Below are 59,699 nucleotides of genomic sequence, written 5' to 3' on the forward strand. Positions count from 1 at the left end.
AACTTGATAAACAGATAATTTATTTGAAGATGAATTAGTCATTTTGAGCAGAAAATGAACTTCAGATTGCACAAAACAAGAAGATACGTAACAGCAAAATTAAGCCCCATGCATGCTGGATATTTACTCAAATTTGCAAATATATGAAAAAACATATGTTATAGTTTTCTACTTTATGATTGATACATGATGAGACACATTGTAAAGACAACTATCTTTTATAAATAATATTTACTAAACTAGAGATTCATTGTTTAAATTTATAATTTACTTAATAATTTCATAATCTTGCTTAAACTAACGTATTCAATGTTGAAAGTACTTAAACTTTTCTGCTATATTTACTTCACAACTCATCTATCTATCTATCTATCTATCTATCTATCTATCTATCTATCTATCTATCTATCTATCTATCTATCTATCTATCTATCTATCTATCTATCTATCTATCTATCTATCTATCTATCTATCTATCTATCTATCTATCTATCTATCTATCTATCTATCTATGACCACTCACATTAGAGGAAAACTCCAGTAATTTCAGTAACCTTATAAAAGCTGTTTTATTCAACATGGAGAGGGTCCGCACATGGGGGCTGTCATGTTAAAATCACATGACCAGCCGAATACTACTCAATTAATCTCAGTAACCGTCCTGTTAATTGACACTTTCAATCATTGATTAAATGAATCATGACTGACTGTGAATACTACATTTCTACAATGACATCTGAAACTGAAAACAATTGATTTAAAATTATTCTGAATCTAAGCCGGTGTCAGTGTAAGTCCAAGTTGACACAAAGAAAAATGTTACTGAGTGCACCTTTAATTACTTATCTAAGTTTTCAGAATACATAAAACATACCAAATGTGTAGAAGGAGCATTGGCAACTGTATTTCTTATGCAGCAGGTACAGTTGTAACACAGTGTAGCAAGTCCCCTGCTGACCATCTTGCATGTTTGCATGATGTTCTCAATGACCTTCCATCCTAGCATGTCCCAAAATATGTTAATTTAGTTGACAAATCAAGAATGACAAGTAAAGTTTCCATTCATGTTCATTAAGGAAAAATTATTTGTTCACAATGATTGACATATTTGACACAATTGATGTTTCTCATCAATGTGGACTACATTTCCCACACAGAGAGAGGATAATAATGTAAATTGTACATTTCCATTACACCTGTACTCTGTCTACCCTATTAGGTCATTATACATGTAGGCTCACTTAAAAATGTGAAAGTGTTTAGACTGTGAGAGTGCATCTGACTTAATAGTCTATTGTCTATAATAGGGATCTAAAGGCCTTTGATAGGGCAGCAAAAAAATAATATAACTTTGACTTCAAAAACATTCTTTGAGGAACCATACAAAGACAACATGCCAAACATTTACTTTCTCTTTCTCAATCTATTTCTCTCTCTCTCTCTCTCTCTCTCTCTCTCTCTCTCTCTCTCTCTCTCTCTCTCTCTCTCCCTAGATGAAATCCAACTTTCAAAACCTTCAAGTTTGATCATGCAGTATCATTGTGTGTATTAAAGAGTGAATCATAGGGTGGTTATAAAAAGCACACCTTTCCAACAATTATCAGCTTAACCTTTGAACCTTTGGGCGTAATTTTGCTATTATGGCACCAGTATAATTGTGACTAAAACACGACAGAGACTTTGTGAAGTCTGGCAACCTGTAGTGTGAGTACTGCAATTACGTTTTGTTGACTTGGCACTCTCCTAACACCCTGGGGTTTGTTGTGAAACCTGCAGCATTGCACCAGAGATTTGGATGGACATCTGATTCTTGCTCAAACCTGCAAGTGCTTCACTAAACTTTTAGTGATTTTTTAAGGTGACTTATGCAAGGGCGCCTTTTGATCAACAATGCACAATCTGTAAAAGGCACAGGCAATGTCAAGGGTGGAACTACTTCTTTTTCGTCAACAGACAAAATTATGAATATTTTTTTTTTCTGAAAATGTGAAGCAAGAAAAAGAGAGATAGACAAGAGAGCAAAGCCTGTGCCAACTAAAATACGAACATCCTTTCTCCACATTCTCTCTCTCTCTCTCTCTCTCTCTCTCACACACACACACACACACACACACACACACATGTTGTGTTTCCATGTTTTATGGGGACTTTCCATAGACATAATGGTTTTTATACTGTACAAACTTTATATTCTATCCCCTAAACCTAACCCTACCCCTAAACCTAACCCTCACAGAAAACTTTCTGCATTTTTACATTTTCAAAAAACATAATTTTGTATGATTTATAAGCTGTTTTCCTCATGGGGACCGACAAAATGTCCCCACAAGGTCAAAAATTTCGGGTTTTACTATCCTTATGGGGACATTTGGTCCCCACAAAGTGATAAATACACGCTCACACATACACACACACACACACACATTTATATACATCTTGCTCTCTTTCTTTGTTTTGCAGAGAACTCAGCAGTTGTGTTATGACAGAGATTATTTTGTTTGGATTATGAGGCAGAGGAAAGGGGAACAAAAAGTCTTACTGCTGTTTTTACAGCCAGATAAACAACATTTTCATAAGGTGTTTCTCATCTTCTCAGATCAGAGAGAAATGACTGATTTCCTACTAACACAAACACACTATGTGTATCCATCTCTCCTCCTGACAGTTGTGGAGGTGACAAACTGGCCCTTTTTGCTTAATGCAAAACATGCATTATGAAGCTGCAGCTATTAACCAGGCATAGCTTTTACATATTTTTACACATTCATATTTATAATAAGCAGTATGTAGGGCTTTTAAATAGGAATAAATAAAATGTGTAACAAATAGTGCATTAACAAAACACAGTATCAGTGTTACCAAGCAGGAAAGTCACCCAGCCACCTTTGCTAGTACTTCATTCATATCATGACAAAAAGTTTTAATAAAACCGGTCTTAGCTTCACATAGAAAGGTCACTTAAATTCCAAAGCAAAACACACACACACACACACACACACACACACACACACACACACACACACACACACACACACACACACACACACACACACACACACTTGTTGTGTTTCCATGTTTTATGGGGACTTTCCATAGACATAATGGTTTTTATACTGTACAAACTTTATATTCTATCCCCTAAACCTAACCCTACCCCTAAACCTAACCCTCACAGAAAACATTCTGCATTTTTACATTTTCAAAAAACATAATTTAGTATGATTTATAAGCTGTTTTCCTCATGGGGACCGACAAAATGTCCCCACAAGGTCAAAAATTTCGGGTTTTACTATCCTTATGGGGACATTTGGTCCCCACAAAGTGATAAATACACGCTCACACACACACACACACACACACACACACACACACACACACACACACACACACACATGTTTGGTTTCCATGTTTTATGGGGACTTTCCATAGACATAATGGTTTTTATACTGTACAAACTTTATATTCTATCCCCTAAACCTAACCCTCACAGAAAACTTTCTGCATTTTTACATTTTCAAAAAACATAATTTAGTATGATTTATAAGCTGTTTTCCTCATGGGGACCGACAAAATGTCCCCACAAGGTCAAACATTTCGGGTTTTACTATCCTTGTGGGGACATTTGGTCCCCACAAAGTGATAAATACACGCTCACACACACACACACACACACACACACACACACACACACACACACACACACAGCACACACACAGCTGTCTATCACCTAGCTATCAAAATGGCCAGCCAGTTACCATAGACTTCTGTTGTTATCAATCACCTTAACCCTGCCTAACCCTAAATAGTTTTTTTTTAATTAGATAGAATCAGGCTAACTTTATAAACTACAAATCTGTTAATTTATTTATGAACCACTTTTTACTTTCATGAAATCCCCAAAAGGAATTTTGTTTCAATATGGTATTTGAACTCTGTTTGACTTGCATAACATTACCATAATCAAATAAGCTGTCACAACTGAAGGGCACAGAAAAAAATACTTTCAAGTAGGGTTATTTACCCTCACCTAAACATGAATGAGAACACACAATAGTAATGAGAGGTAATGTTTTTCATTATCACTTTACATAAACAACACCCAGATGATTAGCATTTTTTAAATTTAGATGAAATTGTTTTGTCATAGTCAGACGTCGGTAATATAAATGAAACTGTTAGGTCAAGAGTGTCATGAACTGACTTAGGTGATTACTGTAAGTTCACTTCAGTAAATCAGTCTGAGCAGAATCCATTTATTGATATTTTTTGGTGGGCACTGAATTTTTTTCTTGGTGGTATATTCCCAAATCTGTTCCACTTGCACTTTTCAGGATTTTTACACTGTACTTGTAGTATATTTTTTTGAAGAATTCAGCTTGCAGAATCTCTGTTGGGTGTTTGTCCCAATTAGTGAACTCTTGGTTTGTGAGTGGACCCCCAGACCTCCAATTTGTAGATTGCTATATTTTCTATAGCTGATTATTTTTATCCAGATTCGGATTGGGATGTCAATTTTGATATATCTCTTACAGTTGTTCCCAATTGTTTACACACTAAAATTGGAACATGAAATGCAATCGCTGAAACCTGAAACTCATGCACCAAATTCCTAAAACAAGTCTGCAAAATTGCAAGCACAATTCCTGCTTTACACTCAGTTTTCAATTCTATATAACACTTTTTTGCAAAACAATACACACAGTTCTCTACATTAGGCAAAACATTCAAAATTAAAATCTCTTTAGTCCCTTTGGAAAGCAATGCAAATCACAATACCAAGCTTTATACACCAATTGGCAACACTCACTCCTCACAGGTGTAAACAATTTTTGCTGAATTGTTCACTTAGAAATCAGAGCTTTAGCACTATAAAAGGCCACAGATGAGCTCTCTTGTTTTGGAAGAAAATGGAAGTCAATGGAGAATCAAGAGCTAGAGATGCAGGAGTTAGAGGATGAGGAGGATGAGGAGGATGAGGAGGATGAGGAGGATGAGGAGGATGAGGAGGATGATGAGGAGGATGAGGAGGACGAGGACGAGGACGACAAGGACGAGGAAGGACAGTTGCTTCAGATGCGAACAGGGCCACATTGGTTGACCGTGTGCTCAACCATGGATTGAGTATTAGTGAGGCTGGGCAGATAGTTCAGCCCAACCTGAGCCGCTACTATTCAGAAATGAGAACCGGTAAGTTACCTACCATCTACACTTTGCTTTTTATGTATGTTTACTGGAGTATACTGCAGTCCGACATATCAGTAGGCCTATGTTACTCAGCGATTGTTGGCCAATGTTACAAGAATGTCATTTCATATTGAAAGAAAAGATTATTTTAGTTTACTGTAACCAATCTTGTCATATTTGTGGATCTTCTGCAGAACTGAGAGACAGCCAGGCCATGGAGAAATACGGAACCACATAATTGCAAACAACACAATATTCAATAACATTCACCAGTTGGGCTTGTTTACATTGGACCGTGTATTACAGTGCAACCAAATCCGGATTAAACCGGTCTGCTGGGTGCCATCTGAGCAAAACTCAGAGAGGGTTAAAAAAAAAAAAGCGCTATGAAAATGTGCAAGTATGCACTATACTGTAGACACATTACAGTACTGCAATCCAGTGTATTGCACCTCACCATATTACAGTTTTTGCCCATTGCTTGAACACGTTTTGCAAAACTTGGCTCATTGTGTCAAAACTCTACACACAAGCAAATAAGACACAACACTGGGAAATAAACCATTCACATCTAGGTCAAATTGAAACTCTGCTATCAAAACCTAACAATCCTTTGTCAAAATGTCACTCTGATGAAAAAATGATACCCACTTGCATCATATGAATACACTTTCAGATCAGCAGCAACACACTAGTCTACTTTATATAAAACACTGCAGTCTTATGTTTTCACTGTTTTTAATCAGTTCCACAGAGGGCATGTTTTCACAACAACCAAAAAGTGAAATACTGAATTCAAAATCATTACATTACAGTAGTATATTTTACAGTACAGTAAATTCAGTTAAATCATATATTAAACACAGAAAAACACATTTGTGCGCAAGTGGGCTTATGGATCCTGCCGTCTGTTGGGGTCTGGCCACAGTATCTCATCAACATCACAAGCAATGTCTTCTCTTGCTAAGCATCGGGGAAAATATCCCCTTGTGTGCTGAATCCATCCCTGGATTGACCTCACCTCAATGTCTCCGCAGTCCTGTTCCATTGCCTGCAGAAGAGGCATACAGCCATGTGGTTGACGGTCATATAAGCACCATCATCCAAACGGAAAAAATTTAGAAATGGCGAGTAAGGGGCAAGTACACAACGTCAAATTGATCATGGTTGGTGAACCAGTTCTGGACCAGAGCAGCCCGATGGAAACTAACATTATCCCAGACAACAACAAACCTGGGCTGCTCTGGTCCATCCTGTACAACTGCATCATGAAGTGCATCTAGAAATGTGATTATGTGTTGCAAATTATAGGGACCCAGTTTGGCATGATGGTGCAGTAGCCCTCGAAGACTTATGGCAGCACACAATGTGATATTTCCCCCGCGCTGCCCCGGGACATGCACAATTGCCCTTTGGCCAATTATATTACATCCCCGTCGTCTGTTTTTTGCTAAGGTTGAATCCAGCCTCGTCAATGTAAATACATTCATGCGGCTGGGCAGCTCCATCCATGTCCAAGATTCTCTGTAAAAAAAAAAATTGTGGATGGCTATACTCAAAGCACACACCTACACTTCTACACATACAGAACCGATCCACCACACCACACAGGTACCTGTGCAGCTTTCGGAATGAATCTATGTGGTAGTAATCCAGTGGTACATATTCATCTGTTACTGGACTGCACCCATTCTGTACATATTCATGTCGAAGTTCTTTGACCCTGACACTGTTCCTCTCAAATGGGACCCTGTACAATTGCTTCATGGTCATGTTGTGCTTTACCAAGATGCGTTTGATAGTGGTAATGCTTACTCGATTTATGTTGTTGAATACTTGCCTATCTGCAAGTATTTGTTGCTGTAGCTGGTGGAGACGGATTGCATTGTTTGCTCTGACTAGGTTCACTATGGCAAGTTCCTGCTGTTGGGTGAACAGGCGTTGGCGTCCACCCCCAGTAGATCTTCTAGCCATTCTGTAGAAATTTGCTACCACAAATTGTTCTCGTTTGCTTCTTTACAGTTCTGTGTATACTCTAGATACAGTCTGAGTAGAGTAGAGAGTTGAAGACATACCTGTTTTCCAGTCGGAATGTCCTTATTATGGATGAAACTGTGAAACGGCTTAGATTAGGGTGGACTCTCTGCCCAGCTTCCCTCATAGTCAGGCCATGGTTTATGACATGGTCCACCAAAGTTACTCTTATGTCATCCGAAATAATGGTCCTTGCGTGGCCTCTTCGACCACATCCTCCTCTCTCTCTCTCTCTCTCTCTCTCTCTCTGTCTGTCTTCCTCTTCCTCTGCCTCTAGCTCTCCCTGCCTCCATGCTTGCAAAGTTCTCAAAATGGCTTAACTGAGGCCTTTTTGTAGCTGGCTGATTGGTGTTCAGTTTTGTAAGTAAGTATTTTCAGGTGTGTGTCTTCGTATTTTCAATTAACCAATGTGTGTTGTATTTTGAATAGATGTGTTTTCCCAATGGTACCCTGAGATTTCATTTTTGAACTAAGTGTCTTATGTATGAAATAGTGTGTAGTGTCTAGGAGCAAGTGTGTTGCAGAAAGGAGCCAGTGTGTTACAGAATTGCAACTAAAGTGCAAAGAAGCACTTTTGTGTAAGGTATGGTTACACTTTGTTTAAGGTATAGTAATAACAACTTGAAGTTATGTTACTTTGGTTTAAGCATGTGTCTATAGTGTTCAAGCAACAGGCAAAAACTGTAACTGTTCTAGGTCTATTTCACATATTGTCTTGTTGTCTGTCCCAGACAGTCTTGGTGCGGGATGCTGCTGCAATTCAGCACATTTATATTTACATTGATGAGGCTGGTTTCAACCTATTGGCCACCATGCCATTGTGAATGTCCCTGGACAGCATGGAGCGAATATCACAATGTGCGCAGCCATTAGCCAGAAAGGTGTCCTCCATCACCATGCGATGCTTGGTCCCTACAACACCGCCCTTCTCATCACATTTGTGGACACACAACATGGCATCCTCATTCCAGGCGAGCAGAGGGGTGGACCAGAGCTCTGAGTGTTTTCGGCATGGCGATGGAAGGTGTATGACCACCATACCCTCACATGCATGCCTCTTCTCCAGGCAATGGAGGATGCAAGTGGCGAAGTTAATGTGTGGGTTTACCCACTGTATAGCAAGGGAGAACATCACACATCACATTTTACATGGCAACTGTGGCAACTGTTGAGCGGAGGGGGCAGCGGGGGGGGGTTCGTGGCCGAACCACCGGCCCGCTCAGTTCTTCCACACCTGATCGGCCCAAAAGTGCATTACCGGTCCAGCCCTGCTTGTGATATAGATGAGGTGCTGTGGCCAGACCAAAATAGGAGCAGGATGTAGCCTAATTTTGTACAGAAAACCCTTTATCTTACTGAATGTTTTTCCTGGTTTTCTCCTGTTGGGTATGGAAAGTGTTACATACAAAAGACAAGTGTTAAAAAATACAGAATTGTGGAAATTAATGACAATGTTTTTTTTTTTTACTGTATTGCATTAGTTTGTGTTTATTTATGTATATTTGAGTAGGTATACATTACTGTAACAATATTTTACAACCGGCTTCAGTGTAACACTGACAATGCAAAAGGCAGAAACCTATTGATGGGATATTCATAGTAGTGTTTTGCGTTAAGTACATCAGTGTGTTGTTGGTTGGTAGACATATGACGGGTGTCATTTTGATGCAAAAAAAAAAAAGAGATAAAACAGTTTTGTGTTTAGAGTTTTGGGACAGTGGGCCAAAGATTCAGCAAACATGTGTAAACAATTGGGAAAAACTGTAATATCATACAAAGCTCTTTGTGCCTTGTCTCTAAGGTTATTCCTGACCTTGATTGAAGTTTCCTGTGTTGTTAATGCCAAGGTATGTGTAGTTATAAGTGTAATTAATATGGAATTAAAGAATGTACATCAGAGAAAAGGCTAATGAAATACAATACAGCAATTTCTGATATCAGTATTAATTGGGGAGAGTGGCAGAATTTTCGCTCATTCAAATGATCAGCCTTATCTTGGCGGTAAATGACACTTATAATTGGTCCACAGCTCCATCTGGTGGCACCAACGTCAATTGCAGTTTTGATTACGCCAAAGTTCATATAAATTGTGACAAAAACATAATTTAACCGCACGTGTATTCGAATAGCAAACGTTCTGGTTATGAGTGTTACCGCGATTCCCTGAAAGAAGAGGAACGATAAGGCGAGAGAGTACCTTGCTACATTCTGTAGCGCGATGACGTAGTGGATTTTGTTGACGTAGTTGATGTTGTGGTTTTTGCGTTACACGGTGTAGGCCTATATTATTACTTAGCATTAAAGTATTCCACTGAGACACATGTTTAATATAGCTTAGCTTTTAAAAATGGTCATAACCATAGATTTCGTAAATTACTTGTCTATATACTTCACCTACAGAAAACAAATATATTAAGCAATATCATCACTATAATGTGTTCCTCATTTTAACATCTCCTCCGCTGTACATGAGGTGAATTATTTGTATATTAACATGAAGTGGTCTAACATACAACCCCAATTCTGAAAAAGTTGGGACAGGGACAGTATGACAAATGCTAATAAAAACAAAAAAAGAGTGATTTGTAAATTAGATTCAATCTTTGCAATATTGAAAGCACTTTGAAAGCAAAAGTTTTTTGAAAAAAAAGTGATTGCAACACACTCCAAAAAAGTTGGGACAGTCAAGTGTTTACCGCTGTGAAACATCACCATGCAATCTAATAACACTTACTAAGCATTTAGGCACTGAATGCACAAGTTTGTTCATCCATTATGCTGGTCTTCAGCTGCACAATTGTAGGGGGTCTTCATTCCCCTATTGTGCAATTCATAATGCACCACACATTGTCAGTTGGAAATGGCAGGACAATCTAGCACCAGCACTCTCTGCTTATTCGGCCAGTATGTGGTTTGAACTTGTCCTACTGAAAATTCCAGCGCATATATGGAAAAGACGGTGCTGGATGGGAGTATATGTTGCTCCAAAATGTGTACATATCTGTGTAGCGCCCGGTCCCCAATCGGCCTGATGAGGCGCGCGAGGGATAAAGGCGGCCGGTGACGATGGTTCGAGAGAGAGAGAATTACGGGCATGTCCGTCATGTGTGTGTTTTATGTTTATGCTTTTGGTTTAAGTTTTCATTAAATATTATTTATATTGACAAGCCGGTTCTCGCCTCCTCCTTGCCCATCCTTTAACTGTGTTACACTGTGTTTTTCAAAAGCTATTTTAAATGTGGACTCATCGGACAAAAGAAAAAAGGATAGAAATTCACAAGGTAAAACATCTTATAGTGTGTAGCAGCAAATGGTGAATATCATTTCTAGAGAAAGATACAAATCACTGCTTTTTGTTTTTATTAGCATTTTTCATCCTGTCCCAACTTTTTTGGAATAGGGGTTGTACTTGGAAGTCATATTGCTTATATACAACAGTTCAATGAACAAGTACATTAAATAAAATTAGTACAACCATAAAAGCGCATTTGTGCATGGAACTACTTTATTACGTGACGGATCAGAATCAGCCATTGCTGGTTCAAAACAAATGATGCGTCCAAGCCTCTGTTAGTAATTCAAAAATGTCACTTCAGAAATAGTATCACGGCTCACTTGTGCTGTTTCGTACAAGTTATTGGATAAACACGGATGGATGGATGTGAGTCTGTGTGAGAGAGAGAGAGAGAGAGAGAGAGCGCGCGTATGCAATCACCTGTTGCCAAACCCAAGCAGAGATGCTGTCAGCTTTCTGAAGGTCAGCTTTCTCAGTGGTAAAATAGCTGTCCAAGTGGGGGTATTCCTCTCTATTTCGCGGAAGCTGGTGTGCAAGAGTCATTCCCTATAGAAACCGTAATGTCCTCCGCCATTTGAAACTGTATGTATCCAATGTGGAAACTCCGGTAAGGGGTAAGCACCTTGAGTTCTTTAATCAATCAGAATTTGTTCGTTTAAAGCCGTTTAATGCTATTTCTTAGCTTTAGTAGTGTAGTAGTAATACGAGCGCTCACGGAACGCTGTTCTATGTAAACTATGACTAACGGTTCTATGTTAAATATGACTAATCACCAACTGGCTCATATTACACGCAAACATTTTATTTTGCCTCCACCTGCTGGCTAACATATGTAATGTCAAAAACAAAATAGATGTAAAAAGAGACACATAGCCTACATTAGCCCTTAACACATATTACTGCTCTTACACTTTAGTTTAGGACGATGAACACAAGCAAAGTGATACACACAATGAAGCGTCCGAGTGCTGATGGTGTCAGACTAGCAGTGCTCATGGAATGTCTCTTGTCCAATCAGATTCGAGGACTGGAACTAACTGTTTTATATATTAATATATACTGTATTAATGACCGTTAATTATGCTACAGTAATAAAACAAAACATTAAAATGTGAATATGCATGCACACTGAAACGTCACTAAAATCCAAAACGCATGGTATTAGATCCTCTTCGTCATCGCGCTACAGACTGCAGTGAGGAGTACTTGTCAGTAGCTGACCCTTTTCGGAAACTCCTTCTAGGAGTGGCAATCTCTGAAGCCCTATTGAATAACACCAATATTTTGGCAGATTGCACTTGACACTTCGCCCCTGATGCGTGCATCATCGCAAGCATATAAACCAGAGCACAGTGCTGTTTCATCAGAATTTTGTGACTGAAGGGAACCAGGGTTACAGTCATAACAAGTACATTCCCTTTTCAAGTTGGTCACTTCAACGCTGCATCAGTAGCTGACACTATGGGAAAATGTGTATCATCGGCTTGTGTGTTGATGTGTTGATCCTGATTCACATGTACAAGGCAACACCTAATAGCCATTAGGGTAGTTGAAAGACACTGACATAAGTTGCATTCACACATACATCCTTTTCCAGAAAATTACCTAAAATTTCCAGTTTAGAGGTCAGGCGTGAACAAGACTTTTGAAAATACTTGTAAATTTTGCTCTTGCAAGTTTCCTTAATGCTAAGTTGTATCAATACCTATACATTTCCTTATTAATGGTATGTGTGAAAAGCACATTTGATACATTTACCAGTAAAGGCAACCCAATGATTTTCCTGTAATTTACCTGGTTGCATGTGTGAGTAGGGCTATTGTCTCACCTTTATATTAAATAAGAGAAAGGAAAAGAGAGAAACTCAATAACCATGCATGGTTACAAAATAAAACAATAGCCCACTATCGGGCCAAATGGGGGTGTGCTAGTGCATGCCAGTTGCATTCCCACTGTCACTTCAGGGACAGTGGGAATGTCATCGTGCCTCGTCAGGGCTTCCTTGGGGCCAATGTCCAAGTGCCCTGGCCAGCTGATCATCCTTGGGGAAGAAAGAAGGCCAATTGGGGATTGAGGTGGTGTCAAAAGTGGAGATTCGTTGAGTCAGGTCAAGGGTTTCAGCACATACTCATTTCACAATTTTTCATATCTAGATACCAGCTTAGCTCAACAGATCAACAGAGAATGGAGAATCGTCAATACTGGCCAACAGACGAAATCAGGGATCTTCTGAATATTTGGGCTGATGAAAATGTGTAATGCCAGGTCAGCAGCATCCTCCAAAATGAACACTTCATTAACTATATTGCTTCTGAACTTGCCAAGTTGTGTATCCAGCACACAATGGTACAGGTTTGGGAAAATTAAAAAGAAATTGCGTGCACAATACAAAGACTCGCGGCTCAAAATCTGACACTATTGACCCCAACTGAGCAGTTGATATCTCAGGCCTGCACTGGCCCGATAATGACACTAGCCATACTAAATAGTGGAACACTATACAGAAATTCCCATCCACACTGCAATGGGGAAATGAATTAATAACGGTCAAAGACCAACAAAATGAACTCACTAGTCAAAAGGGTAGGAGAACATTAAACACTGCTCTTTACTCTGAGAAGAACTGGAGGAAATGCATACTTGATGAATCTGTCAACATACCAACATAACCAGCCCTCCAACAAACACAGCAAATCACAGTCTTTTTGTTTTTGAGTCTCAGTCAGATTACATTTCATTTAGATTACATTTATGCATTTGGCAGACACTTTTATCCAAAGCAACTTACAGTGCACTTATTACAGGGACAATCCCCCCGGAGCAACATGGATTAAGTGTCTTGCTCAAGGACACAATGGTGGTGGCTGTGGGATTCGAACCAGCAACCTTCTGATTACCAGTGATGTGCTTTAGTCCACTACGCCACCACCACTCCACAGTCAGAAGTGATCATCTCTATAATTTATTGCCTTTGAAGACAAATAGCAACTATTTTTATATGTGTTTTCAAATTGTGCATAACAAATCCTAAATGTAATGCTTGTTGTGCTAATCAAAACTCAAAATTCACTTAGAGGAGGTGGATTTTCTAGAGTTTCGCATTAGCTAAAATGTCCATTAAGGTGATGGAAACGATATCATGTTTTGATCATTTACGCATGTGTTATGAGTGTGTGACAGCTAGATGTACTGGTCCAATGAAAGGTCAGACGTTGGCTGACAATTCTTTGAACAAAGCCCTTGACATTCTGAAGTGTTTGACCAACAGCTGGTCTTTAAACTGGGTCCACACAATATGCAAGAACAGTTTTGAGTGTGGGCTATTCAAGGTATGCAGAGGTTGACAATGTTCTCGTTCTAGAAAGCATTTTATTGGACAATGTGACAGGGCAGAATGTGTGTGTCTTTTTATTTAATTAAATGTTGTTTATATTGTCACCTCCTCCTTTCCCTTAATCCCTTTACACTGGTGTCGATGACCCAGAAAGGAGGAGGGATACGCTGTAGTAGAGTTCTCGCCGCTACCATCCACCCCAACAGAGCAGCCGTGGCCATCTGCCGGGGGACAGTGGAGCCTGGCCGCCTTGAAGCGGAGGAGCGGCCGCCGACCACGAGGGGAGAAGGGGCACTTAGCCGACTGCTTGGAACAGTCAGGGCCACTGCCAGGGGCGGGGTTTAGACCCCTACCAGCCACTAAACATGGCGGGGACCGCCGACCGCTAGCAGGGCTCCCGACCGCCTTTAGATGGAGAACCGCTGCCAGGGGTGGGGGAGACCCCTTCTGTTCCCTGAGAACACAACAGGCTGTTCCGTCTGCCAGGGGTGGAGGAATTTCTCCGTTCCACCGGGAGTCATGGCTGTCTTCTGTTAGAGGGTGGAGGAGTGGCCGAGGACCAAGCTACGGCATATCGGAGAACTGGCAAGTAATTGTTTTTCTCTCTCTCTCCTCTCTCTTTCCCACTGCCGCTCCACGTTGGCCTTTTCCCTCTCTTTTAAATTTTACAGTGTTATTTTGTTGTTGGAGATACTACACTGTTAGGAAGTACCCCTTATTTTAATCATTATTGTTTCACTCCCTCCTGAGAGAGCATTTATGGGTAGCTGCCCTGAGTGTGTTTGTGTGTGTAACTTTTTATTTTATTATGTTGTTTATATTGTCAAGCCAATTCTCGCCTCCTCCTTTCCATGAATCCATTTACAGACACAATTCCTCAGCTGCTTTGTTACATCATGAATTTTCCTAGGGTCATTTTACCTGGAAAAGTGAGACTGTACATTTTAAATGCATTTATCTGCTGAAAGCTAATTTTGCCAATATTAAGAAGTACTCTAGTGTTTCTCAACTGGTGGGTTGCAGGTCTATTCAGACTGGGTCGCAGACAGTAGGGAAAGAACAATGCCATGGTTCTCCCATTGATGATATTTCGGTGGCCACCCAAGTGATAGCCTATTTAGGACTGCCGAGGCAGATTTTATGATAATCTCACAATAGGCTTCTCATCTGCACTTTCGCACGAGTGTAACAGAACCAGCTCGCGATTATGATCTGCTCTTCTCTCTGGCGCACGCATGCAGCTACCCGGCTTCCCTTGATATTGCGGAGTGCAGACCTCAAAACTGATGAGACTAATTTAAATTCTAGTGAGACTTTTCTAGTTTAAAGCATTTCGGAGGAAGTCAAATCAAACCTCTCAAACAGTTGGCAGCTCTGACATGCCAAACAGCACTGAGGAGGAAAAGAGCAACACTGTGTATGCGCTAATTTTTCTTTTCATTATACATCATCACATTTACAAAATTGTTTCACGATTTTACATGAGTAAAAGTAACTTATATTTTGACAAAATTTTATAGTTTCACATTAAATAATAAAGGTAGAATCTATTAGACCTCATTTTATATCAACAGTGGCAGTTGTAGTTAAAGTCTCAATATGTGTTTCAGCTAGTATTTATTTTTTCATAAATATTATAAATTGTTATTATAATTACTATTATTTAAGCCTTGCTACACTGACCTAACCATGGTAATGAGGTAAGTCGCTTTTGTTGTTGACGTCAACAACAAAAGATTTTCGAGCAGATCCACATTAGTTGTCATGGAAACGATGCAAACTTGCATAGGTTCACAATGCGTGACAGTTTAGCAATGGATGTTTTTTGAGGGCAGTATTCAAAAATGTTACATTTGTCACAGACAATGAAATGGGAGAGTTGGCAATGTTTATTGCTGCTAGGGTTTACAACTGTCCCGTTTTGGCTGATCTATCCCGTATTTCATCCCATCTGCGACGCCAGTTGTCCAGTATTTTAACGGTTAGTGAAGCATCCCATATTCGTGTGAGTCTTTCAATACCATATCATGTTGTGGTGGCTCCCAGCCTGTGTGCGTAACTACTCCATATCTCTTTGGTGTGTATAGCCAATATCGGTTTAGAGCTTTGCTCTGCTTTGGCTGCCCTGTAACATATACATGATACAGATGAGTTCCATTCAGATGTGATCATCCTAATGCCATTTACCTTCCAACCTTGTGGTGATCTTAAAGAAATACATCATCTTCAAAGTCACTGATAGAAACAGTGTTATTTGAACAATCTAACACCCTCTTCTGTAGTTTACTCTTTATTATGCCTTTGTGCCTTCTCATCTTTTTGGATTTCTGTTTAAAGACTTTTGTGCCAAATAATATTCTGTGTACGTAAATGCACCTTTTCATGGGACATAGGCCTATACATACAGTATATGTGAGCTACTCCATCATTCTGAGTCACTAAAAAAAGACTCAAATAATTATATCAGCCAACATTTAAATGAGTATTTCTCAACAATGGATTTCAAAGATTATTTATTTTTTCAAACTGTGTTTCTGGGTCAAAGTGACTCAAAATGATGAAGCAGGTCACTAATGCCCTTGATGCATGCTGTCCACCACAGTGACCAATGTTTAAAAGCCATCTTTAACCATTCAACATACAGATTTGGAATCTTACAACACACAACATGAATAAAAGATAGATAGCATTAGCAAAAAAACTAAAAACAAAAACGGAAAAGTCTGTGAGATTTTAAATGCTAAATAGTAAATATAGCTGTTCAAAATAAAGATACAATTTGGTTAATGTGATGACCTTTACATGTTGATACACTGCTATGACACCTGTGTGAACAACTGTAACTGACTTACAGTATCCTATCCACTAAGATTACCTTAAAGTCATTTCAAAGCTGGCTTAAATCTTAATTCCCAGAAAAGTTCTAGAATAATATTTTTGCAGATGCTGCTTGGTTGGAAATTGTTATTGAATTATGTAATGCAATGAAAATGCAGCAAACACATGTAAATGGAGAATAACATTGAAATTTTTTTATACCAATTGCTGACTTTTTCAGTGTTTCTATACAAATTATTATAATTTTTTCTTAAAAAATAAATACAAAATCTTGGCACCCATATTATGGTTGCTATGTTATCAGTGCTCATTACTCTGCATTCTTCAAGAAACTATGATTAAATTATATTCTCTATAAGTAGCTGATCACAAATTAAAATGCATTTTTGCTCTGATGGTGGCCAATAAATTCAAGCAAGTCTTTTCTGTACATACAAACTGGTGCTTTTATTCATGCTTTAAACTAACATATACTGTTTTTATGTATAAATTCACAGTTAAATTCATATAAAAATGAAATGTTTACCATAAATTATTTACAGATACATCATTGTAGAAGAGAAAATAAAGGAATGCCCATTTGACGATCATTTACACTCATGATTATTAGTCACTGGGTTCCTTGTAAAATACTATACATTTTGGCATCACATATTTATGGACAGAAGGGTGCAAATCTCGGAGTACAGAACAAATATATGACAATCAATACAAACAAACAAAACTGATATACCACAAGGTAAAGTCTATAAAATATACAGATATCTGCTACGCTAGTTTTGTGCACAAATGATGCAAGGAAAGTTTAAAAGGGTGTGAGAGTACTTCTCTACCTCTCTCATATGAGAGGACAAAACAATACATTATTGATATGGCCTCCTCCTCACATTCAGTTATGATGAAACTACTCCTTCAGGTTTCAGAATAAAGTGATAATTGAACTTGGAGCTCATACAGAGTTTGATGCTAAAATGTGAACTGTAATAAATACATGTTTGTGATAATGCCATGTGTTTTGTTTGTTTACCTTATTTGTCTCATTTTGTGCGAGTCTACTGTATATACTGAAGCAAAAATGTACTTTGTTCTACACTTTGAGGTTTAGCAGTTGGCAGATATGCAATTATTACCCTGAAAATTGTACATTACATTTTATTCTTTTCAAAGTGACGTTGATTTACGAAATGCTGCTTTCTGACTATGTTTCTAGAAATGAATTCCAAAAATGTTACAGACTGCTGTTAAATCAAAAACTGCGATTCCACAACGATCTCCATGAGATCTCTCAGTAGACCTGAACTGAAGGTAGACTGAAGGTTTTGAGGATCAAATATTCACATGGCACGTGGCTTTTGATACAAGATTCCAGCTCTGACACTTACGGCCAGGACCAATGTGAAATGTCAGATTGATTGAGGCTTGCTCCGTTATTATGATGGGAATAAACATCACATAAAAGTGCAGAAGATTAACTCGATGAGGGAATGATAAATGCAGATAAATAATCATAATACATACATATCATATCAATACCCAACTTTTCTCTCCCTCACCTCCCTTCTTTCCTCCCTGTTCAATTTCCTATAATCTTATTTTTTTTCCATCTTAATATTGTTGTGCAGGGAATATATCCAAACCTCCTTCTGCATGTAACACTGACAGATAGAGACCCGCTCTATCTCAGACAAAACGTCTGCTTATTTGTCCATCGATCTGACTGTTTTGAATGTCTTTCTCACACTATGCATGTCTGCGGTGCATGTCTACGGCGGTGGAGGGCGAGGTGGTCCGAGCGAGAGAAGCTTCGGTCGCAGTCGCTGCATTTAAACGGTTTGACGCCGGTGTGTTTGCGGTAATGACGTGTCAGCTCGTCAGAGCGAGCAAACTTCCATGTGCAGTTATCCCAAGTACATTTGTAGGGCTTTTCCCCTGAAAAACGAAAGACATATAAAAAAAGGTAAGTGAAATAACAAGACCTGAGATGTTTGTGAGACAGGAAAAAAATGACAGAACTCTTTTTAAACAAGCCAGTATTCAAAGTCTCCGACTGTGTGGTTTGGTTGCCGCTATAAGCTGACTCACCTGTGTGTGTGCGTCTGTGAGCTTTAAGATGGGAGCTCTTTGTGTATACCTTGTTGCAGCCATCAAACTCACACCTGTGGATGCGTCTCCTCTTTGAATCAGGTGACTCTGAGGGTCTGGGCCTGCGCAGACTCTCAATACTAAACGGCAAGAAGGAGCTGCAATGACAACATAAGATTTTAAAAGGTACAGGCGTTATTTAAATGTGGTTTTTTTTTTATTAGTATGACTATGATATTTCTAGTTATAAAAACTGTGCATTCACTATCGTAGTTTTGGACAGAACTGAAACACTTAAAATATAAAAAAAAATGTAAAAATTATTTGGTTATGTCTATCTTCAAATAATAATCTTCAAAGGCTACCACTATTGTAATAACCTGTATGAGCTGTCAATAAGGGGAGGAAAGGCTTGCGAACACAACTGTAAATGTAAAACAAATCAGCAATATCCATCCATCCATCCATCTTCAACCGCTTATCCGAAGTCGGGTCGCGGGGGCAGCTGCTCCAGCAGGGGGCCCCAAACTTCCCTATCCCGAGCCACATTAACCAGCTCTGACTGGGCGACCCCGAGGCGTTCCCAGGCCAGTGTGGAGATGTAATCTCTCCACCTAGTCCTGGGTCTTCCCCGAGGCCTCCTCCCAGCTGGACGTGCCTGAAACACCTCCCTAGGGAGGCGGCCAGGGGGGCACCCTTACCAGATGCCCAAACCACCTCAACTGACTCCTTTCAACGCAAAGGAGCAGCGGCTCTACTCCGAGCTCCTCACGGATGACTGAGCTCCTCACCCTATCTCTAAGGGAGAAGCCCGCCACCCTTCTGAGGAAGCCCATTTCGGCCGCTTGTACTCGCGACCTAGTTCTTTCGGTCATGACCCAACCTTCATGACCATAGGTGAGGGTAGGAACGAAAATTGACTGGTAGATCGAGAGCTTTGCCTTTGGCTCAGCTCTCTTTTCGTGACAACGGTGCGATAGAGCGAGTGCAATACCGCCCCTGCTGCCCCGATTCTCCGGCCAACCTCCCGCTCCATTGTCCCCTCACTCGTGAACAAGACCCCGAGGTACTTGAACTCCTTCACTTGGGGCAAAACCTCATTCCCTACCTGGAGTACGCACTCCATCGGTTTCCTGCTGAGAACCATGGCCTCAGATTTAGAGGTGCTAATCCTCATCCCAGCTGCTTCACACTCGACTGCCAAGCTGATCCAGTGAGAGCTGAAGGTCACGGACCGATGATGACATGAAGACAACATCATCTGCAAAAGCAGCGATGAGATCCCCAGCCCACCGAACCGCACACCTTCCCCACCCCGACTACGCCTCGATATCCTGTCCATGAATATCACAAACAGGATTGGTGACAAAGCGCAGCCTTGGCGGAGACCAACCCCACATGGAATGAACTCGACTTTGTGCCGAGGACCCGGACACAGCCCTCGCTTTGGACGTACAGGGATTGGATCAGCCCTAAGAAGGGACCCCCCACCCCGTACTCCAGCAGCACCTCCCACAGTCTCTCCCGGGGACCCGGTCATACGCCTTCTCCAGATCCACAAAACACATGTAGACCGGATGGGCATACTCCCAGGCCCCTCCAGGATCCTTGCAGAGTAAAGATCTGGTCCGTCGTTCCACCGACCAGGACGTAAAACCGCATTGTTCCTCTTCAATCTGAGGTTCGACAATCGGCCGAACCCTCCTCTCCAGCACCTTGGAGTAAACTTTACCAGGGAGGCTGAGAAGTGTGATACCCCTGTAGTTGGCACACACTCTCTGATCCCCCTTTTGAAGAGGGGAACCACCACCCGTTCTGCCACTCCTTAGGTACTGTCCCAGATTTCCACGCTAATGTTGAAGAGGCGTGTCATCCATGACACCCCTCCACATCCAGAGCTTTCAGCATTTCTGGTCGGATCTCATCAATTCCCGGGCTTTGCCACTGCGGAGTTGTTTGACTACCTCAGTGACCTCCCCAGGGAAATAGAATCTGATCCCCCATCATCCTCCGGCTCTGCCTCTACCATAGAGGGCGTGTTGGGATTTAGGAGTTCTTCAAAGTGTTCCTTCCACCGCCCAATAACCTCCTCGGTTGAGGTCAACAGCGTCCCATCTTTTCTGTATACAGCTTGAATGGTTCCCCGTTTCCCCCTCCTAAGGTGGCGGACGGTTTTCCAGAAGCACTTTGGTGTGGACCGAAAGTCCTTCTCCATGGCTTCTCCGAACTTTTCCCACACCCACTGCTTTGCCTCCCTCACGGCCGAGGCCGCAGCACTTCGGGCCCTTCGGTACCTTGCAACTGCCTCCGGAGACCTCCGGGACAACAAATCCCGGAAGGCCTCTTTCTTCAGTCGGACGGCTTCCCTGACCACCAGTGTCCACCACGGTGTTCGAGGGTTACCACCCCTTGCGGCACCTAAAACCTTGAGGCCGCAGCTCTCCACCGCGGCTTCGGCAATGGAAGCTTTGAACATTGCCCACTCGGTTCAATGTCCCCAACCTCCGCAGGGATGCCTGAAAAGCTCCGCCGGAGGTGTGAGTTGAAGATCTCACGGACAGGGACCACCTCCAAACGTTCCCAGTTCACCAAGCACTACTCGCTTGGGCTTCCCAGGTCTGTCCAGAGTCTTTCCCCACCCCTGACCCAACTCACCACCAGATGGTGATCGGTTGACAGCTCTGCCCCTCTCTTTACCCGAGTGTCCAAAACATATGGCCTCAGATCCGACGACACGATTACAAAATCGATCATCGACCTTCGGCCTAGGGTGCTCTGGTACCACGTACACTTATGAGCATCCTTATGTTCGAACATGGTGTTTGTTATAGATAATCCATGACTAGCACAGCAATATAAACTATAAAAAAAGGTAGTTTGTGTGACACATGTATTAAGTTTTTAATAATGTAATATTGGACTATAATGTCTATATTAGTTTATTAAAAAAACAAAAAAATAAAATAAAATAAAAACATTTATAGCATTTTCTGTGAGCATTTTAATGAGAGAGCAGCAACAGAGACCCCCTCCATAGTCAGTATGCCCAGCGGTGAGGAGGGGCACTTTACTGGTTGGCCCTATTTACTTCCATTGTAAGTGTCTCACTGGAACCCAGATTTCTTTTTAAGAAAAGGAGGAACAAGTCGAAATTTGTTTTTGTAATCAATATTAAACCCCAGAATAATAGAAAAAAAATAAATATAAAAAATAAATAAATAAATACAAATTGTAAGAAAAAATTCATAGTCGAAGTGTATTGAAGTAATCATTTTGAGTGAATTGTATTTCTATTATATATTTTAAATAACTTAATAGATCCAAATAAATAAATAAAATAAATAAATGAGCGTCACGTCATGGACCCAAAAAACATAAAGATGTAAGACTTTGAATGTCCATTAGAGGGAGCTATTGTTAACATAACAAATTATGGCAGTTGGTCGCTTCAAAATAAAGACACTTTTTAAAGAAGAGTATGAATAATATATTTGGAAATTAATTAATTAATTAATTGTCAATATTTTGGTATTTCTATGTAGAGTTTTGTAATTTTCTTGATAGTACAAGTGCTAAAATGTACTATCAAGACATGGGCCTTAGTTCAAAAGAACTCTTTTCTTTTTGAGTGAACAGCTTTGATTAAACAGCTTAAACAGCTTTTGCAGAGGGGGGTGGGGATGGGAAAAACAAGAAAGTACAACCCCCTATTAATTAACTACTATCCACATACAAACATTCCTATGTTCCTTTGCTGACATGAAGCTCAGATGCTTTAATAAAAGGACCTTTTACAGGGAATGTTTTCTGGGTGGCAAAGGCATTTTCTTCCCCCACAGAGCCACTTCCTGTTTATTTTGGGCCATGGGAGTGCAGGGTGAGCACCTGTAACTTTTGGCACACTTCATTGCCCAAAGAGGAAAAGAAAGAAAGAAAACATCCTAGATGTTCTCTCCTCCCTTAAACGATATCTCAGTTTTCAAAAATGCTGTCACTATTTTCCACATTACATTGTGCACTTACTTGAAGTTTGGAATTTTAGTCTGAGGTCAGAGGATCAGCTATAACATATTTTAGAAAGAATCTGTGTTAGACTGTTTTCAACAAGCGAGAGAAGAGAGAAGAAGAGAGGGAAACTGCAGCTGCCATCAGACTAAACTCAGCACAGTCATTTTTGTTCCGTCTTTTGTTTGTATGTTTCCCACTGGAGAAGACCAGAGGGGCTTTCCAGTGGTGCTGAAATCCAGGGCAGCATCACTGTCTAGAGATCAGTTTATAAAGCGAGTATTGAATAAAGGTATAAATAAGGTCCATTCACTTTAGCTGTTCCTGGGTCAGGGAATCTATAAACCTACATCGACCCCTGCACCTGTGTACACATTCAACGCATTCAATCTGAAGCACACACTCCCTGTGAGACATGCACGCTTACATTTACGCCACTCACTCGTGCACCTTGCTATAAAACACACTGTTACCTTCATCGTGTCAAGACACATTTAGACAGCACTGCCAGCTGTTTGTTTCTTTCCTTACCTAAACCCAGTAATTTCCACAAGAGCCCAGGGGCTCGGCTGTCAAAACCCAGTCAAGCGCCCCTCCTCACCGCTGGGCATACTGATTATGGAGGGGTCCCTGTTACCTAACTGCTCTCTCAAAGCTGTAAAAAGCTAAGACGAGGGCAGCTACACACACTAACTCGCACACACTTAGATGTGCCATAATTGAATACACAAATACAGCAATATTGCTGTATCATATCTTTCTGCACTGACTGGATCTTATCATTTCATAACAGTGTTAAATTTACATCTGAAAATTAGCAACAAAATGATAGGTAGATAATATACTGTTAAGGCTTATAGATATTTCAGATTAATAATCATACTCTTGCACAGCACGTGCGATGGTCAGAGCAGTCGAGCCTGTTTCATTCACACTCTCCAAGGTCACGTTGGGCAGGTCATCATCCTCGCTGTCACTCAAAGATCGCTGTGGCGACAGTCTATCTGTGATTCGATGTGTGACTGCATAAAAACACAAGGTTGGTTGAGTTGAAATGTAAGTGTAAAAAAATCCACAGTGTCCCAAAGTTAACTAACAATCAAGATACTACAGACCCAACCAAATTCAGATTCAGATTGTTCATAGTTTTGTACAATTGTCCATATTTGCCAAGAAATATTCTCTTTATACAATGTAATCTGTCATATTTGAAATGTTGGCGTTTTATGGGAAATGGTTCGGTCAATAGCACTGCAGTTTAAATTTCTTTGCTCAAAACAGTGACATCTTTGATTGCTCTTCTGATAAACTAATGCATTTGTTAAAAAAATGCATTGGTGTAGATTTTGGTAGGAATGGTATGGATATATCCCAACCAACTTTTAGAAAATCAGATATGTCCCCACCAATAGAAAATACTTTAACTTTGTCCAAAGTTTTTATTGTCATTTTAATGATTATTAAAATTCCCATATATAATTAATGTTTAAAATACTGTCCCACCTCTTATGGAGCAGTGCAGAACCGGCGTTGTTACGTGGCACCTGTTACTTTTCTCAGCGCTGTTCAGGATGTATCAATCACAGTCGTTTTTGATTACTGCATAAAGTTTTTTTTAAAATACATTTCTGGAGATTACACATACAGTTTTTTTCCATTTGCATTTTAGGTCCAATCCTTGAAATTAATAGATTTAAACAAGCATGCTTTTCGTGTACAAATGTTTTTGATATGATAAAAATAGAGTTTTCCTGAGAGAGTATGTGGCCCAAGGATTCTGTTTTTCGGTTGGAAAAGCGCCCTAAAGGAAGATTCTTTATATTTGAATGACTGTGCCAGATAAGGGGGTGAAATATGTGGAATTCAGGGAGTTGGAAAGAAGAAAGTGGGGGATAATGTAAATTCTCCCCATAATTTGCCATAATCTTGATATGTAATTTTGCACATGTAACTGGTTAATATAGCCCACATTTTGTTTAGATTTCCATTTGTTTAATGCTGCATAATACATTTTATAGAAAATAATTTTGTAGATCTACAATTATTTTTAGCAAATGAATCTTATCGCATCACATATCGTCGTCGAATAATCCATCAAGTTTATAACCTATGGCATTTTCCCTAAATATCGGGCAGCGTAGTGGTTGGTTCTAAACCTCTAGAAAAAAGAAAACAAACAAACAATTTTAACGTGGTGGGACAGAGAAATGGGAAATGTGACATTATGAATATGAGGAAATAATATTATGTTGCCTATATTAACAGACTGACGTTCTTGCATTTTCCTAACCTTTACTGTACTGTGTTCTGGTCAAAAATGACCGGTTAACTTTTTTTTTCTGTAAACTGTTGTTAATTTCATCTAATTGTTACAAAATTGTATGACTTTGTTCACATACAGCTTATTTTTAGATAATTTTCTTAACCTTTTATTGGTTTTATTATACTTTGTAACAGCTGTGGTGTTATTGGTCTAAAGTGTTAAGAGACCTTTTTTGCATCGTCTTTCCATGTACACTCTTTGGGGAATATTTCAAGACCTACTTGTCATATTATGTTGTGTTTGAGCTTGTTTGAATCAGGATAGTCTGCTGTAAGTTGTGATATGTCATTGTCTATGTTATATGCATTTTTCAGGAAGTGAAAAGGAAAACATCACAAAAAGACACCTGTTTATTATATTTATGTGTGTCAGTAAGAATTCCATAAACTAAAACTCACTGCAGTTTGGCCTCTGAGTGAAACAACGTTGCTTATTGCATTTTACTAATTGAGACCTTTCCAACCACATACAGTATAACACATGGCTATCTCATCTTTTTTATGTTTTTACCAACTCTGAATATAATTGTTGTATTTTTGCTAACAAATTTGTAAATTATGTGAACAAAACTGCTCTAATTTGTCAGCTTATTAAAAGCATATATATATATATATATATATATATATATATATATATATATATATATATATATATATATATTAAATATTCTATTAAATATGTTAAAAAAGTCATATTTGCTAAAAAAAAACAAGTTGACAAATTATCTAATGCAATATCTTAATAATATATGCAATATGAGAGATTTATTTACAGTCTTAGTGGGGCAGTCATTTTTGACTGGTAACACAAAACGTGTTAGAGCAAAAAAAACACAACATAAGGGTTAAAACCAACATTTTGAATATTATCCTTCTTGTAATATGTCCCTGCCAACTTTCAAACCAAACTTACACCCTTGTTTGAAAGTAGAAGAATTCAAATGAATGACATACTGTAATTTTGACTACTCCATTCTTGGTGTTCAGCTTATTATTTACTTGCTTGTTTTTTTCGGATTCATTTGCTACTGCAAAGGTTGTATTCGTGTCATTCCATGTCCAGTCGTGTTGCCATGGAGACCTCTTGAGAGATTGCAGAGCATAAGGGTACGCACCCTCAAGATAAGAAGCTGGCCTTTGTGTGTGAATTTTGAATGTTTTTAATAAACTGAAAGTGTATCATCAAAGTTTAAACTTCACTGCTCTAATTATGTGTCCACCTGCTTTATTTACAAACACACACTGTGTGCTTGTGTTGTAGACATCTGCCATTGTCTGATTGGTCAGTCTATAACAGCAAGAGCTGAACACACACACACACACACACACACACGCACACACGCACACACGCACACACGCACACACTAATACAAGACCTGCAACAGACTTGGAAATTGGGAATCTCCAACCTCTGTGTTTATGCCTTCCCCCAGAGGACAACAGGATGAAAAAAGGTATAAAGTATTAAAGGAAAGCCTTCCTAGTCACGGAGCCCATTAAAAGCAGCTCTCTTGGCCAGAGGCAGGCAGGCTTTTCTAAGCAGGAAAAGGGAACTAATCAAAGTGCAATTACATTTAGAACATACAATATTTGTAATCAAACTACACAATGAGGACTCATAGACTTAATAGATATTACAGTTTCCTTTTCTGTTAATGCATGATTTTCTGTAAAGCTGCTTTGAAATTATGTGTGTTGTGAAATGTGCTGTACAAATAAAAATGACTTGACAAATAAAAGCCTGCAAATAATAAAAGCAGTTTTTTTGTCCGTTGTTCGAACCAGTCCTCCCATTTTGTGTCTCTTTAATCCTCTTGCACAGCTTCTATTGTGTTTCCACCATGCACTCTGTCACTAATAAACCTAGGTGCCCTCGTTTAGCTAAGCAGCACTTTTGCTATGGCATCTACTTCCTGAGGGGATGTGGGCTGCTGCCTGTTTTGAGGAATATAAAGAGAAAAGCACAATGGAACGGCACTCATAAGAGCTGAGCCTGTCTAATACACAGCCGGGCCCTGGGCTCTGTCACTGACCCTGCCAGGAACACGGGAACTAAAAGACAGGCTTTTAAACAGCCCTGTCCGCCAACAGAGGAAAGAAAAAGGGTGCAATACTTTGCAAAAGGATAAATGCAGAGTTGAAGGGCGTCCCTCCTTTCTTTCCTTTCAGTTTACTTTAGTTGTCATTACAATTACTTTAGTTGTGGTTAGTTTTCACTCAATTCCTTTTTTATTTAAAATTTTCTAGTTTCAAATTAGTTTTAGTTTTTCATTATTTTTAGGGCTGCCAAAGTTAATGTGTTAACTGGTATTTCTATATATGTTTAACGTATACGAAATTACTCGCGGCAGTTTAGAATAATCACTACTGTATCTAGGGGCATTTACAGCTTTAATGGGGGAGGGTTGTAAAGGTTTTAAATTGAATAATATTCGGTGTATCAACAGCTTAATCTAAAATTTATTTGTTTTCATTTCTATTACAATTTAGTTAACCTGTTAAAAATAAAGTAAACCTGTTATCATTATTGTCATTATTAGTGGTGGTAACTCAGTCAATTGCATGACACAGTGTCACGGGTTGTCAACATGGCAGCGCTCATGAGGGGGCCACCCTCTCCATGTAAAACTCTCCATGTAAAATTAAACCGCTTTCATTTAATTACTGATATTACTGGAGTCTTCATCTCATGTGAGTGTACATCATTTTCAACATATTTCTAAAAATGCTATTCAGGTTTTCATGAGTAAACTTTTTTACTTAGCAAAACTTTTAAGATTTAGGTTGAGGTGGTCAATTATGTTTATTGAAATCTCAAAGAGCATTAACCTGAAAAATATTTTATTCGCTTTTAGTGCCACACAGTGGTCATTTCATTTTGAAACTGCCACGATACATGTCAAGAACCATGTGATATAATTTTGCAAAATGTTGCCACAGTCCCATAATTCAAGTGCATACAGGTCTCTGTCTCACCTTTCCTGTGCATCCTGTTCTCCTCCAGAAGAGGCATCATAAGTCTGCTGTTTCCCAGCGATCCCACCCCAGTGTAGACCAAAGGCATGGGTTGCACCACCACTGGTACTCTACGAGGGTGGAGGTGGATGGGACTGGAGCAAGGAGGCATCAGCTGTGGTATGTGCAAAAATGACTGCCCCCTGAGACTCCTGGATGGGGGAGATGCCACCACTGGGCCAGAGCTGGATGGAGACATCTTTAAACGTGGAACAGGGGTTATGACAGAAGCTGAGGTATATGAAGGCAAAGTTAATGATGATGATGATGAAGATGATAGAGAATTGCTGGAGGGAGGGGACCGTGGACAAAATCGTATTGATGATGAGGATACAGATGATGACGAGGATAAAGATGATGATGCCGAAAGTGATGGCGAAGTTCTTGCTTTGTTGGTGGACAAGTCCACAGGCTCTGTTTGCATCTGGAAGGGGTCGGACAGGAATCGTCTATCATTTGACTGTGTCTGAAATCTGCGATTCAACACCAGCACGCCCATCTCTGTATAGTCATTGATCATAGGAGACTGAGAAAAAAGACACACAGGATGGTATCAATTAACAATATCAATTATGTTTTTGGGGAGAGTAAATAAAATTTGTACTTGCCCTGCCAATATTTTCAAATGGCAAAAAAGCCACAAATATATTTTTAGCAACATGTGTCAGAAAAAAAAAAAATATATTCTTCATTAAAAATTATTTACAAAAAAGTCTATAATGTAACTCCATGACAGCTATAAATACATCTTAACACACTTGTGTTGGATTAAAGTTGCATATGTGCTGATTCGTTTATATTTTTTTGTAAAAAAATTAATGTTTATAAGTATTGTTTCCAAGACAAGTTATTCTTGCAATTTCAAAAATCTATATCTTTAAGTACTTTTGCACCATTGGGGTGCATTTCTCATACAACGATGCAAGTAGTTAAAACTGTTTCCTGAAACCGTAGTAACTATGTCACACATCCATCATGTATGAATCATGTTTATTCAGCTGTCGTTCATGACATGACACAGGGTGGAGTAATAAATTCTGTGAATATTAAATTATAAAAGCTTATTTACACGTACACCAGTAAGCCATTTAATGCACGAAAGCTGCTGAAGACATGACAGCGACAGATACATTGCGCTGCAATAGTGGGGTTTTCCTCTACATTGTTCCACCGGTGCACCTGAGCACATACACACTCTTCAAAAATATTAAATGCCACTCATGCCTTAACATAAACACATAAAAGCTGTGTTCTCTGACAGAAACTGTGTGTGATTAAGTGCATTCTCTTAACAGCCTACAATCCCATAAACGGCTGCATTCATGTTTACATCACATTTTAGAACACTGCTTTCTACATAATGCAGGAATAAGTCATGTTCTTAAATGCATGTAAACGTGGTCAAAGTGTTGACAGAATGAAAGATATATACAGTATATAAAATTAAAGATATAGAAGGCTCAATGAAGTGAAATGATATCCACACATTAAACTAAGCTGTAGTTCCAACCATACAACTTGCTGTTTTTAATGTTCATTGGAAATAAAAAAATTGTTGAACTATGTTGTAACAATGGACCTTGAATTTGCAGCCATAGTTGGCTAACAATGCTTTTGGGAAACACGCTCTCGGAGTGCATTCAAGGTATACATTTTTTCAACATGTGTGTTCCCTAGGAATCAAACCCATGACTATGCCATTGTTTGTGCCATTCTCTACCAGTTGAGCTTCAGGAACACTATGCACACAGCTATGTATAACCTTTACTCTGTAGGTAGCTTTGAGCATTTTATTTAAGGAAAACACATCACAAAACGTTAAGTAAAAAACAGGCTTTCAGACATTTACTGACTGAGCTGTTTTAATAAGTTAACATACTTAAATCAACAAAAAATTCCATGTCAACTGCACTCACTCAGGCTCAATGAAACCATGGACAAAAAGAGGTCCACTGGCAGCATTATTTGTTGCCAAACATTTCCCCTCTGTTTTTACTGTGGTTGATTTGGAGGATGTCATTCTGAAATGGAACATGTTTCGAAACTTCATCTCTGCCCTGTTTCTCTCTCTCCCGACTCATGCTTTACCTTTCCCACCTCCCTGTCCCTATTCTCCCACATGGCCCTCATCCAACCCCTTGTGCGGGGGGCTACCAGTCATTATGGCTAATTTTCAGAATCCGAATAGCTTCTGGTGAGGACGGTTTTAATAGGGGTGAGCGATACGTTTCCAAGAAAAAGGGCTTGGCGTTGAGCCCACTTAAACAAGAAGCACGTTTTAGCGTCTGTGCTGCATGTTGATTTAACACTTCAAAGCTGGGCTCATCCTGCACTCCATCTCTCCCGTGAACGACACGACAGAGGCAACTGTTAAAACGGGTAAAGCAGGGTGCAAAATGTAAGATTTTGTGTGTGGGCTTAGAAGAGAGAGAGCATTAGTGGTTGGGGTAGACACTTGTATTCTGTATATTTATTTGGCAAGGCCTGTAAATCTGACATATATCCTGAAGACTTCAAGCATGGGACACCTTAATCTAAACCAGTTGGCAAGCATTACGCAGTATGCCAAAATCCCCATGCATTTTCTTATATGAAAAAGTGCAGCTTTTGACATTCATAATAACTTTGTTTATATTACATAATACACATAAAAACAGTGACTTGAGGGTCGGTAGATGACAGAATATTCAGTTTAAAGTAAATTATCTGCACAAGGTGTGACTTTGTGTACTGACCTAAAATAGACATGTGTATTTTTGCACAGAATTTCAGACAAACATATTTTTACCTACAATAATTGAGTACCTTAATTATCAAAGACAAAAACACTTCTTTGTAAGGTCCATTAAATTTCCACTTAGCTCAAAAGGGTCAGATTGAATGATCATGAGACTTCTGTCAACAAATACTATTAGTTGCTAATAAGTGAGGTGCAACAAATAGAAACAGAATTTATCACATGCCACCCTCTAGAGTAAATAAAAAACCAAGTGATTACATCAGTGTGGTATAACTTTGAAATCTTACCCGCCTCTGTGACTCTGTAGGCTCAATTTTGACTGGCAGGGATGGCATTCCATCCAACATCAGCATTCTGATAGCACTGTTTCTTTGTGGGAAGACAAAAAAACAATGTTAGACTGACTTCAATTACTTCAGCTGTTGATTCACAGTGTGTTGTTCTGTAGACAATCAGCTGCATTGAGAAACAAAGGAATCCAATGTGTTTTGTTATAGCTGTGATGACACCACAGAGCAAAAAGCTCTCAATCATGGATTTGTGTCACAGATCATGTGGGAGTTGTGCTTAGTGACAGACCAGACAGACTGTGTGAGGTTAAGAATAAACATATGTGAGAGAGCACTAATATATCATTCTGAAAAGCGTTTTACTATCAGATGTATTTTACAATCATATTTTTCAAGATCAGAACAGATGCTTTGACTTGAATTTTATATTTATCTATTTTTTTTTAAACTTACATATACAATCCAGTTCTGTTTACATTCCAATGAGTGAATACATTAGAAAGCATAGAGGGATAATTCACCCAAAAATGAAAATTATCTCATAATTGAAGTCCTTTTTAACTATAAATTCTTCTCCCTGCCCAGTAGGTGGCGATATGCGCGAAAATGGGAATCGGCAAAAAAGTGAAAGATGGAAGTGTAGATTTGTATTTAAAAACAAACTTTTAAAAATGTATCTGTTTTTCACCCACACTTATCACATCACTTTGGAATATATGGATTTTTTCACTGGAGTCATATGGACTACTCATATGCTGCCTTTATATGCTTTTTAGACCTTCAATGTTCTGGCTACCATTCACTTGCATTGCTTCCAAATTCAGTTCAGATATCTTTAAACATGACAACAGTTAGTTTAAGTGAGCAAAGAATGTATCATTAAGATTTATCAGTTTATAGAGGTTTATTGTGTTTGTGTGAGTTTGTTTGTGTGTGTTGTTATTTGAGAATTGAAACCTTGCAAAAGTAAATTAAATTGTGAAATGTTGATGTGATGAATTTCATGTGAATAAATAGCCTTCAAACTGCAGACTACAGGAAATGAGAGGCTTGAAACATGTACATTTGCAGAAATGACTAGAATTCAAATGGACATCATGTTATATGTAGTACAGCAGAGTTGCAAATATACTGAAAAAGTAGTAACCTGAAATTGTTATCTCAAGGATCTATTTCTACTTGATCTAACCTCCCAAAATTATTTTAATGGGTTTAATCAAATATGTTATGTTGATTTAGTCAATATGATTTAAAGGAATATTCCTTTAAATTAATTTGTATATAGCTTTACACAGAAAGGTTAGTAAGCGATTTATAACACAAAAATCATGTTAACATGCATAATGTTTATGTCTTGTGGCTATTCTTTTAAGAACTGAGAGTATTTTAAATGCAAAGTTCACCCAAAAATGAAAATTCTCTCATAATTTACTCACCCGTCATGCCATCCCAGATGTGTATGACTTTCTTTCTTCTGAACACAAATAAATATTATTTCTTAAGAATATCTCAGAACTCTGAACTCTGATACAAAAAGCAAATAAAGGCAGCATAAAAGTAATCCATACAACGTCAGTGGTTAAATCCATGTCAATGTCAAAAAGATCAATATTTGATTTCTTTTTTACTATAAATTCTCCTCTCTGCCTATTAGGTTGTTGTGCGTGAAGAATGTGAATCGCCAAAAACAAAAGAACTTGAATATTGACCTGTTTCTCACTCACACTTGACATATTGCTTCTGAAGATATGGATTTAAACACTGGAGTAAAACGGATGAATTTAATGCTGCCTTTATTTGCTTTTTGGACCTTCAAATATCTGGCCACCATTCACTCATTTTGTATGGACCTATAGAGCTAATATATTTTTCTAAAAATCTTTGAAAGAAAGTCATACATATATGAGATAGCATGAGGGTGACTAAATACATGTTTAATTTTGGGTGAACTATCACTTTAACGTTTACAGATTCAAGTTACAGATTCACCCCATTCACTTCCAATGTAATTGTCTTAATGTTACCTCGATTTTAGCTTTTTTTTTTTTTTTTGTGGTAATCAGCATTATGCCACAAGTGCTGTCAGATGGAGCTTAACTTGCATTGAACCTGAAACAAAATATTCCTTTAATATAAATGTTATCACAGAAAAGCAAACTTTGCAGTTTACGTGAAAAACAAAAAAACAAACAAACAAGTTTTTACAGCATAATACATACTAATCCTCTACTTCAGTAATGCTATAATGAAATATACAACAGTTAGTTCCGGTCCTCGAATCTGATTGGACGAGAGCTATTCCATGTGTACTGATGGTCTGACACCATCAGCACTCGGACGCATCACTGTTTGTATCACTCCACTTTTGTTCATGCCGTTCTAATCTAAAGTGTAAGAGCAGTGCATATGTGTTAAGAGCTACTGTTTATGTGCCTTTTTTTTAACATTACATATGTTAGCCAGCAGGTGGTGGCAAAAGATAATTTTTGTGTGTAAAATGAGCCAGTTGATGAAGTGAAGTGAATCAGTCAGTGTTTACATACAACAGCTCTACATGATCGCTCCCATTACTACTACACTACTAAAGCTAGGCTATAGCTTTAAACGGCTTTAAACAAACAACTTCAGCATTACAGATCATCAAAGCTGAGAGACACAACAGACTGATTAATTACAGTACTCAAGGCACTTACCTCTTACCGGACTTTCCACATTGGAGAGGATGTTCTGTTTAAAATGGCAGAGGATATTGCGGTTTCTATAGTAAATGACTCTTGCGCACCAGCTACCACGAAATAGGGAGAAATACCCCTGCTTGGACGTCTATTTTTCCACTGAGAATGCTGATCTTCAGAAATCTGACAGCATCTCTGCTTGGTAGTGTCAACAGTTGATGGCACATGCTCAATCTCTCTCTCTCTCTCTCTCTCTCTCTCTCTCTCTCTCTCACTCTCTCTCTCTCTCTCTCTCTCACACACACACACACACACACACACACACACACACACACACACACGCACACACACACACACTCATACAAATTCATACATCCTTGTTTATCCGATAACTTGTTAGAAACAGCACAAGCCATGATACTATTTCTGAAGTGTCATTTTGGAATTACTAACTAATGCTTGGACGCATCATTTGGTTTGAACCAGCAACGGCAGATTCTGATCCATCGCACAAGAAAGTAGATCCACGCACAAATGCGTTTTTATGACTGTAACATTTACTTGTTCCTTGGACTATTGTATATAAGCAATATCACATACGCTCACTACATATGACCGGCGGCCGAATCACAACAGTGCTGATGTAGGGCCACATCGCACTCTTGCTTGTGTGATATTGCTTAAATATACTGTATTGTATATTTGTATTGTAAATACACATGTATTGTGTCATGTCGATATTGCACAATCCTTTTTCACTGGAAGGTGATCAAATATGAGCAAATTATTAAAACAAGATTAATCTAGTAATCTGACAGGTCATAATTCCAGTATTTTATTTTACTTAAATTTTTAAAACTTTGTCAACATACATTACAGGAATGAAACACAGTAAACTATGTGCTCACATACTCTCATAAAGAGCATTTGGAAGTGTTGCAAAAGTCTGAATGGACCCCTGGTCATTGGAGGCCATGGGGTTAGCCTTGCACTCATACTTTAGCTCAGCAGCTCTGATAAATGAAGGAGGTGGATTAAATCTGGAAATCACCTGACTTCTTCCTGTAAATGCAGCGCTTACAGATTAATTAGAGAGGCTGGAAACTGCTGACTGTTTTGGCTTCTGTTGACCTGGTTAGTTTACCTCTGTGTGTATGCATGACTGTAATCCTTGGAAAACAGGATGTGAGAGGAAATGGGTGGGGTCCCAAAGGGCAGTGCCCACTTAAAATCCTTGCTCCCGAATGCTATGTACAGTATATCTATGCCAATGCCAGTGCCTTTCAAGACTGAGAACGCCCAAACCCACTTTAATCACACCAAACTGAGGACACTACACTTCCTGATACACCCTGTAAGCGTGCTTACCAGAGGACTCCCACTTTAAAGCATTACCGCACACCACACCCAGGTGCAGCTCAACAGTACCAAACTTGACATCTGAATATAGAGTGGAGGGTAAGATGTGTTACACAGATGTGTGTATATAACACCTCATACTCTATGAGGTTTTTTCTCGGATACAGCCATTCTATGAAAGAGATCTACTTTTTCACAATGTTATTATAGTAAGATCTTTCATGCAAAATGTAAAGACAGGCTACATTGTAAGTTGTGTTGTCACAATACTAAAATTACAGTAGTCAGATACCACAACAAAAACGAATACTTATTTGTTAATTTAGTAAACATTGTATTATGTTCTCAAATAATTATTAAAGACAAGAAAATAGTAGTACAATAATAAAGTAATAAATTAAGAACAAATTAAAAAATTGCAGCCAACTGAAACAAATTAACACATTTAAGTATTTAAGTAAATTCAGGATGTATTGTAGTGAAATGTGATTTAAAACTAATATTTATGGTCTTCACTTTATGATTCTAATACAATCCACTATAAAAATCCAGCCAAGAGCAGTAAGTGGTTTTCTTGTTTTCTTGTTAGATTAATATTAAAAACATACAAGACAGTGGCAGCTCAGGCTGTATTACGCAAGTTTGATATTTTGACACAAATCCACTTTTCCACTATTAAGTTCCACTATTTATGTTTACTTTATAAATAACAAACAGTTTTTACATCAAAATCACTGTGGCAGGGCGGAGGGCGGGGCCGGGTCATGATCATACACACCCGGTCCCTTATCAGGCTAATTAAGCCTTTGAGAGGGATAAAGGCTGATGGCAGACGGTGGTGCGACGAGAGAGAGATCGTTAACGGACATGTCCATCATGTGTGTTTGTGTCCTTGTTTTAAGTTTCTCATTAAAATATTATTTATATCGTCAAGCCGGTTCTTGCCTCCTCCTCTTCCACTGATCCCTTTACAATCACAAGATAAAAACTGCATTATTATGAACGTTCTCTGAGCACACGTGCACATAAAGCACGAACACACATCAGCTGCCTGTCCCTTTCGAGGCTATCAGCGGATACAGAATCGAGGACATAAAAAGTCACTCTCTAAGATTCTTGTGATTTGTTCATTTTCTCACTTTACTTTTTTCACCCTTTGACCTGTTATTGAGATTGACCAGAGGTTGTATTGCGATAGACACAAGGTGCCACCCAGCCTTACACCATGTTGTACAGGTGACTTGATCTAAACTGTGTGGAAGTTGGTAAATTTTTAATTAAAGAAATGCATCATTACAGGGAAAGAAGATTTTCTTTGGCATCTTCTTTGACATAAGTGTCCATAGAGTCAAATCCAAGGAAAGGTCAACCTCACTCAGAATGAGACACAGCATGCCACTAAAGATGGATATCCAATGGATACCTGGGTAGCTCAGTGTGTATAGATGCAGACTACCAAATCTGGAGTCGAGAGTTCAAATCCAGGGGGTGCTGAGTGACTCCAGCCTGGTCTCCTAAGAAACCAAATTGGCCCGGTTACTAGGGAGGGTAGAGTCACATGGGGTAACCTCCTTGTGGTCGCGTTTAGGGGTTTTTCACTCTCAATGGGGCTCATGGTAAGTTGTGCGTAGCCTCAACATGCTGTGAGTCTCAGTGATGTCATGCACAGCGAGCCACATGATAAGATGCGTGGATTGACTGTCTCAGAAACGGTGGCAACTGAGACTTGTCCTCCGCCACCCAGATTGAGGTGAGTAACCGTGCCACCACAAGTACCTACTAAGTAGTGATATTGGGCATTCCAAATTGGGAGAAAAGGAGATAAAAAAAGATGGATATCCAGGTGGCCAAACAATTAATCATTTTCAAAACTAGAAACTGCAAACCTATACATTTTAAGGTATCATATGCATGCTATCGAAACAAAGAATGTTCCAAAAGTAGGCAGAAACCATATGCTGCCTTCTATCTTGTTTGGCATTGTTTGGCAATTGGCAATGCATCTAAAGGAGCATTGTATTGTATGTAACATGATAGCATGGGAAATTGCTTCTGAATGTTCATGTACCCTGAAATCAGCCCAGTTCTGCTGAAATACTGACAAACGACATCCCCCATCAGGCATTTTTTCATCAATTCAATTGTTTACTTTCCCTCTGTTGCTACCCTCTGAGACAAGTTTTCACATTATCACTTTCACATAAACAATAGTAATAGATTAGGTTTAGGGTTGGGGTTTGGGTTATGGTGTAGGGTTAATACAATATGCATTCCTGTTGACTGTTATGTAATTTACAGCTGAAAATACAACTGACTTAAGGCACAAATATGTGGACATTTATCCCGGAAACTAGAGCTCATATTTGCTGATACGTTCAACAGCACTTCCAGCTTCAGACACTGGGGGCAGTAGTTCAAATTGCAGTAAGCACTGACTGATTTTCAGAACTTTTGACCGTTTACAAATTCAGTTAGATCACAGTGAATTTGTATATGTCTGTGTATGTATCCTTCCCAAAGCTGGCAATCCCAGAATATATTGCAACAGTGAAATACTCAGTGAAAATCAAACATCCAAGATGGCAGACAAAGCAAGATACATTTTTACTATAAACATATGATGTACCAATAAAAAATAGTTCAATTAAACATTTACTGTTTAACCCAATATTTGTTTGTATTTTTATAATTATTAGACTAGTGCATTGTTAGTTTGTAAACATGCTAACGCCAAACTACTGGAACCAATAGTGAGACAATTCACCTGTGCGCTTCTCTGGAGTGTGGCGTGCATGCCTCCTGCCCCATGATGTTTCAGCCAATGTGGAACATTCCATTTCCATCACTTATGGGGTTCTATTCCTGTTAGGATGCTGCCTAGGCAGGCAGCTATCTATGTAGGCAGTAGACATCAAGACAGCTTTCTAGATTTTGGAACTGAGCTAATATGTTCTGGCCTGGATCAAAATCCAGTCATATGAAGGTTTTCCCCTCAGCTTTCTTCTTTGTCCAAGATTAGACTTAATCTGGATTTGATAATGCTGTAATGGAAGGTCTAACAAACCAAGTCATCCTTGGCATATCCTTTGCAATGACTAAAAATTTTTTGGAGAAACTGGGCATTTTCATCAGAATGTGACCTTGGGTCAGAGCTGCTTCCTGCTCTCTGCCATGCTACTGATAACCACCCTCGAGCCTTACCCACTCTTGTACAAACATCTCCCTCATCTTCACTCTTCCCTTTTCTCCTTCCTCTGCTGAACCTTTACTCATAAAGTCTTGGGCTACTCATCTCCTTTTTAAAATTGATCTAAGTAACTGTGCTGAAAAATTAAGCAGGTCCAAAGACAGTGCTCTGGATCCATCCCCAAGATGCAGACTTCTTCTGGATTCTCCTGCTTTGCGTAATTGTTTCTTGCCAAAAAGCTCTGAGTGACTTCAGACTTTCCATTTCAGCAGAGCTAATTTTCCTTGGCAGGACAACGTCTATCGGATAGAGCCAGGACACTGTCAAACCTCCAAGAGAGAAAAAGTGAGAGAAGAGGAGTGTGTGTTGGTGTGAGGAATTGCTGAGGAGAGGTGTGCTATTACATTATTTGTACTAACTTGAGTGAATGTGTAGCCACTTTTAAAGAACTGATTGGCCAGGCTCTTGCATATGAACAATGCCACGAACAGCTGTGGCCACAAATGTAAATATTCCAGTCATCCAAACTGACCTCTCCTTGTGTTGGACAGTTCATCTGGACATATATCGCCACTGAACTTCTTTCTTATCTTCACAATTAGTGCTTTGTGTGAGGATTCATCTGCTCCTCACAGTCTTACAAAATAATATAAATAAACACTAAAGAAGGTCTCCTGCAGGTTTCTCAAATTTAGTCCTGAAATTAGGCTTCTGCATTTTCCACTTGCTTTCAGAGAGAAGTATGACTAAACACACAAAAATCTGTAATTGATTTGAGGGGGACGTGAAACCCTACCATTTAAATGTGCAAGCAGAGCATAGATTAGTATTTACTGACCTCATGTGGGACCTTCTTGCCTCTTGCCATTTAGGTGACAGCAGGTCAAAACTTTTTTACTATGAGTGGAAAGTGCGTCAAATATCTATGGATATCCACTAAATAGTGAACAAAAAATAAAGAAAGAAAAAACAAACAGTTGAAAAGCTGTATATATTCCAACGAGCATCTTCTCAGTCTCACAGAAGATTAATTTTGGATGATTTTATTTTACTTCAGACTGACATACAAGTGCTCTCTGAAGAGTGAAACTGTCACAAGAAGTTTCTCCTGTCATGCAAATGACTCAACGAAACCTTGAGAATTTCTTATTCATCTGCTCTTTTCAGACACTGAGCTGCATATTTTAAGACTATCTAGAGTGCTGCAGCATTTGTTAGAACTCCATTATTGCTGGTCTGAGTCCAGTTATAGTGCTCCTTCTAGAATGGTGAATATCAAGACCTTGTAACCAAGTCTGATCTCAGATCAGGCCAAATGTATGACAAATGGCCTCCTGGTCACAGCTTGGACTGGTTTGCTGTGCTGTCTTCCATGAAGTCAGCGGGCCAGAAACATCTGAAGCTCTCTCTCTGGTATTCCTCTGGACAGGGTGAGACAGATGTGTGTAATTTGACTTGAACTATTGAACCACATGCCGTCAAACTGTTTATTATCAGAGGTCTGGCACACACCAGGTTGCGCAATATCTGAAGGTCATGTTATTAGGCAGTATTGCACAATGCTGCGATGTCGACCATGAGGAGTTTGTGAAAAATGTGTTACTTGAGAACAACTATGAGAACAAAATAAACAGGGGCACAGGAAAATGTGTATGAACCATCAAAGGATTGTAACATTCCCAAATGTGCAAGACATATACAATCATACTATTACAAAAAAAAACTATTCCTTTATACACAGTGACTGTGTGTTGAGTTGCTTCCTGTTTGCCATTAAGGGGCAGCCTCTCAGAATGGGCCAGGCCTAAATCATAAATAATGATCTTCTCTGAAGTCTAGAGTTCATTGTACTCAACTAAACAGTTCATTGTGCACTTAATAGGGTGTTTCGTTTTGCAGTATTCACACCACTGATTGCTCTAAAATGGTACAGTATATGTACAGAAGTGAATCAAAGACATTCTCAACTGTATTGGAGAGAATAGACATTGTCTTTGTACAAGGCTATGACCACTAGGAATGGGCGATTAAGGCCACAACCACAATAATGCATTTTCGTTTGAAAACGCATCTTTTTCTCTACGTTTTGGCCTTCCATCCACACTGAAATTACGTTGTTGACCATGAAAATTTAGCTTTTCGAAAACGCTCTCCCAACTGGATAAATTTGAAAATGTTCGCGTTATAGTGTGGACAGGGGTAATGGAGATATCTGAAAACTATTAAGTATTTGTTGTCATGAGATGCAGTCATGTGATCCATTCAACCCAAAAACATAAAGATGGCAGCCCATGTTGTAGTAGCGTTTTTGTGCCTGCTTTCCACTTTGATAGCGTTGTTAAAGATGAATGTTACTTTGTACCAACTTTCACATTGCATTCAAAGGCGATGGGATGTTTACTTGGAATTGATGTCCTGCAACGGAACACCAGGGCAATTGCGTGTAAGGGTATTTAAGTATTTTCATTTGTTTCAGTGTGGACAAGCAACTTTTGGAAAGTGATTGAAAATGGCCGAGAGCCATGTGTGGACAGAGAGTGTTTAGAAAACGAAAATGCATTTTTCAAAAGTATCTGGATTAATGTGGACATAGCCACAAAGAAGTTAAAGAAATATACAGTATCTCGATACTTTTTCATCCTTTTGATGATATTCACTCATGATTTTTTATGTATTTTCTTAGGAAGCATAATTTCAAACAGTACAAACAGTATGGTAGCCCTCCCCAGCTGTCCTCAGCATTGTGGGAAAGCCGGAGCCTCTTCCACAGCAGTGCCAGAAAAGATTCCACCCCTAAAGCGCAGTGTGAGTGCCAGTAACCAAGCATGCTAACAAGCATGACCGCTAACCACCCAGAGACTGAACATCGTACAAAGAGTAACCTAAAAGTGAAGAGAGAAGGGGAGCAGAGGAAAGCAGAGAGAGAACTGGGGAGAGGAGAAAGGAGAACAGGAAACAATGTGATGAATAAAGATTACTCAGCTCTTCCAAAACTTCCAAAACAGATAATGACAACTAAACACAATGTAGATTCTGACACATCAACACTTGTTTTTCACATAATCTGGAGCAAAAGCCACAAGTTTTTACTCCTGATCAATATTACCCCTCTTGATTGTTATGATGCCCCTGCTCATAATGAGCAAGGCAGCTGTGTTTGTTCTCCAGCAGTGCATGCTCACACAGGGCTGGGTAAGAACTGTTTTTCCTTTTCTGGAAAACTCACAGCTGCAATGCAAGTCTTGGGAAAAGTCAAGAATAAGGCACTTGGAGAGAGCAAGACTAAGAGACAATAAGTAGAGAGGTAAAGATGTACACTATTACAACATTTAACTCTTGCAAAATAATGCACCCTGACAGCAGCAATGGGGCTGAACACAGCAGCCAGGCTGTGACAGATCTCTAACCAGTAACAGATCCCACATGAAGCTCTCTCGCTTCCTTCACTTTTGGAGGTCAGGCCCCACCAGGAGTTGCCATGGGGCCGGGGGTCAAAGTTCAGTAAAAGTGTTCACAGGAAGTGCATCCGCTACGGGCCCTGGTTAAGGCCCTTTGCAAAGCTCTAGTTAATGGCCTAGGCAGTCACTAGGGAGAGCTGCTGTTTCCCGTACTGTACATGAACCACCCTGCCATTTCATTCTTTGTAGGCTGGTGACTCACAAAGGAGATTTGGTTCCTCTGATTTCTAACCTCTGTATGCACATGTGTGTGCAGCTGTGTGTGCGTATGTAATTGCATGTCTACGTGCAAGCATCTGGGTTTCTATACCAAGAGGAGCTGCATTTCACTCAATTTCAGTTTGATTATGAAAGGATAATCAAAATTTTGACCATCTTTATCATGCCTGATTGGAGTTAAATTTCCATTAAGCTGGTTTATGTTCCAACCCTGTAAAAAAATAAAAAAAATAAACCAAAAAATTAACTAGTTTACTGGCCTTACCTGGTCTCCCTAAAAAGGTGATATGGTTTTAAAGGGTTTTTTGGCACTTTTCAGTTGGTGAGGTAGGGAGACCACCTACACTGTCTGAAAGAAAATATTCGCAAAAACTTTATTTTTAGAGGTACAACAACATGTCACTGGGGCAGTACACTCAAAGGAACACCCACTGTGCCTTTAAGGTACTAGAAACTGATAAGATTCAAATACATGCCAACTGACATGTAATGATACAGTGGGTGTTCATTTGTGGGTACTGCCCTAGTGACATGATTTTGTACCACTAAAGGTAAAATTTTTGCAGATTTATTCTGATATTCTGATTCTGATTTATTATGGCCATCTTAAATCAGCTAAGACCAGCACAACCATCTTAGCCTGGTTTAAGCATTTTTTTCAGCAGCAAAGATTAGACAAATTAAGTCTTGAATACATATAAATGGACATGGTGCACCATATCTGAATAAAAGTCTTCAAAATTACATTTACATAGACACTGTGTACGGTATCAATTGTAAAACTTGCAATGCAAAACTCTGTCCACACCTGATTTACACCCCCAGAGCTGGCTTGCTCACCAGGTCATTCAAAAGCCAAAGTGAAGGGAAAGTTTGCTTATTTTATTGATGATAAAATGCTTCCAAAAACATGAGACCCAGTGACCCCCAAACTTCCTCATCCGGTGTAGACGCGACAGACACCAGACACCAATAGGAACTCTCAGGTGTGGTTTATGTTCTGTGGTGTAGAGGATGCTGTATATTTTTAGCTGCTTAAATTTTTTTAATTAACTTGAATAGTGCTGCAGTTTTCGTGAATGATTTCTAATTCTTTTTCAGAGATTTGAAGGTTTGATTGACTTGGCTGGGAATACCTTGAGAGGGAAAACCTCTGGCAGATGGGGAGAGACAAAATCATCCATGCCAAATTAGGCCAACAGATGCAACTGCCCCAGTAGTGCTTTAGTTATTAACTGTTTTAAGACAAATCTACTCTTTTTGAGTCTGATCAGTGTTTCAGCCCAGTATATGCCATACTGCATTTCTCATGTATTGTTGTTTCAGAGAGAGAGATAGAGAGAAAGAAGTAGAGTATTTCATAAGAGCTTATTTTACCCACAAGAAAAATAAAACCATCAAATACAGTAGGTATATAGTTATTTTATACTAATACACAAGTATTCAGAGAACTGTTTTAATTGGCTATGAGAAGCATTATATACTTGGGACTGCTAGATCAGGCCTTAATATGACCTGAATATCTCACAAACAGGAAAAGACAACATAAAATAAAAACTAAACACAAGACAGCGATACTGTAAACAATGAAATAAACTTGTAAATAATGAATTTCAATAACATGATGAATTTTAAGTGGGGTTTTAGGTGGGGTGTACTGAGAATACAGCCCAAACTATCCGGATCATAAACCGAGTAGCCACATATTGTAAAATGTTGAAAATATATCACCAATCATATCAACAAAAGTTAAAAAGAGCCTCTAAACAATACTTTTGCCACCATAGCAATAATTACTTTTATTACTTATCACTGTTTATGACAGAGACTGATTTTCAAAAGAGGTTTTACTGTTTATCCTTACAGGTATGCTTCCTCAGACAGGTCTAAATGTTCAACTTATATTTAACATTTGTAATAATATCTAGTATATGTTCACTTTGTTTATAAGTAAAGCTGTCAAAAAGCAGGTTTCAGGTCTAATTAGCAGCACAATGTCATCTTAAAGGTCCATAGTCTAACAAACTAACAAACTAACACACAGGAGTCCTAAACTGCAAGAAAAAGCATATTGGACAGTACTGACCTTGTTTGTTAACCTCAGTAATAGAGAGTTAGAATCACTATCCTTAGAGCATCTCCCTCTTGCTCTCGCTTTTCTACCTTGTTTTCCTCTGTCGCACTTTCTGATGTTACCCCCTTCTAGCTTCCCTCCTCCTCTGTGTGTTTCTCAGGAGGAAATGAATGGATGGCTCACACGGTGCTGTTGTACTCACAGAGCTCGGATCACATGACCAGGCTGAAGGAAGAGAGGGGGAGGACTCTCAGGCTGCCAGGCGAAAGGAAAAGGAGTGTGTGTGTGTGTATGTGGGGTTGGTTGGGGGTGTCATACTGTACGACCATGTGTGAGAGAGAAAGTGCCAGACTAAGAAAATGTTGTGGGTGTTTAACTATGTGTTTATCTGTGTCAGTAGAATTGTTTTATTTAAACTTCTCTGTTGGAGAGAGTGGCAGACTAAGTAGAAAACTAAATAGTGGGTTGATGAGAGAAGCCTTGAAACATAAAAAAAAAAAACAGAAACTGAAAGAGATGGAGAAGCACATAAATGATGGCTGGAGGGATGTCAGTGAGCACACCATATTGTCTAGATACTAGCTAGGAGCTTTACCTTGTGGTTCATAAGCTGTTCTGCTTATATGGCAATGTGTCCGCCTCAGCAAACTGCCACTGGGCCAATACTGGTCCAATCAACAGAGCTTCTGCATGTCAATGGCATGCCCATGGCAACAGTATGTGTCCTGGTCACCAATTATTGATGCACTCATTGCACACAGGTGTGTGTGTGTGGGTCAGGTTTTGCCTCCATTGTGGGTACCAGCCAAGAGTTCCTATGAGGAAAATGACTTAGGAAGCATACTAAACAATAATAAAAATTTAAAGGTGTGTGTGTGTATATATATATATATATATATATATATATATATATATATATATATATATATATATATATATATATATATATATTAGATCAAATTGGAGAATAAATGTAAAAATTATATGGAAATAAATCACTTCAACCCTTTGTTAATGAGCAACCAACATGTCCATCCAGAGAGAGCATTGTAGCCTTCCCCAACATATGTGTGTATGGCTAATTGAGGAAGTCTGGGGGATGTGTGTGACTCCTTGGAGGCCACTCGTCAGTTGCCATAGCGACCTTCTCTCCCACCTTGTGTCGGTCCTGTGCTTTTGTGGAGGTGTGAGAGGAGGCAGAGGACTCTCTCTCTCTCTCTCTCTCTCTCTCTCTCTCTCTCTCTCTCTCTCTATCTATCTATCTATCTGTCTTTCTCTTTCCACCCCCTCTCTTTGAGACATGTCTCTCCAAGCTGTTAAAAGCGTCCTCTCCCATCCAACTATTTGGTTGTTTAGTTAACCTGTACAAGAATTTGAAAGTAATAAAGAATGTGTTGTTTACAGGTAAATAATTATATTACCTCTCACACTATTATCTGTGAGGACAAAACTAAGAACAAAGGCAGCAGAAATGATCAAATTGTTTGTGGCATCTGTTTAGCACCTTTAGTACTGTTTCAGTTTTGAAAAGAAAACACAGTAATTGAAGTTTTAAAGGTGACTAATTTATTCTGTGGGAGAAAGTGTCCTATAATGGGGGAGTTACTGAGATAAAGTAAGTAGTATTCAGATGGCCATGTTATCTCAACATGGTGGCCCCCATGATCATTTGAGTAAACATTATTTTAAACCTGATTTTATTAAGAACTATTAGTTTCTTTAGGGGTAATACTTGTTAATGAGGAAAATAATTCTGTGCTCATTTAAATTGAACAGAAGATTCACTGGAATGGTCATTCATCACACTATCTGGCAGGACTTTTTTCCTGACATTTCTGAAGGGTAGGTGAAAGGAGTAAATATTGACAAGACAATATCTGCTTTCCATTCAGCAATTAAGACAGTGTTAATTTAACATCAATCAAACTGCATCAAAAGAGATTATTGGACTGTTGAATTTTGGCTCAGACTATGCCAGCACTTAAAATGGATTTCCAAGGGCTTGTTTTCACTAAGCTCTACAATATCAAGAGGAAAATCAAAAAGAATAGTGATGAAAATATCAGTAACACTTCATTATTGTCTTGGGTTACTGAGTTTCTTCAGAATCAAGGATGGTGACTTGTAAAAATACATTTGCCTGCTTGTGTTCGTGTTTTCAAATAGTAGTGAAGGAATGTCAATCAAGTCATATTGAGAGAAAATATTTTATAAAACATAATTACATAGCTCTCAAGAATGAGAAATAAACTAAACGAGATTTGAGGTTGGCAGTTACTGTGTATGTGAAGTGCTAGCCAAGAGCCAGTGGAGCATGATGCTAATGTGGAGCCCAGGGCAAGTGTATGCCTGACTGCTCAAACACCTGCCCTTAACCCTTAAACACAGCTCTAACAAAGAGAATACGACAACAGCCCATCTTAGGTGTGTATATACAGGTATAGTGGAGGATACCATGCAGATTTGAAGTCAACATGAACCAACATTCTCCACTCTTTTAACTTCTGTAATGTGACATTTTAGAGTGGAACAGGACATTAAAGTACACCAAAAAATAAAACTTTAAATCTACTCACACTCATGCAGTACCAAACAAGGCAAAGTCTTGGAATATGATGCACAAGTAGCATGTGTCACGCTCCTGTTCTACCTGCTCTTTACGGGACTCATACCGGCATCTCCGACATGGGAGACGGGTGCGCTAACAAGAAGGCTAAAGGCTACAGCCTCTAGCGTCAGTCGCTAGTGTGCCTCCTGAGGTCAGGAGAGTGAGGTTTATACACATTGCACAGCTATATATCAGCTAGCTCCTGTTACACTTGGACTACATTTAGGAATCTTTTGGGAGGTTTATTAGGCTTTCAGTTTAGTCACTTTCAACTGCTTTTGCATGGGAATCAGCAAATGGAACATCCTTTAAAATATCTACTTTTGTAATCCACAGAAGAAAGAAAGACAAATGGGATTGGAATAAGGCTGAATGATGACTGAATTGTAATTCCTTAGGGTGGGAATTAATTGGATTTGTGTGGCGTGTTATGTCAGAATGGAGTGAGAGCTTAATGTGGGTTTCTGAAAACAATCCCATACTAGATAATTGGCTATTTGTTAACATTATCCAATAGACCAGCTTAACTGAGATCAGTGAAACAATAGTCAGTTTAGAGAAAAAGCAAGTTATTATATTTTAATAAAGGACAACACAGACTTTTTGGAACATGCACTGTACCATTGACAATAAGACGAGGAACATATACTTTATAAAGTAAATAGGATCAATTTTGATTTAACGTTGACTTTGATCAATTGATCAAGAATTGAACATTAAAATGGAGAAAGAAGACATTGAACAATGGTCTCATTGTTCCCAGTCAGTATCTTTATGCTTCCATACACACTGTATGTAGATACATTATTATTGAGCATGTGTACTGCAGATTTGTGTTTGACTTCCAGTTGAACCTTGCTATAAAGAATGACATGGTCACCTAAACATACAGGATGTAGCAAGTGTTAGACAGATCTAAAATCTCACTATTATCAAAAAAAAAAGAAAAGAAAAAAGGAAGATAGAAAAAAAAAACACTTTAAAAGAATGCAGCACATTGCAACAAATAGATGACAGGACATCAAAACTTAGGAACTAACCCAGAAATATACGTGTCTTAACAATATGAATGTATCATGTGCATCAGTTCTCCGCATTAACACCACAAGGATAATGGAAATGAACCCTCACGAATTTGCCATGGTTGTACAAAATTAGATACTGTCGGGGCGTTTCCCTTTTCAAAATCCGTGACATTGAATGCTGTCCAGACTCAGCAGCCGGAACCGTATCAGAATCAAGGTGTGAGCTCTAGAAATCCACCTAACAGTGGGCCCATACAACTGGAATGCTATTACTGACACAAATTAGGCCACAGAGCACGCAAAAAGGGCGACCAGCAAAATGGTAATAGCCCACAACAACGATGGCAGCAACAGCAGTCACAGCAGCTGAAGCCTTACCAGCAGCCCAACCTTGCTCAACCCTGGGCTCCGCAACAACAAAACCCCACCTACCCAATGTCCTGGCAGCAGCCACAGGGTCAGGACCAGCCCCAATAGGGCTGCCCGTGGGATGAGCAGTGCTCTGTGCAGATATTGTCTACATACGGCCCTACAGATTTCTCTAACTGTTAACAACGAACCCATAAAATGTTTAGTTGATACGGTGGCGGATAAAAGCACAATATCTACACAGATGTACAATGGACCCGTTACGTGGAAAACTATGCGTTTTCCACGTAACTTGTCATATCACACATCCCTTGTTAATAACCTCTAGAACAGATCCTAAGTTGCATTTGACTCACTCATTTATATTGGTAGAAAATTCTCCTTTCTGTCTGCTTGGGGCGTGACCTCTTACACAGATTAAATGCACAAATTCTATTTTCTGGAAATGATTTAGCGTTTATGTTTCCTTGTACCACTTTTGAGCAAACTACCCTCACGGGACATGATGAACATCCCGTGACCCACGATCAGACTACACCTGATCCACATCTGCCCAAGGTTAACCCAACATTATGGGCGGCCAACAAGGACGAGGCCGGCATGGCGAACTCCGTCGCCCCGTACCACGCCCTCCTGAAAATCAATGTACTGGTATATTTTAAGCAATACCCTCTCTCCGCTGAGAAATCTGAGGGCATCAAACCCATTATTTCTCAACTGCTATATCAAGGTATTATCATTCCCACACACTCTCCTTACAATACCCCAATTAACCCAGTAAAAAAGGAAAATGGCACCTGGAGAATTTAAAGACCAAAGCTTAGAAACTAACCCAGAAAACAAAGCGAAACAACTAAACTCCACCCACACAAAGGATTCTTTTAGATCTGACCTTCCCTTTAAAACACATTTGGATTCCAAATCCCCTTTTTCTCCCCAATTTGGAATGCCAAATACCCACTACTTAGTAGGTCCTCATGTTAGTGGATACCCACCTCAATCTAGGTGGCAGAGGACAAGTCTAAGTGGCCTGCATTACTGAGACAGTCAATCCGTGCATCTTATCACGTGGCTCTGTTGTGTGGGTAAGTGAGGACCCAAAAGCGAATTAACAAAAGGAGTCTTTTAATGTAGGTTCAAGTTGCCAATAATGAAAAACATAAATCTCTCCTTGAGAGAATAAAAGTGAACATAAACAACCCGCAGAGTGGGCGATGCAAAAAACAGAAAACTTCTTAATACGCTGAGAGGCGAAACAATGTAGCAGCCAAGGGTAGCAGTGAGCAGCAACTGGCTGTAGGTCTCCCACAGGGTTGACAAGGGTCGAGGAAGCAATAGTGGTAGTCCACTTCTCTCGCAGCGCCAGGCAAGCTGGACAGAATACAAATAATGGGTGTTAGGAGTGAACAGGTAGTTATGTGAGGCGGATGCCTACAGGACAGGACTGGACAGCGACAAACCGGACAGCGCATGTATTCCTAGGAGAGAGAAACTCAAGTGAGAATTCGACAAAGGAAGCAGCGAAAACAGAGAAAGAAGTAGAGAAGACAATCAGAGGAAAACGGGAACAGGTGGGAAGAGAATTAGCGGAGTATTCAGGGAAGATAGGGAACAGCTGGAGAAGGAGAGAAGAGGGAAAGGAGAGGTAACGAAAGAGGGCAGCAGAGGGCGACAGAGTAAAGAGAAAGAACAGGGACAAGACATACCATGACAAAACATAACACGACATAACAGTACCCCCTCAACGAAGCCTCCAGGTGCTCCCGAGGAAGAACCCTGGCGGCTCCGGAGGAAATCATCGATGAGCGAGCGGTCCAGCACGTCCCGAGAGGGAACCCAACTTCTCTCCTCGGGACTGCATCCCTCCCAGTCAACCAGATACTGATGCCCACGACCCCGAGAACGCATATCCAGGATCCTGCGGACCCTGTAGATTGGAGCGCCCTCAACCAGAATAGGGGGGAAACAGGACGAGTGGAAGAACGCACAGCGGGTTTAATGCAAGAGACATGGAAGACCGGGTGAATGCGTCGGAGGTGGCGGGGAAGGAGGAGTCGTACCGCAACGGGGCTGATGATTTGAGAGATATGGAACGGACCGATGAAGCGCGGGGTCAATTTACGAGAGGCGGATTTGAGGGGAAGGTTGAGAGTGGAGAGCCATACCTTCTGGCCGCGGCAATATCGAGGGCTCTTAGTTCTACGCTTGTTGGCAGCTCTCACGGTCTGATCTCTATAGCGGCAAAGGGCAGACCGCACACCCCTCCAAGTGCGCTCGCAACGTTGGACAAAAGCTTGGGCGGACGGAACGCAGGAATCGGCAAGTTGGGACGAGAAGAGCGGGGGTTGGTACCCGAGGCTACACTGAAAGGGAGACAAACCGGTGGCGGACGAAGGCAACGAGTTGTGGGCGTACTCCGCCCGGGGGAGGTTCACGGCCCAGGACGCGGGATTGCGGAACGAAAGACTGCGCAAAATGCGACCAACAGTCTGATTGGCCCGAGAGACTGACGGAAGCACCAATCAAATGACAAAACTCCTTCCAAAACTGAGACATGAATTGCGGACCTCTGTCGGAGACGATGTCCGATGGGAGGCCATGAATTCTGAAAATATTCTCGACGATGATTTGCGCCGTCTCCTTAGCAGAGGGAAGTTTGGCGAGGGGAATAAAATGAGCCGCCTTAGAAAACCGGTCGATGACCGTGAGAATAACGGTCTTACCCGCCGACGAAGGGAGCCCGGTAACAAAGTCTAAGGCGATGTGCGACCAAGGTCGAGAGGGGATGGGGAGCGGTCTGAGAAGTCCAGAAGGAGGAGAGTTCCCAGACTTAGTCTGCGCGCAAACGGAGCAAGCAGCCACGAAACGACGCATCACGTTCCCGAGAGGGCCACCAAAAACGCTGGCGAATGGAAGCAAGCGTGCCCCGAACGCCGGGGTGACCAGCCAGCTTGGCTGAGTGGGCCCACTGAAGAACGGCCAGGTGAGTGGGGACAGGGACAAAAAGAAGGTGTTTGGGGCAGGTGCATGGCGCGGGGGCGCGGGCGAGTGCTTGTTTAACCTGCCTCTCAATACCCCAGACAGCCGATCCAAGGATGCGTCCCTCATGGAGAATCCCCTCGGGATCCGCGGGGACTTCTTAGGAATTAAAGAGGCGTGATAACGCATCAGGCTTGGTGTTCTTGGAGCCAGGGCGGTAAGAAATAATAAATTCAAAACGGGCGAAAAACAGGGCCCAACGGGACTGACGGGCGTTAAGACGCTTGGCAGAATGAATATACTCAAGGTTTCTATGGTCGGTCCAAACGACAAACGGAACGGTAGCGCCCTCCAACCACTGGCGCCACTCGCCTAGAGCTAAGCGGATGGCGAGCAGCTCGCGGTCTCCCACATCATAGTTACGTTCAGACGGCGATGAGTGATGAGAAAAGTACGCGCAAGGGTGGACCCTGTCGTCAGTGGAGGAGCACTGAGAAAGGATGGCTCCCATGCCTACCTCGGACGCGTCAACCTCGACGATGAACTGTCTAGAGACGTCGGGAGTAACGAGGATGGGCGCGGATGTAAAACGGTTCTTGAGAAGATCAAAAGCCCTCTGGGCGGAAACGGACCATTCAAAACGCGTCTTGACAGACGTAAGGGCAGTCAGGGGGGAGGCCACTTGACTGAAATTACGGATGAAACGTCGATAGAAATTAGCGAAACCGAGAAAGCGCTGCAGCTCAACGCGTGATTTGGGTACGGGCCAATTAATAACCGCTTGGACCTTAGCGGGGTCCATTCTGATACCCTCTTCAGAAATGATAGAGCCGAGAAAAGTAACAGAGGAGGCATGAAAAGTACACTTCTCAGCCTTCATGTAAAGGCGGTTCTCTAACAGGCGCTGAAGAACGCGGCGAACATGCTGGACGTGAACTTGAAGTGACGGCGAAAAAATCAGGAAAACGAAAACAAAGATGTTCAACATATCTCTCAGGATGTCATTAATTAGCGCCTGAAAGACAGCCGGGGCGTTAACGAGGCCGAACGGGAGAACCCGATATTCAAAGTGTCCTAGCGGAGTGTTAAAAGCCATTTTCCTCACGTCCCCCTCCCTAATGCGGACGAGATGGTAAGCGTTACGAAGGTCCAACTTAGTAAAAAACTTGGCTCCCTGCAGGATCTCGAAGGCCGATGACATAAGAGGAAGCGGATAACGATTCTTAACTGTTATGTCATTCAGCCCTCGATAATCAACGCAGGGGCGCAAGGATCCGTCCTTCTTCTGAACAAAAAAAAAACCGGCTCCGGCGGGCGAGGAGGAGGGAACGATAGTACCGGCAGCGAGAGAAACAGATAAATAATCCTCTAGGGCCTTACGTTCAGGAGCCAACAGCGAGTAAAGTCTACCCCGAGGCAGAGTGGTACCCGGAAAAAGCTCAATCTTACAGTCATACGAACGGTGCAGTGGAAGAGAAGTGGCCCGGGACTGACAGAACACCGCCCGCAGATCGTGATACTCCCCCGGCACTCCCGTCAAATCACCAGGATCCTCCTGTGAAGAAGAGACAGAGGAAAGGGGGGGAACAGCAGACATTAAACAATTCACATGACACGACACGTTCCAAGAAAGGATGGTATTCCTAGACCAATTAATAGTGGGGTTATGCAGAACTAGCCAGGGATGGCCTAAAACTATAGGGGTGAAAGGGGACTGAAAAATAAAAAAAGAAATAGTCTCGTTATGATTACCAGAAACAGTGAGAGTTAAAGGTAGCGTTTCACGCCGAACCATGGGAAGGGGACTACCGTCTAAGGCAAACAGGACCGTGGGCTCATCTAACCTCTTTAGAGGGATATCATGCTCTCGTGCTCAAGTCTCGTTCATAAAGCAGCCCTCGGCCCCAGAGTCAATCAAAGCGCTACAGGAGGCCAACGGAGATGGACAGGTAGGGTAGTGCAAGACCTCGAAGGAGAGACCATAGTAGTAGCGCTCACCAGTAGCTCTCCCTTTACTGGTGAGCACTGGCTTTTACCGAGCAAGAGGAAACAAAGTGGACAGCAGAACCGCAGTAGAGACAGAGGCGCTTGATAATTCTTCACTCCCTCTCCATAGCGGATATGCGGATGCCCCCCAGCTGCAAGGGCTCGGAAGCCACGGTGCCGGAGGAGGATGGTAGCACTGAGAAGGGGGAAATAGTGGTAAAAGCAAAGTCCTTTCCACGAGTCCGGTGAAGCAGGTCGAGCCTTCTCTCAATCCGGATGGCGAGCTCGATCACAGAGTCAACACTCGAGGGAACCTTTCGGGAGAGAATCTCATCCTTAACCTCCGCGCAGAGTCCCTCCAAAAAACGAGCGAGTAAGGCCGGCTCGTTCCAATCACAGGAGGCAGCAAGGGTGCGAAACTCAATGGAGTAATCGGTGACGGATCGCATACCCTGACGAAGTGAAGACAAGACCCGTGAAGCTTCCTCACCGAAAACAGAGCGGTCGAAGACCCTTATCATCTCCTCCTTAAAGTCCGAATAACGGTTGGTGCATTCAGCCTCCGCCTCCCAGATCGCTGTTCCCCACTCGCGAGCCCGTCCGGAGAGGAGAGATATCACATAGGCGATGCGTGCTCTGCACTGGGAGTAAGTAGAGGGCTGAAGAGAAAACACAACGTCACACTGAGTGAGGAACGCGCGGCATTCAGTAGGCTCACCAGCGAAGCACGGGGGGTTATTAATCCTGGGTTCAGGTGAGCCGGAGGGTCGTGAAACGGTGGCTGAGTCGAGGCGAAGAAGGTGTATCTGCTTGGTGAGATCGGTGACCTGAACAGCCAGGGCTTCGACAGCATGACGTGCAGCAGAGAGCTCCTCTTCGTGTCTGCCCAACATAGCTCCCTGGAACTCGACAGCCGAGTGGAATGGATCAGGAGTCGCTGGGTCCATCTTGGTCGAATTCTTCTGTTGTGTGGGTAAGTGAGGACCCAAAAGCGAATTAACAAAAGGAGTCTTTTAATGTAGGTTCAAGTTGCCAATAATGAAAAACATAAATCTCTCCTTGAGAGAATAAAAGTGAACATAAACAACCCGCAGAGTGGGCGATGCAAAAAACAGAAAACTTCTTAATACGCTGAGAGGCGAAACAATGTAGCAGCCGAGGGTAGCAGTGAGCGGCAACTGGCTGTAGGTCTCCCCTAGGGTTGACAAGGGTCGAGGAAGCAATAGCGGTAGTCCGCTTCTCTCGCAGCGCCAGGCGAGCTGGACAGAATACAAATAACGGATGTTAGGAGTGAACAGGTAGTTATGTGAGGCGGATGCCTACAGGACAGGACTGGACAGCGACAAACCGGACAGAGCATGTATTCCTAGGAGAGAGAAACTCAAGTGAGAATTCGACAAAAGAAGCAGCGAAAACAGAGAAAGAAGTAGAGAAGACAATCAGAGGAAAACGGGAACAGGTGGGAAGAGAATTAGCGGAGTATTCAGGGAAGATAGGGAACAGCTGGAGAAGGAGAGAAGAGGGAAAGGAGAGGTAACGAAAGAGGGCAGCAGAGGGCGACAGAGTAAAGAGAAAGAACAGGGACAAGACATACCATGACAAAACATAACACGACATAACAGGCTCTCTGTGCATGACACTCCGGAGACTCACAGCATGTGGAGATTCATGCTATTTTTCGCAATCCATGCACAACTTACCACACACCCTATTGAGAGCGAGAAGCACTAATCGCGACCACGAGGAGGTTATCCCATGTGACTACCCTCCCTGGCAGCCGGGCCAATTTGGTTGCTTAGGAGACCAGGCTGGATTCACTCAGCATGCCCTGGATTCTAACTCGTGCCTCCAGGGGTGGTAATCAGCGTCAATATCGCTAAGCTACCCAGGCCCCCCAGAGTGACAATCATTAAGTTATGTTGAAGACAACGCTCCCACACTGAATAGGATGAGTTGTGGTTTGTTGGAATTTTGCTGAGTGTCCATAACATTCACGGCTAGTGTTGCTTTTATAATTTAGGAGGGATATTTTTATTTGGTTCTGAAGTATAATACCCCAAGGTTGACACTTATCTGTTTAATCACCAACACATACAAATACAAACAGCATGTACTCACAATGTGGTATTAAGGATAATTGATTGCACAGGGCAGAATGTGCATTATGTAACATGTCTTGACAGAGAAGACATTTTGAAATCTAATGAATAGTGATTCTGATTTGAACAAAGTACTAGCTTTTTATTAAATTCCGCAACAACAGTTATGTGAATTGCCTTTATACCTACTCCTGAATCAATGAGCAACTCTCCCAGAACAGATCGATACTCTCCTGTGTGCTATACAGAAAAAAGAGAGATTGCTTGGTACCCCAATTCAGACCGCTCCTCAGTATGCAGTAAAATGGAGAAGCATAACCTTCGAAGTCTTGTTCCTTTTAGACTTACATTCCCTTTAGGGTTTCATTGTCTGTGGTTTTGCTTTCCAATGTGTTTTTCCCTTTTGTAAGTGTCTGGAACCTTAGATAATATATTTCTCAGTGTTGTAAGACTCTTATAGCCTTTCACTGCCAAAATCAGCCTTACTGACCACCCCCTGCACAGTCTGCAGGAGGCCAGGGAGTTTACATGTGCGGAGGAAGTGTGTGTGTGTGTGTATGTGTGTGTGTGTGTGTGTGTGTGTGTGTGTGTGTGTATGTGGGTGGGTTGGGTGGTTTACGAGGAAATTTTTTAGGTTAAAAACTGGTAACTACAAGGGTTTCTAGTGTCCCCATAATTCAAATCACTTCAAAAACATATTAAACAAAGTTTTTTGAAAATGTAAAAATGCAGAATGTTTTTGTGAGAGTTAGGTTTAGGAGTAGGGGATAGAATCTATAGTTTGTACAGTATAAGAATCATTATGTCTATGGAGAGTCCTTATAAGGATAGCCGCAACAACATGTGTGTATGTGTGTGTGTGTGTGTGTGTGTGTGTGTGTGAGTGTGTATTTATCACTTTGTGGGTACCAAATGTCCCCATAAGGATAGTAAAACCCGAAATTTTTGACCTTGTGGGGACATTTTGTCGGTCCCCATGAGGATAACAGCTTATAAATCATACTAAATTATGTTTTTTGAAAACGTAAAAATGCAGAATGTTTTCTGTGAGGGTTAGGTTTAGGGGTAGGGTTAGGTTTAGGGGATAGAATATAAAGTTTGTACAGTATAAAAACCATTATGTTGATGGAAAGTCCCCATAAAACATGGAAACACAACATGTGTGTGTGTGTGTGTGTGTGTGTGTGTGTGTGTGTGTGTGTGTGTGTGTGTGTGTGTGTGTTTGAGGGAAATGCTTCCTCCTGGCCAATATTCCCACAGCCTCAATATTCCTGTTGTGCTCAATGTCTCTGACACGAACACAATCATACAGTACACAAGGAAACAGCCTCCATCACAAGCAATTGACTTTCCCCTTTGAATATGGAGCTGCAGTTCTTCCCTTGCTTCCCTGTCTCAATTTCCATGTCTCTCTGTTAGTTTTTCCCTCTGTAACCCAACCAATGGTTAATGAAACTGCATGGTTGGTATCACTGAAATTCCTCTGATGTAGCTGTTAATAAATTATTGCCAGCACTCAATGCTCATTCATTCCAGAGACCATATTGGACAGAAAGCATTTATTAGAATTGTATTTGAGCGAATCACATCATATTCATTTGCGATACACATATGGTGTGTGGTTTTGTTGGTTGTCTAAAAATGTGTACACACACACACACACACACACACACACACACAAGTAAACTCTCTGCCACGTTGTTTGGGGTCCACTCCCTAGCCCCCCCTTAAGCCCCCAGTGCAGACTAGAGCACAGTGGGAAAATGAAAGACAGCTTTTCGGCGTGGTGGAGGGAATGCTCGGACGATGAGAACATGTAGTGGAGAGAAGTCAATGGGGGGCGGAGGGGGTTGAGGAAGCTGCTGACTGGCCTGTGGAAAATGAGAGAGAAGGGAAAGGATAGGGGGGGAAACATGTCATGATTCAGAGGAAAACCATGTTTGTTTTACAAACATATAGATAAGTCCACATTAGATGAAATTTCGTGTTCTTTCTGTTTGTTGGACATCATAAAATTGTTGGGCAATCTGAACAGCTTAACAAATGAAATGATTTCTCTGACTCATTTAATATGGGTACATGTAAACCAAGCCCATATGGCATTGAGCTGTGATGCCTGTTACCTTGCATCACAGGAAATAACGTAGCGGGAAGTGTCGTCTGATAACCTTAGAAGCAGCCCTGATAAAATTCATAGCACAGTGTTTTCTAGAGTTGGATGATGGGACAAGTTGTGGAGGTTACGGCAAAGGATGAGACAAGTAAAGAGAGAATGGAGGGGAGGATAGAGGACAGGAGGGGGAAAGAGACAAGAAAGAAGAGAGAAGCCAATAATGTGACAAAAGAATTAAAATGATAGAGTGGCTGCTAAGAAGTAAGGGATGAGTGAGGGAGAGAGCATAAATAAGAGGTTATTTTGAAGTAACTGTGTTGGTAGGAAGACAAAAGAGAGAGAGGGAGAGAGAAAGAGAGTGGCGGGGGCTTGGCAAGGCCTAGAGTCCCTGGCTTAGCTGTGAGCCTGTCTCTTAATGGGCTCAGGGCGCCCTGATTTTCAAAGCCAGAGGGAAACATGAGCGCAGGCTCCAACCTCAGCATTCCTACACACAATCTTTCTCCTGGACCAGATTCTCTGTTCCCCTCTCTCCCTATCTTACAACAAACACTCTCATCCTTGCTAACCCTCTCAATCCAACCTCAGCCTTGCCAAACACACTATAGACTGTAGCACTGACATGTGTGTAACACTATCATGTTTTAAATGATAAAACAATAAATATTCATCCATCCTCTAAACCCACTTGTTCATATAGAATTGCAGGTAATACTGGAGCCTATCCCAGCTGCCTCAGGCAGAAGGCAGGGAAACACCTTGGACAGGCAGCGAGAGCACCAGAGGTGGGTAGAGTAACCAAAAACTGTACTCAAGTAAAAGTACAATTACTTCAAAAAAATAATCACTCAAGTAGAAGTAAAAGTACTAACATAAATATTTACTTGAGTAAGAGTAAAAAAGTATCCAATTAAAAGAGTACTCAATTAGTTAGTAACTCGTTACTTTCACAAATGACACAATAGACGTTAACTCCCCTATATTCTATTACATAATACACATTGAACATGTACTACAGAATTGTGATTATTATTAATGGAAATTCTGTCATCATTCATGTTGTTCCAAACCTGTATGACTTTCTTTCTTCCATGCAACACAATAAGGAGATATTAGACAGAATGTTTGCCTGAGTCATTATTTACTTTCAGTAAATGTTTATATATATATATATATATATATATATATATATTGTTATTTTTTTTTTAAATGAATGGTGATCGAGACTGTCAGTCCCTAACATTCTGTCTCACATATTTTGTGTTCCACATATTACAAAGCCTCACACTGGTTTGGAACAACATGAGGGTAGAGAAATGATGACAGAATATTAAATTATGGCTGAACTATCACTTTAAAGATATAGTTTACCCAAAATGAAAATTCTCTCATCATTTACTCACCCTCATGCCATCCCAGATGAGTATGACTTCCTTTCTTCTGCAGAACACAAATTCAGATTATTTTAGCTCTGTAGGCCAAATATTTTATGCTCCAAAAAGCACATGAAGGCAGTATAAAGGTAATCCATAAGACTCCATTGGTTAAATCCATGTCTTCAGAAGTGATATGATAGGTGTGGGTGAGAAACAGATCAATATTTGTCATTTTATGCTAGACAGCCGGGGGAGATATGCAAAGAAGAATGTAAATCACCAAAAACACAAGAAGAATGTGAAAGTGATCTGTTTCTCTTTTTCTCGTCCACACCTATCACATCGCTTATGAAGATACTGATTTAACCACTAGAGTCTTATGGATAATTTTTATGCTGACTTGTGTTTGTTTGTTTAGCTTTAAAATGTTGCCTTGCCACCCATTCACTTGCATTGTATGTACCTACAGAGCTGAGAAATTCTTCTAAAAATCTTCATTTAAGTTCACCAAAAGAAAGAAAGTCGTACACATCTGGGGTTGCATGAGTGTGACTAAATAATGAGAATTGTAATTTTTTGGTGAACTATCCCTTTAAGGGCTCTTGTCAGATCACAGGAAACATTTCTAGTAATTATTACAGTGAAAACGTGACAATGTCCAAGGACATTTTATATAATGCCTTCTTTTGCTATTTCATAGCAAAGTCCTGTGTGTATTCTTATTTCAGTGTGGTTACAGTTTTCAGTATTGTAAGGATTTAGATCATTAGTTCAGTACAGCGCTCTCTAAATACAGAGTACACAGCCTATGTAGGGCACCAACCCTGATCGTGGAACACTTGCTGTGTCTGAAACCACCCCTATCCACTATATAATGCACTATTATTAGTTTTCGCTATTTTGTAGGAGTGTCTGAATTCTGAGTGAGCCACTCGTTCCCTACTTTTGTTCACTCATTCTTACCCACAATGCACTATAATTTCAAGCGTATATTTCATGTACACTCGATGATGGTTAATTTCCCACAATCCACTAA

The 59,699-nt window shown here is 40.5% G+C and overlaps 1 protein-coding gene across 1 annotated transcript; it reads right to left on the bottom strand.

The window, feature by feature from the left end:
- Positions 1–17,117: 17,117 nt before the first annotated feature.
- LOC127644128 (Krueppel-like factor 12) lies at positions 17,118–44,276 on the bottom strand. The gene is made up of 6 exons (XM_052127152.1): positions 44,124–44,276; positions 31,137–31,218; positions 28,071–28,635; positions 23,656–23,794; positions 18,768–18,925; positions 17,118–18,614 (listed from the first exon to the last, which is right to left on the bottom strand). Exons 2-6 carry the CDS (start codon positions 31,200–31,202, stop codon positions 18,421–18,423), a joined length of 1,122 nt encoding a protein of 373 aa, XP_051983112.1. The 5' UTR covers positions 31,203–31,218; positions 44,124–44,276; the 3' UTR covers positions 17,118–18,420.
- Positions 44,277–59,699: the final 15,423 nt, after the last annotated feature.

Source organism: Xyrauchen texanus, chromosome 5 (genome assembly GCF_025860055.1).
Source record: "Xyrauchen texanus isolate HMW12.3.18 chromosome 5, RBS_HiC_50CHRs, whole genome shotgun sequence".
NCBI lineage: Eukaryota > Metazoa > Chordata > Actinopteri > Cypriniformes > Catostomidae > Xyrauchen > Xyrauchen texanus.

Coding starts and splice junctions, on each gene's coding strand:
- LOC127644128 (XM_052127152.1), bottom strand. CDS start 31,202: ATGCTGATGTTGGATGGAATGCCATCCCTGCCAGTCAAAATTGAGCCT. Junction 28,636..31,136: donor CTACAGAGTCACAGAGGCGG/GTAAGATTTCAA, acceptor CTTTTTTCTCAG/TCTCCTATGATCAATGACTA. Junction 18,926..23,655: donor ATCGCACGTGCTGTGCAAGA/GTATGATTATTA, acceptor TTGTCATTGCAG/CTCCTTCTTGCCGTTTAGTA.